At 45.1% G+C, this 72,089-nt stretch overlaps 1 protein-coding gene across 1 annotated transcript; it reads right to left on the bottom strand.

The window, feature by feature from the left end:
• Positions 1–18,844: 18,844 nt before the first annotated feature.
• Positions 18,845–58,424, bottom strand: LOC124712099 (myogenesis-regulating glycosidase-like). The gene is made up of 6 exons (XM_047242397.1): positions 58,415–58,424; positions 57,224–57,367; positions 44,137–45,134; positions 32,668–33,096; positions 28,499–28,655; positions 18,845–19,044 (listed from the first exon to the last, which is right to left on the bottom strand). The coding sequence occupies exons 1-6, from the start codon at positions 58,422–58,424 to the stop codon at positions 18,845–18,847; spliced, it is 1,938 nt and encodes a 645-aa protein (XP_047098353.1).
• Positions 58,425–72,089: the final 13,665 nt, after the last annotated feature.

Below are 72,089 nucleotides of genomic sequence, written 5' to 3' on the forward strand. Positions count from 1 at the left end.
GATATTTGAACACTGTATTGTATTCATTCTAATACTAACCAAATGAAGCGTTTGAGGACTTAACTTCCGGAGATACTGTTTTAATGCTCTGGTAACTACAGAACATCTCTATGGCTTTTACTTTCAGCTAGCTTAAGATTTAATCACATACAGACAACACAGTTATCTGTACTATATTCCGCCAAACTACAATTTTATGTCGATTAAGATGAATTGAAGAGTTACATACCCTCTGATGTTTTTACAGCATACCTAAGATATCAATCACTGCAAAATTAGATATTAACGGATGCATTTAGAATAGTACAGCAATCAAATAACACGAGACTCGAATTATGAGCTATCACTACAAGGCCCAAGTACTCGTTATCTTATAATAATTACACCAAAGACCTCTCAAGAACCTGCAAGTGCAGATATTTTTTCACTATTCACACGACTGCTGCCGCGACTATGCAGCAGACGTTTTACTGTATTTGATGAGGGAGATAACAACAATGGTTTGAGGTGAGCTGTTGAGATTTTTTATCATTCACGAACTTTTAGCCTCTTAGAGTTAGTTAATGCCCCTAAGAAACTCTGGTGGCTTAATCTGTGAAGTTTTTAAGGGAAGAGATCAGGGACAATCTTTTGTTTTTTGACACCACTTTATATATACGATGTGGGGAACTGCTTGAGAATAATATCGACTTCCGTTGTGCAGTAAACATGACAGTGCAAATTCTAATCATAGTGGAATGGAACTTCTTGAAGGGAGAGTAAAACGCTTAGATATGACATCGATTTTGAGAGGTATGTGTAGGAACTATCCTGGCATTCACTTCAGGTGATTAGAGTGTCGTCGAAAAATCTAATTTTTTTTCTTTTTCTCCTGAACAGAATTTTGGGCAAGTTTATCACCATATTGTTCGTTACTGTGTGGTACCTTTCATTGCTGTCATGCTTCCAAAACTAGGCGCACATTCTCTGAATCTCGGAAAGGTGTGCTATTACGTCATCATTGTACACTGACGAAAAAAAAATCGCGACGCCAAAAACTAATTGATGTAGAGTAATGAAATTATGAGAATATATTCGTCTAGGTAACATATTTAAGAGCTTAACACTGCAGCATAACAGGTTCACCCAGGCGCGAGATTAGCCACTGCAAATGTGAAATGTTGGTACATCAATAAGCGGCGTAACCGCCAGATTGTTGAATGCAAGCTTGAAAACGTGCGTGCATTGTGTCGTACAGGTGCCGGGTGTCAGTTTGTGGGCTGGAGTTCCACACGTGTTGCATCTGATCGGTCGTACAGGGATGGTTAATACTGTTTGTTGATGACGCTGGAGTTGTCATCCGATGATGTCCCATACGAGCTCGATTAGATACATATCTGGTGATCGTGCAGGCCAAGCCAACATGTCGACGCACTGTAGAGCAAGTTAGGTTACAACAGCGGTATGCGGTCTTGCGTTATCCTCTTGGAAAACACCTCCTGGAATGCTGTTCATGAACGGCAGCACAACAGGTCTAATCACCACATTGACGTACGAATGTGCAGTGTGGTGCGTGGGATCACGAGAGCGCCACTGCTGGCATTCGAAATCGCACCCCAGACCATATCTCCTGGCGTAAGTTCAGCGTGTCAAGTTGGGTGCAGACCCTTAAGTTCGCTCCACAGGACCGTCACTGACAGCGAGCCAGAACCAGCGTTCATCAGAAAACACAACAGACTTCCATCCTACCCTCCAATGAGCTCTTGCTTAACGCCACTGAAGTCGCAAACAGCGATGGCTTGGGGCGAGTGGAATGCATGCTACAGGGCGTCTGGCTCAGAGCTGTCCTCCAAGTAACTGATTTGTAACAGTTCGTTGTGTCACTGTGGTGCCAACTGCTACTCAAATTGTTACTGAAGATGCAGTATGAGGCGCCAGAGCCATACATCAAACGCGATGGTCTTCCTTCTTGGTAGTGCGACGTGTCCATCCGGAACCCAGGCTTCTTGCGACCGTATATTCTCGTGACCACAGCTGCCAGGAATTATATACGGTGGCTACATTCCTGCCAAATCTTTCTGCAGTACAGCTGTAGAAACATCCACCTCTACCTCTACTACACGACCTCGTTCAGACTCACTGAGGTGTCAATGATGACGTCTTTGTCACCCTAAAGGCATTATTGACATACATCAACTCACCACGTCAAAGGTAACTAACCATCTCGACTGTTACAGCGTATATTTAAAACAAACTTGATTTTCACCCTAGTAGTGGCACCAGTAGTGCCACTGTTATGCTACTGGTGCGAAATCTGAATACGCATCACCTTTCAAATGTAGAAACACGTCTATGAACGTTCTTGTATGTAACCCATCTCCTTCTTGATTTGCAATTTTTTTTCTGTCAGTGTATATGGTGTCTACCTATCATGTTCAGACTGCCTGTATCATGATTTAATATAGTGAATGAACGAAATACTTTACTGTGTCTCGATGATTCCTGATACAGTCCAAATGTGTAGGGGTGGTTCAAGACAGAAGCGGCACAAACCGCCTCTTCGAGCGTCAAGCTGAGAGGAACGCCAAGGTCGGCCAAATTGGTATACGGCACGTATCACAAGTAGCAGCGAAAACTAACAAGGGTCAAAGTGAGCGAATGAAAAAAAGCGGACCAGGGTCGCCAAATTATGAGCCACTTGTAAGGAGAAATGTTGTCGAAACGATCCTGAGAATTACACTACTGGCCATTAAAATTGCTACACCAAGAAGAAATGTAGGTGATAAACGGGTATTCATTGGACAAATATATTATACTAAAACTGACATGTGATTACATTTTCAGGCAATTTGGGTGCATAGATCCTGAGAAATCACTACCCAAAACAACCACCTCTGGCCGTAATAACGGCCTTGATGCGCCTGGGCATCGAGTCAAACAGAGCTTGGATGGCGTGTACAAGTACAGCTGCCCATGCAGCTTCAACACGATACCACAACTCATCAAGAGTAGTGACTGGCGTATTGTGACGAGCCAGTTGCTCGGCCACCATTGATCAGGCGTTTTCAGTTGGTGAGAGACCTGGAGAATGTGCTGGCCAGGGCAGCAGTCGACCATTTCCTGTATCCAGAAAGGCCCGTACTGGACCTGCAACATGCGGTCGTGCATTATCCTGCTGAAATGTAGGGTTTCACAGGGATCGAATGAAGGGTAAAGTCACGGGTCGTAACACATCTGAAATGTAACGTCCACTGTTCAAAGTCCCGTCAGTGCGAACAAGAGGTGACCGAGACGTGTAACCAATGGCACCCCATACCATCACGCCGGGCGATACGCCAGTATGGCGATGACGAACACACGCTTCCAATGTGCGTTCACCGCGATGTCGCCAAACACGGATGCGACCATCATGATGCTGTAAACGGAACCAGGATTCATCCGAAAAACTGACGTTTTGCCATTCGTGCACCCAGGTTCGTCGTTTAGTACACCATCGTAGGCGCTCCTGTCTGTGATGCAGCGTCAAGGGTAACCGCAGCCATGGTGTCCGAGCTGATAGTCCATGCTGCTGCAAACGTCGTCGAACTGTTCGTGCAGATGGTTGTTGTCTTGCAAACGTCCCCATCTGTTGACTCAGGGATCGAGACATGGCTGCACGATCCGTTACAGCCATGCGGATAAGATGCCTGTCATCTCGACTGCTAGTGATACGAGGCCGTTGGGATCCAGTACGGCGTTCCGTATTAGCCTCCTGAACCCACCGATTTCATATTCTGCTAACAGTCATTGGATCTCGACCAACGCGAGCAGCAATGTCGCGATACGATGAACCTCAATCGTGATAGGCCGCAATCCAACTTTATGGAAGTCGGAAACGTGATGGTATGATTTCTCCTCCTTACACGAGGCATCACAACAACGTTTCACCAGGCAACGCCGGTCAGCTACTGTTTGTGTACGAGAAATCGGTTGGAAACTTTCCTCATGTCAGCACGTTGTAGGTTTCGCCACCGGCGTCAACCTTGTGTGAATGCTCTGAAAAGCTAATCATTTGCATATCACAGCAACTTCTTCCTGTCGGTTAAATTTCGCGTCTGTAGCACGTCATCTTCGTGCTGTAGCCATTTTAATGGCCAGTAGTGTAGAAATTAGTTTCCTTTATTATTAAGTAATAAAATACTCACAATCATTAAATGAACACACAATAAATAAATCAGCAACATACAAAAAGTTCTATCACAACAGCTAATTATTGAAATGAATTCGTCATCTTTCGATGAATCATTTTTGTCTGTGTCATAATCAACGTTGGTTGCAGATTGATACGATTGTTTGATACCTATTTATTTTACAACGTTTGTTGGAATTTCATGTTCGTTGCAGCATTTTCCTTCCAAACTGAAACCGCAGCATATTCTTAATATAGCATTACATTCGTACTGCTAAACAGAGTCTCAACATCGGCATTGGAATGAGGCAGTATTAGGAGAGTAATCGCAATAGTCGCTAATTCCTCAAATGTGGATTACTCTTGAACAACTTTGAAATGCAATACTTCATTCCAGAACTTGTATCTTTAGTCTCGTTCCAGCTCAACAAATGAATTTTTGCCACTGATCATCCTCTCTTGCTATAAATTCTACATTTTTATTGAACTGAGCCATTATATCAATTCGATTTGCTTTGTTGTGATTAAGTGCTTGTTCAAGACTTATTCTGGATAGTTTGTTAATCAACATCAAATTTTCTGGTAACTCCTTTTTCTCTCATTTCAAGCAGCTACTTTTGAAAGCGGAATCTCAGATGACATCTTCGATCGAAGAAATCACGAATATCCTGAGTAAAAATATTTACTTTATTTGCTGGTAACGTAACTTTGCTGACAAGCAAATCTATCAGGTCAACTCATAAAACAGTTTTGTGTGATCTGTATCTTTCCACTCGAACATTTTATTGACTCTGTTTATTTCAATTAATATTGGATATAAAAATGAAATATATGCGTAATTAATCTCGTTCGCATACATAGCGTGCAATAACTCTGCCTTTGCACACTTTACCTACGGAAAAATGTGTTTTTGGCTCTGACTGTTGCGTGTATATTCTTCATACAGCGAATTCTATTGATAACCACATTGTCTGACACGTTTGAACTATTTTTAACAGTTTCTGACCATCGTTGATGGTTTTGTATAGCTCCTCATAAAGAGATTCTCTGGAAGAGAAGCGAACTAAACCTATCATATGTCTCTTCAATTAAAAACTGCAAATTTCACGGCAAAAATTTTTTTGCAGCAACGGAAACAGCAGTTTTAAGGAATGACACAAGCAACGTACTAAAATCAGATGTGGTACCTCTTCTTTCAATTTCGTAAATACTCTATTATTTACTCCAACCATGAGAAACACATTATTTATACCAACGCCCATTAAATTTTCAGGTCGCAATCGTTGAAGTGTCTTCTTTATAGTAGATACAACAGGTTAAGCATTACACTCATGGAGATCGGCAAGGTCAAGGTATGTAGATTTTATTTTTTCGTGTAATTTACTATAATAAACTATAATCAATCCCAAGTACTTATGTACAGCAATATCAGTAGAGTCATCAATTAATAAGCTAAATGGCTGATCTTTGCAATCTTGTTCTAAAACGTCAGTGAAATGCGGTGCTAAAACGTTGTTTGTAACTGAGGTGTATTTAGTTCTGTGCAGCTGAGCTTTTTCCATATCTTTTTCATGAATATGATTAATTACCTCTCGCAAATGGTCGGCCACACGCCTGGCTGTGAGTAATGCAAGTCTTGCTTCTCCCTTTTTTTATTCGCAATGGGTTCTGATTTAAAAGCAAGTTTGGGCTACAGAGTTACAACCTGCAACAATTAACTCAGTCAAAGAGTGGTCAAATATGTAAAACCGATCAATGTATGACGAATCAATTGAAAAAAGGTTGCTGACCTTTTTATTTTGTAGATGCTTCCTTGACAGCCCGTGAGACTTCAAATCTCCATAGTGACTCCTTAAAACTGTACCACAAAAATTGCACTTCACTACCTGACCCGTAGTACTTTGAGTAACTTGAAGCCAATCTTTTAAATGTGGGTCTTGGAGCCAAGAACCCCGAAACTTTTGCGTATATTGTGATTATGGCATAGTTAAACACATATGAAGTCGCGAATAATACCGAGATTCACAATTGTAGAGTGCACACCACGAACGACAACAGTCGAGTTACTTTTTCTGCGCATCTGACGTAACGCACCCTGTGTGAGCCAACACGCACTCAGCGGTTTTTCGAAGCGACAATGAAATAACAGAGTACCCATTGTTTGAAACCAGTTGCTTTCCTTCCTGCACCTGCACAAGCTGCCTTCGTTTGTGGAATGAACTGTAAATAGGTGCTACTAAATACTACTGTTCATTCTGCAGGGAATCCCTGCATGTAGTCTATCGAGTGTGATGGTTCGTTTGATGTCACATTGTAAGGCATCAGCGTCGGCTTCGCAGTAAAAGTTAAATACTCCTGAAATCAAATATAATAGAAACAACGCATTTCGAAACATATAAATAGCTTAGTAATTGAGATATCGCGTTTTCAGTAACTGAAACTGAATTCTACTAAACCACTAAAAAATCCATCAGCCACTAGAAGCAGTATTTCGCCACTAAAAGGAGGGTAGAAACCACCAGTTCTAGTGGAAAATCCACTAAGTTGGCAACACTGGCCCGGTGCCATGGTGCATTGTCATCCATAAAAATTCCATCTTTGTTTCGGTACCTGAAATTGTAAAATTATGGGGCGAGCTGGAATTTCAAAACAACTCATTAGTGAAGCAAATCGCCTAACAGCAAAACAAGGTAGCCATAAATCTTCAACCAAAGAGCAATGGAAGGATATTTGATAGGATGAGTCTTGTTTCACGCTGTTTCCATCTTCCGACCAAGTCGGCGACCCACGAGTGAAACTTTGTGTGGTTAGGTGATGATTTGGACAACCATAACGTGGTATTCAATGGACCCCGAGAGTACTTTGTAAGGTCGCACTACGGCCAACCATTGTTTCACCATTCTGGCCTATCAGTTCCATCTCATGGTACAAAGTTTCTTCCCCAATGGTAATGCTACCATTCAAGACGACAGGACCCCGGTTCAAACAGCTCGCGTCGTCCAGAAGTGGTTTTGGGAGCACGATGATGAATTTTTGCCATCACATTCACCACATCTCAATATTATTGAGCCTAAGTGGTCTCCTTCCGACAGAAGGGTGCATGATCCATATCCATCCCCATTGTCGTTACATAAACTTGCCACTTTTTTGCAGGAAGATTTGTATAAGACTACTTGGAAACCATACAGACCCTGTATTTATGCAATCCGAGACGACTGGAAGCTATTTTGAATGCCAATGGTTTTGTTACACTATCAGACTTGGTAATGTGTTGTGTTTCTGGTGTTTCCACATTTTCGTCCACCCCCTGCAGAGTAAGCACGGAGAGCTCTTTTCTCAGTGTTTGTGAAACGTCGCATCGGCCATTTCTATCGTATTGCTAGGAAAACTCACATATGGAAATCGTTGAAAGATTTCTTTAACCTTCACCGAAAATTTTTTTCTCCATTACATATCATAATCGGTATGAATTACATTTCTTTATGTGTCTTCCATGAGAACTGTAATTTCTTTTCACTTTAGTTCGGTATTGAATAGGAGTTGTCATTCAGAAATTCTTTTAATTTGTTTTTAAATGTTGTTTGGTTATCTGTCAGACTTTGAATGTTATTGGGCAAAAGACCAAAAGTTTTGGTGACATCATAATTCAACCCTTTGTGTGACAAAGTCAGATTTAACCCAGAGTGATGAAGGTCATCCTTTCTTCCAGAGTTGTAGTTATGCACTTCGCTGCTATTTTTTATTTGGGATGGGTTATTAATAACAAATTTCGTAAGTGAATATATGTATTGCGAAGGCACTGTGAATATCCCGAGTTCCTTAAATGCACGTGTGCAAGGTGATCTTGGGTGGGCTCCAACTATTATTCGGATAACACACTTTTGTGCAATGAATACTTTTTCTCTTAATGATGAATTACCCCAAAATACGATGCCATATGGAAGCAGTAAATGGAAATTGACGTAGTACGCTAATTTATTGATATGTTTATCACCAAAATTTGCAGTAATCCTAATAGCGTAAGTAGCTGAACATGGCCATTTCAGCAAATCATCAATGTGTTTCTTCCAATTCAATTTCTCATCATTGCACACACCCAGAAATTTTTGATATTCTGCCTGAGCAACAGACTCCTGTTCATAGTCTATCTTTATCAATGGTGTTGTGCAATTTACTGTAGAGAATTGTATATATTGTGTTTTCTCAAAATTTAGTGAGAGTCCATTTGCAGAGAATCACTTAATAATTTTCTGAAAGACATTATTTACAGTTTCCTCAGCTAATTATTGTTTGTTGGGTGTGATTACTATACTTGTATCACTAGGAAAAAGAACAAGCTTTGCTTCTTCATGAATATAGAGTGGCAAGTCGTTAATATATATTAAGAACAATAAAGGTTCCAAGGCTGAACCCTGTGAGACCCCATCCTTGATACCTTCCCAATTAGAGCACTCTGCTGATTTTTGCAGACTATCTGTATTGTTAATTTCAACCCTCTGCATTCTTCCAGTTAAATATGAATTAAACCATTTGTGCACTGTCCTACTCATACAACAATACTTAAGCTTATCTAGAAGAACTTCATGATTCACACAATCAAAAACCTTTCAGATATCAAAAAATATCCCAGTGGGTGATGTTCAGTTATTCAGAGTATTTAATATTTGAACAGTGACAGCATATACAACATTTTCTGTTAAAAAGACTTTCTGAAAACCAAACTGACATTTTGTTAGTACTTCATTTTTACAAATCTGTGAACGTACTCTTGAATATATTACTTCTTCAATGATTGTGAATAAATCTGTCAGAAGTGAGACTGGGCGGTAGTTATTAGCATCAGACCTATCCCCTTCTTAAGGAATGATTTAACAAAAGCATATTTCAGTATATCAGTAAGAATGCCCTGTTTCAGTGAGCTACTACACATATGGCTGAGAATCCTACTTATCTGTTGGGAACAAGCTTTTAGTGCTCTATTGGAAATGCCATCAATTCCATATGAGCTTTTACTTTTGAGTGAATTTATTATTTTCCTAATTTCAGTAGGAGCGATGAGTTGAATTTCAATTTTACCAAGTTGCATAGGTATTACCTCTTCCACATACAGCATTGCGTTTTCTGATGAACAGCTGGATACTGTTTTCTCTATAAAACTTGAAAATGATTATTAAAAATATTTTCTACTTCTGAGTTTTGTTAACAAACTTTTCATCGAGTTTGATAGAAGTATTGTCTTCCTGTGCTCTTGGTTGCCCTGTTTCCTTTTATCAATATTCCAAATTCTTTTAATATTATTAGCAGAGCACTGGACTAGGACAATTGAACAATCTATGAACTTTAACTCGAACTACACTGAAGCGCCAAAGAAACTGTATTCAAATAGAGACATATGTAAACAGGTAGGATACGGCGCTGCAGTTAGCAATACCTATAGAAGTGAACAAGTGTCTGACACTGTCGTTAGATCGGTTACTGCTGATACAATGGCAGGTTATCAAGATTGAAGTGAGTTTGAACGTGATGTTATAGTCGACGCACGAACGATGAGACACAGCATCTAGGAGCTAGCGATGAAGTGGGGTTTTCCCATACGACCATTTCTCGAGTGTACCGTGAATAGCAGGAATCCGGTAAAACATCAAATCTCCGACACCACTGCGGACGGAAAAAGATCCTGCAGGAATGGTACCAAGAAAGACTGAAGAGAATCGTTGAAGGTGACAGAAGTACAACCCTTCCGCAAATTGCTGCAGATCTATGCTGGGTCATCAACAAGCGTCAGCGTGGGAACCATTCAACGAAACATCATCGATATGGGCTTTCGGAGCGAAAGTACCCTTGATGACTGGATGACACAAATCTTTACGCCTCGCCTGGGCGCGTCAAAGCCGACATTGTAGTGTTGATGACTGAAAACCTGTTACCTGGTCGGACGAGTCTCGTTTCAAATTGTATCGAGCGGGTGGACGTGTACTGGTAAGGACGCAACCTCATGAATCCATGTACCCCACAAGTCAGGCTCTGTGATGGTGTGGGGTGTGTGCAGTTGGAGTGCTATCGGATCCCTGATACGTCTAGATACGACTTTGACAGGTGACACGTACGTAAGCATCCTGGGCAATTCCAGGAGGACAATCCAGAATTGGTACAGAGTGGCTCCAGGAACACTTTTCTGAGTTTAAACACTTCGGCTGGCCACCAAACTTCCCACACTTGAACATTATGGAGCATATCTGGGATGCCTTGGAACGTGCTGTTCAGAAGAGATCTCCACCCCCTCATACTCTTACTGATTCATGGTGTCAGTTGCCTCCAGCACTTCTTCAGACATTAGTGGAGTCCATGCCACGTCATGCTGCGGCAGTTCTGCATGCTCGAAGGGGCTCTACATGATATTAGGCAGGTGTACCAGTTCCCATGGTTGTTTAGTGTATGTAAACCCACATGAGTGGATGCTATATACCAAGAGAGTACACTACTGGTCAAAAAATTGCTACACCAAGAAGAAATGCAGATGATAAACGGGTATTCATTGGACAAATATAAATACTAGAACTGACATGTGATTACATTTTCACGCAATTTGGGTGCATAGATAGTAGAGAGGATATAAAATGTAGACGGTCAATGGCAAGGAAAGGGTTTCTGAAGAAGAGAAGTTTGTTAACATCGGGTATAGATTTAAGTGTCAGGAAGTCATTTCTAAAAGTATTTGTATGGAGTGTAGCCATGTATAGAAGTGAAACATGGACGATAAATAGTTTCGACAACAAGAGAATAGAAGCTTTCGAAATGTGGTGCTACAGAAGAATGCTGAAGATTAGATGGGTAGATCACATAACTAATGAGGAGGTATTGAATAGAACTGGGGAGAAGAGAAGTTTGTGGCACAACTTGACTAGAAGAAGGGATCGATTGGTAGGACATGTTCTGAGGCATCAAGGGATCACCAATTTAGCATTGGAGGGCAGTGTGGAGGGTAAAAATCGTAGAGGGAGACCAAGAGATGAATACACCAAGCAGATTCAGAAGGATGTAGGTTGCAGTAGGTACTGGGAGATGAAGAAGCTTGCAAAGGATAGAGTAACATGGAGAGCTGCATCAAACCAGTCTCAGGACTGAAGACCACAACAACAATAACAACAGATCCTGAGAAATCAGTACCCAGAACAACCACCTCTGACCGTAATAACGACCTTGGTACGCCTGGGCATTAAGTCAAACAAAGCTTGGATGGCGTGTACTGGTACAGCTGCTCATGCAGCTTCAACACGATACCACAGTTAATCAAGAGTAGTGACTGGCGTATTGAGACGAGCCAGTTGCTAGGCCACCATTAACAAGACGTTTTCAGTTGGTGAGAGATCTGGAGAATGTGCTGGCCAGGGCAGCAGTCGAACATTTTCTGTATGCAGAAAGGCCCGTACAGGACCTGCAACATGCGGTCGTGCATTATCCTGCTGAAATGTAGGGTTTCACAGGGATCGAATGAAGGGTAGAGCTACGGGTCATAAGACATCTGAAATGTAAGGTCCACTGTTCAAAGTGCCGTCAGTGCGAATAGGAGGTGACCGAGACGTGTAACCCATACCATCACTCTGGGTGATACGCCCGTATGGCGATGACGAATACACGCTTCCAATGTGCGTTCACCGCGATGTCGCCAAACACGGATGCGACCATCATGATGCTGTAAACAGAACCAGGATTCATCCGAAAAAATGACGTTTTACCATTCGTGCACCCAGGTTAGTCGTTGAGTACACCATCGCAGGCGCTCCTGTCTGTGATGCAACGTCAATGGTAACCGCAGCCATGGTCTCCGAGCTGATAGTCCATGCTGCTGCAAACGTCGTCGAACTGTTCGTGTAGATGGTTGTCGTCTTGCCAACGTCCCCATCTGTTGACTCAAGGATCGAGACGTGGCTGCACAATCCGTTACAGCCATGCGGTTAAGATGGCTGTCATCTCGACTGCTAGTGATACGAGGCCATTGGGATCCAGCACGGCGTTCCGTATTACCCTCCCGAACCCACCGATTTCATATTCTGCTAACAGTCATTGGATCTCGACCAAAGCGAGCAGCAGTGTCGCGATGCGATAAACCGCAATCGCGATAGGCGATAGGCTGCAGTCTGACCTTTATCAAAGTCGGAAAAGTGATGGTACGCATTTCTCCTCCTTACACGAAGCATCACAGCAACGTTTCACCAGGCAACGCCGGTCAACTGCTGTTTGTGTATGAGAAATCGGTTGGAAACTTTCCTCATGTCAGCACGTTGTAGGTGTCGCCACCGGCGCCAACCTTGTGTGAATGCTCTGAAAAGCTAATCATTTGCATATCACAGTATCTTCTTCCTGTCCCCCGCTGCGGGTTCGGGGGTTAGAATAGGCCAGCGGTATTCCTGCCTGTCGTAAGCGGCGACTAAAAGGAGTCTCAAATGTTTCGGCCTCATGTGATGGTCCCCTCTAGGGTTTGACCTCCATCTTTCTAAATTGTTCTGAAGAGCGAGCCAATTGGGGAAGGGCGCCTTACATGGAGCACTGTATCTGTCGTGCATTGAGACCTTTAGCAGGCTTTCTCGTCGTTGCAATGGTGTCCAGCTCGTTTTCCATCTCTTGGGCGAGGGTACGTCCATCGGTGCGATTTCCACGCTGCACTGTGCAGTGTTGCTTTTCGCTGCGACGACGACCTCATACATTTTTGCACCTAAGATCCAGCACGGTAGCCAATCCGTTGTTGTGGTGGGGCCGCCATGTACCCTGTTGTTTGTAGCCCCCTGACAACACAGGGATCGCTCTACTGATGCCTGCGCCGTTAACTCCCCATGTATGCCAAGGAGTAGATGCCCATCTCCCTGGGGCATCAGGACTCCCGGCAATGGCCATCCTGCCAGGTGGCCCTTGCTGTGGCTGGGTGGCGCCCATGGGGAGGGCCCTTGCTCGGAGTAGGTGGCATCAGGGTGGATGACACGCAATGAAGCGTGGGACATCATCTCTTGCTGGTAGCCAGCCACCAGCAGTCTCTAAGCGATCGGGGGCTCATTTTAAAGGTAACGTTTATGACCCCAAATCGTTCCCATCCCTGGCCACACCATGGGAGGAACGAAAGTCAATGAATGACAGTGACACGTATTCGCCCCAGTATCTCGTCTGTACCAGAGCTGATGGGGAATCCTTTGTCTCCGTGAAGCCTCAGTTCTCTGTAGAGCATTTAGAGGACAAGTTTGGGGAGGTGGAGGGCTTGTCCAAAATGCGCTCTGGGTCAGTTTTGATAAAAACGGCATCCTCCGCCCAGTCACGCAGGTTACTTGCTTGTGACAAGTTGGGGAATGTTGCTGTTACGATCACACCCCATAAGAGTTTAAATATGGTCCAGGGTGTTATTTTCCACAGGGACCTACTTTTGCAGTCTAATGACGAGCTGCGCGCCAACTTAGAGCGTAGAGGTGTTCATTTTGTCTGGCGCGTTCATCGGGGTCTGAGGGACAATCAAGTTGCTACCGGTGCCTTCATATTGGCCTTCCAGGGTGATACATTACCGGAGAAGGTCAAGGTAATGGTCTACCGTTGTGACGTCAAGCCCTATATCCCTCCCCCGATGCGGTGCTTTAAGTGCTGGAAGTTCGGCCATATGTCTTCCCGCTGCACTTCCAGCCTCACATGTCGAGATTGCGGACGCCCATCTCATCCCGATACTCCATGTGCTCCGCCTCCCATCTGTATCAACTGTGGAGAGCCTCATTCACCTTGCTCGCCAGACTGCAGGATCTTACAGAAAGAACGCAAAATCATGGAATATAAGACCCTGGACCGACTGACTTACACTGAGGCTAAGCAGAAATTTGAACGGCTACATCCCGTGCGCATGATGGCACCTTATGCCTCAACTGTCACTCCTGCTCCAGCTCCTTTAGCTGCACCACAAACAGGTTCCTACAAGCGGCACAGCAGACACCAACCAGTGGCTGAAGAAGCCACAGGTCGCTGGTCGTCGAGCTTCGCGATCATCTTCGGTCCGGGAGACTGACTCCAATAAGCCCTCTCAACAACGACAACCAAAGGAACAGCGAGAGAAAACGACACTAAAGACCCGTAAGACCAAGGCACCTGCGGTGGCACCTACTCCACCGCTACCTACAATCTCTGCGTCTGAGGATGCGGTGGAGATTCTTGCGTCCGCTGAGGACCTCGATCTCGCCGGTCCCTCAGACTCAATGGATAGCACTTGCACGGGTGCTCCATCGGAGGCAGCAGGTGACCCAGAGGCGTAATCTGCCTTCCCAGTCCCGTCACGCCTTTCTCAGCCATGGACAATTCCATCCTCCAGTGGAAATGCAGCGGTTTCTCCCACCATCTAGCTGAGCTCCGCCAACTTATCAGCCTTCACCCTTTCTTCTGCATTGCTCTTCAGGAAACTTGGTTTCCAGCAATGCGAACCCCCGACCTCCGTGGCTATCGGGGTTATTATAAGAACCGGGCAGCTTATGAAAGGGTGTCTGGTGGCGTCTGCATACATGTCCTTAACTCTCTTCACAGCGAGTCTATCCCTCTACAAACATCTTTAGAGGCTGTCGCTGTTCGGGTGTGGACGCCACAGGCTGTTACCGTCTGCAGTCTTTACCTTCCACCGGATGGTGATGTCGCGCAGCATGTCCTGGCTACGCTGATAGCCCAATTGCCGCCACCTTTCTTATTACTGGGCGACTTCAACGCCCATAACCCTCTGTGGGATGGGTCAGTGGCGACAGGTCGCGGTGCCACCATTGAGCATTTATTGGCACAGCTCGATCTTTCGCTGTTAAATGATGGTTCCTTCACACACTTAAGTGTGGCGCATGGCACGTACTCCGCCACTGACCTTTCGATCTGCAGCCCTAGCCTCTTACCATCTGTCCAATGGAGAGTGCACGACGACCTGTGTGGTAGTGATCACTTTCCGATCTTTCTGTCACTGCCACAGCGTCAGTCTTCTGGGCGTCCTTGCAGGTGGGCAATGAATAAGGCTGACTGGGACTTGTTTTCCTCCATTGCCGCTATTGAGCCTCTCTCTAATGATGGCATTGATGCGGTGGTTCAATCGGTCACCACGGGCATCGTTACTGCCGCCGAATCTTCCATTCCCAGTTCTTCTGGGTCCCCTCGGCGGCGGACTGTGCCTTGGTGGTCACCTGAGATCGCTGAAGCGATTAAAGATCGCCGGCGGGCGCTCCAGCGTCACAAGCGACATCCTTGCATTGAACACCTCATTACCTTCAAACGTCTGCGTGCGCGGGCCAGCCGCCTTATCCGCCAACGCAAGCAGGAGTGCTGGGAGCGGTATGTGTCCACCATTGACCTCCATGTCTCTCCATCGCAGGTCTGGGCCAAGATCCGACGCTTCTATGGTTCTCGGACCCCTGTCAGCATCCCTGCGCTCTCACTGAATGGAGCAGTTTGTACAGACTCCGACGAAATTGCCAACCGCTTGGCAGAGCATTTTGCTCTGAGTTCCGCTTCTTCCAATTACCACCTGGCCTTCCGCTCCATTAAAGAGCGGATGGAACGTCGGAGCCTTTCTTTTCGCACCCACCATTCTGAATCCTACAATGCTCCATTCAGTGAGTGGGAATTTCACAGTGCCCTTGCCGCTTGCCCTGATACCGCTCCTGGGCCAGATCGCATCCACTGTCAGATGCTGAAACACCTTTCAGTGGACTGCAAGCGACGCCTCCTCGATCTTTACAACCGTCTCTGGGTCGAGGGTGAGTTTCCGTCACAATGGCGGGAAAGCATTGTCATTCCCGTTTTGAAACCGGGCAAGAGCCCTTTGGAGGTGGACAGCTACCGCCCCATTAGCCTCACCAACGTTCTTTGCAAGCTTCTCGAACGGATGGTGAGCCGGCGCTTGAATTGGGTACTGGAGTCTCGGGGCCTTCTGGCTCCGTCTCAGGGTGGGTTCCGTAAAGGCCGCTCCGCCACCGACAATCTGGTGAGTCTGGAGTCGGCCATCCGTACTGCCTTTGCCCGCCGTCAGCACCTGGTCGCTGTCTTTTTCGACATGTGGAAGGCGAACGATACGACATGGCGTCATCACATACTTTCTACGCTTCATGGATGGGGTCTTCGGGGCCCTCTGCCGATCTTTATCCGAAATTTTCTGTCGTATCGTACCTTCCGCGTGCTAGTCGCGGCCTCCCATAGTTCCTTCCGAGTCCAGGAGAACGGGGTACCACAGGGATCTGTCCTCAGTGTCTGCCTGTTTTTAATCGCAATAAACGGGCTCGCTGCGGCGGTGGGAAATTCTGTCTCCGCTTCCCTGTATGCTGACGACTTCTGCCTTTACTACCGCTCTACTGGTATTGCAGCTGTTGAACGTCAGCTACAGGGCGCTATCCGCAAGACGCAGCCTTGGGCTGTTGCGCATGGTTTTCAGTCTTCAGCTGCCAAGACTCGCGTTATGCATTTCTGCCGGCGCCGAACAGTCCATCCTGAGCCGCGGCTTTATCTTGCCGGCGAACTCCTTGCTGTGGTGAAGACCCACAGGTTTTTGGGTGTAGTTTTTGATGCCCGGCTGACTTGGCTGCCTCATATTCGGCAGCTTAAACAGGCGTGTTGGCGGCATCTAAATGCGCTGAGATGCTTGAGCCACACCCGCTGGGGCGCCGACCGATCTACCCTGTTACGGCTCTACCAGGCGTTAATCCAGCCTCGTCTGGATTATGGGAGCCTGGCTTATGGCTCAGCATCCCCATCTGCACTGCGAGTACTGGACCCAATCCTACACAGCGGAATACGCCTTGCCACTAGTGCTTTCCGGACCAGCCCAGTGGACAGCATACTTGCGGAGGCAGGTGTCCCTCCATTGCGGTTCAGGCGCCAAAATTTACTGGCCGCTTATGCTGCCCATGTTTTTAGCTTGCCCGGGCATCCAAACTATCGTCTCCTGTTCCCGCGATCGGTCGTCCATCTGCCAGAACGTCGGCCCCGGTCAGGTTGTACGATCGCGGTCCGCATCAAAGAGCTTACCTCCGGGCTTAGAGTTTTCACTGTTCCACCTTCTTTTCGGGCCACTTTGCGTACACCCCCATGGTGTGTTCCTCGCCCTTACCTTCGGCTCGACTTGGCACAGGACCCGAAGGACTCAGTCCCTCCAGAGGCGTTCCGCCGCCGCTTTTATTCCATCCTGGCCACGTATCAGGGCTCTGACGTTGCTTACACTGACGGTTCGATGGTTGCTGGTCGTGTCGGTTATGCGCTAACTCTAGGGGACCATTCCGAACAACGTTCCTTGCCGGCTGGCTGCAGCGTTTACACTGCTGAGCTGGTCGCCATCTTTCGAGCCCTAAGGTATATCCGCTCCTGCTCAGGTGAGTCCTTCGTGATATGTGGCGATTCCCTGAGCGGTTTACGAGCTCTCGACCAGTATTTCCCTCGTTCTTGTCTGGTGATGGCTATCCAGGAGTCCCTGCATACTCTTGCCCGTTGCGGCCGCTCTGTGGTCTTTGTGTGGACCCCCGGTCATGTCGGTATCCCGGGCAATGAACATGTTGACCGCCTGGCGAAAGAGGCCACCAGGCAACCATCTCTGGATGTTGGCCTCCCAGAGGCTGATTTGCGAGCGGTCCTCCGCCGAAAAGTTTTTGCGCTTTGGGACGCTGAATGGCGCTATCGGATCACGCCCAATAAACTCCGTGCCATTAAGGAGACGACGACTGTATGGCGGTCATCCATGTGAGCCAACTGCAGGGACTCAGTCGTCCTTTGTCGGCTCCGCATTGGCCACTCCCGGCTGACACACAGTTACTGCGTCGGGAGGACCCTCCTCTGTGTCGCTGCGGGGCGGCTTTGACAGTGGCCCACATTTTGTTGGCCTGCCCCCTTTTAGCTGTGGTCAGGCGGACATTTGCGCTGCCTGATACGCTCCCTGCCCTTTTAACTGATGACCTTGCTATGGCTGGCTTAGTTTTACGTTTTATTCGGGCAGGGGGTTTTTATCATTTAATATGAGTGTTGATGTGTATTGTTTTGTGTTGATTCTGGCCTTTAGCCTACTGTTTTAAACTGAGTTTTTAATGTGTTCTCGGTGGTTGGCTTTTCCTTTTTTATTCTATGGTCGGCCAACCACTGCCACACTCCGTGTGATTTTAATTTGTTATGTCTGTTCTTTGTCTGAGTTTTTCTTGTCCTGTGTTGTCTGTTGTCTCTATTATCCGTTTTTTACTCTGTGTGGTAGTTTTTAAGTTTTGGAACAAGGGACCGATGACCGTTGCAGTCTGGTCCCTTTAATCCCACAAACCAACCAACCAACCTTCTTCCTGTCGGTTAAATTTCGCGTCTGTAGCACGTCATCTTCGTGGTGTAGCAATCTTAATGGCCACTAGTGTATTATGTCTACCTGTGTTGTCGACCACAGTACTGCTGTAGACTATTAGTAGAACTACCCTTCAGCCAGTTTTTCAGCCAGCACAGCTACCGAGAAGAAGAGAAGAGGCTTATGCACAAAGAAGCAGGTTTGTTCCAAGTGGAAGGAAAGGAATTGAGGTGAATGTGCGGAAGAAATGATAATAAACACTTGCATTGACGTGTATCACAAAACATATTATTTGACACGAATACATTTTCGACACTGCAGTGACAAATCCGTTTGCTGGTGTTGTGCGAAGTATTCTGTTTCGCTGCTCGTGCGCACACGGCCCGTTCAGGCCGTGACGTCTAGGAGTCGGCGATCCTGGTGAAGTAGGGCAAAGTGTTGAGCGGCGCGGAGTAGTCGTAGAGCCAGCGCGGGCCGCGCACCGTGGGGTGCTCGGGGTCGGCCTCGTCCCGCCAGGTGCCCGCCGGCAGGTAAACGTCGCGCGCGACGGCGCCCTCGTCCAGCACCGGCGCCACCAGCAGGTCCTCGCCCAGCAGGAACTCTGCGCACAAGGACACACAGAGCGCTGAGTGACAGGGGCAGGTATCTTAACATTTACCAGAATACTATCGCCTGACTGGAAGTGACCAAGTGACAAATCAGTACCTAGAATGAAATTTTCACTCTACAGCGGAGTGTGTGCTGATATGAAACTTCCTGGCAGATTAAAACTGTGTGCCGGACCGAGACTCGAACTCGGGACCTTTGCCTTTCGCGGGCAAGTGCTCTACCAACTGAGCTACCCAAGCACGACTCACGCCTCGCCGTTACAGCTTTACTTCTGCCAGTACCTCGTCTCCTACCTTCCAAACTTCACAGACGCTCTCCTGAGAACCTTCCAGGACTAGCACTCCTGAAAGAAAGGATATTGCGGAGACATGGCCTAGCCACAGCCTGGGGGATGTTTCTAGAATGAAATTATCACTCTACAGCGGAGTGTGCGCTGATATGAAACTTCCTGGCAGATTAAACTTCCTTTCTTTCAGGAGTGCTGGCCCTGCAAGGTTCGCAGGAGAGCTTCTGTAAAGTGTGGAAGGTAGAAGACGAGATACTGGCAGAAGTAAAGCTGTGAGAACGGGGCGTCAGTCGTGCTTGGGTAGCTCAGTTGCTAGAGCACTTGCCCACGAAAGGCAAAGGTCCCGAGTTCGAGTCTCGGTCCGGCACACAGTTTTAATCTGCCAGGAAGTTTCATATCAGCGCTCACTCCGCTGTAGAGTGAAAATTTCATTCTAGAAACATCCCCCAAGGCTGTGGCTAAGCCATGTCGCCGCAATATCCTTTCTTTCAGGAGTGCTAGTCCTGCAAGGTTCGCAGGAGATCTTGAAACGCCCCCTTAGAAAAATTATTGAATTACTGTGCTGATAAATCTCTTACATTATTTGATTTTCAAACAGCTGAGCAAAACTGAACGTACCCAGACATTTCGCTCTTTACCTATTCTTATCAACACTAAACTGACACACAATATTTTTTTAGCGCAACGCTATCTGACTTTCAATATTCCCTACAAAAGAATGGCCCTGACTAACATTAACCTATACCTTTCACAAATCACTTACCTCCCAAAAATCTTCGTTACTCGAACTACTGCAATACAGCGAGCGCCACTACTGCCATTTAAATAAAAGATTCTAACTACTGAGGGCACTACCTACTGATAGGCATAGTTAGCAAATGAAAGATTTTGATAGAGGAGAAACAATGTATTTACCTTAATAGTGTTCAAAAGTCATAATATATATACCAGTCCATGATATCCAATATTACAAATTTACTCTTTCTGATGGACACACGTCCAGACGTCCGCTCTCAAAATTCCTCCATCTCTCTCCCCACATCCACCACTGCTGGCGGCTCACCTCCAACTGCGCAACGCTACGCGCTGTTAACATCCAGCTGCCCAACACTACAATAGCCAACAACAATGCAAACCAGCCACAGACTGCACACAGCACAGCCAGTGATTTTCATACAGAGCGCTACGTGGCGTTACCAATAAGAAAACCTAAACAGCCTACATACAACCTTCTATGAAGTTTGGAAGGTAGGAGAGGAGGTACTGGCAGAAGTAAAGCAGTGAGGACGGTGCGTGAGTCGTGCTTGGATAACTGAGTTGGTAGAGCACTTGCCCTCGAAAGGCAAAGGTCCCGAGTTCGAGTCTCGGTCCGGCACACAGTTTTAATCTGCCAGAAAGTTTCAAATCAGTACCTGTTGACGGTACAGCATCGCTAAGCTGCTGACATCGTACCCGGTGATCCTACCGAAAAAATTAAGCGGTGAAGAGGGGAACTTGCAAATGGTTCAAATGGCTCTGAGCACTATGGGATTTAACTATTGAGGTCATCAGTCCCCTAGAACTTAGAACTGCTTAAACCTAACCAACCTAAGGACATCACACACATCCATGCCCGAGGCAGGATTCGAACCTGCGACCGTAGCGGTCGTGCAGTTCCAGACTGTAGCGCCTAGAACCGCTCGGCCACTCCGGCCGGCGGGGAACTTGCAACTGGTGTGTTGTCGCGTAAAGACTAAACAACTCCCAATGAGCTGTTAAATAAATACCTGAACTGTCATCCAATTGGGAAGGTGATCTGATCACAAGTGTTTTTAGAAATAATGGCATTCGAATACATTTGCTTAATTTATAGCGGGCGATCAAAAAATTTCATTCTGAAGGAGTTGCCGCAACGTAGTGGGTCCCCGGTGTGGGTATACAGGGTGAACATTAATAAATCCGACAAACCGCAGGGTCGGTATCCTGTCTGGAAATGGATGATAGAGGTCCTACCAACATGTGTCCTGAAATGTGTCACTGGCACGGTAGAAAGCGATAACGAATGAATGTTCTCGCTGTGGCCGAGCCGTTCTAGGCCCTTCAGTCCGGAACCGCGGTGCTGCTACGGTCGCAGGTTCGAATCCTCCCTCGGCATGGATATGTATGATGTTCTTAGGTTAGTTACGTTTAGGTAGTTCTACGTCTAAGGGACTGATGACCTCAGATGTTAAGTCCCATAGTGCTCAGAGCTATTTGAAAGTTCCTCTGACCAGGTGCCATTTGTTCCTTGTGTGTTGAAGGCTGTGTGATTGACGCAGTTCTGCAACCAGCATAATGGTCCGGTATTCGTGGCGGGATCAAGCCAAAATAGTCGAATCCCTGCCCGCATGCTGATGCTGAATTAGTGCTGATGAGACCCCTCAACCACTTCCTGAGGATTGTTTGTAGTCCACAGATGACCATTATGCAGATTAACGATGCCAATTCTGGTAAACGATCTTCGTCGGTAAAGAGGTGTGTGTGTGTGTGTGTGTGTGTTGGAGCTTATGGGCGCTCAACGTTGAGGTCATCAGCGCCCTGACACGCATTAAAAGGAACGAATGTGCACAGACCTAATAAAACTGAAGCACACACGCAAAGAAGGCAGGAAAAGAAGGAAAATGCTACATAAGAGGATTGATGATAGAAATCCAATAGTTGTGATGGTCTGGTGCAAAAACCATCGACAAAATCGTTCCCTTCGGGTGAAATCCGCTGCTGTTAAACCATGCAGTCGCGGCAGGTTATACGGATAGTAGCGGCTGTCGTGCAGGGGACACACAATCGTGCTTTGGTATACACTACCTTGGCGGGCCACTTCCCTAGAGCTTGTACTAGGGTTTGTTTCAATATCGCGTAGTACTCGAACCTCGAAATCTGGTGTACGGAGAGTCCGCCGCCTCCCTGCACGTTCTTCTGTCTGAAAGGATCCTCGATCACACGAACGCCCAAAAAGGGCCTTGAAATGTTGCTTGATGTGGTTGGTGTCTGTGAGGGTACTTGTTTTGGTATAGCCGTGCTGCCTCTCGACATTTCTTCATCGGTTTGGCCGTAAACAAACACCATCTCGGCTTGTTCCCTACATAAATACCAGACCATTCTGCAGCTTACAGCCGGGAGGGATTAGGCGAGCGGTCTAGGGCGCCGCAGTCATGGACTGTGCGGCTGGTCCCGGCGGAGGTTCGAGACCTCCCTCGGCCATGGGTGTGTGTGTTGTCCTTATGGTACTTTAGGATAAGTAGTATGTAAGCTTAGGGACTGATGACCTTAGCAGTTAAGTCCCATAAGATTTCACACACATTTGAACATTTTTGCTGCTTACAGTACGCTGCGTCAATCATGCAGCCTGTAGCACACAGGAAACACACGGCATGTGGTAGGAAATTGGAAATTTGTTATGAGTTCCTATGGAGCCAAACTGCTGGGGTCATTGGCCCTAAGTTCCTATGGGACCAAACTGCTGGGGTCATTGGCCCCTAGGCTTACACACTACTTAATCTAACTTAAACCAGCTTATGCGAGGACAATACACACACCCAAGCCCGAGAGAGGACTCGAACCTCAGATGGGGGGAACCGCGCGAACCGTGACAAGGCGCCTAAGACCTCGCGGCTACCCCGCGCGGCTCGTAGTCAGAGAAAGTGTTATTAGTCAGTGATATCTACCGTGAAAACGATGCATTTCCGGACACATGTTCATTGGAACTTTTTCCCCCCTTCCACACAGGAATCCGTTCCTGCAGTTTTTATGTTTTATTAATGTTTACCCTGTATATGCCCCGACATGTAGAAAGGGAATTAGAGTGGCATTCTTGTCTTTCCGGCGTGTGTGCGATAAATGAGGAAACGTGAACTATAGCGACGTCATTACCAAATGCGTCCAAACAGGATGAACGTGTTGTTATTCTTTTCTTGGCTGTCGAAAGACCAACACCGGTAGACATCTATCGGAAAATGGAGGATGTTTATGGGGCAGCACGCCTGTCGAAACCACCGTTGTAGAATGGTGCGCCAAGTTCCACGTCGGTCGCGATTCAACACAAGACGTCGGTTAGTCTGGACGTTACGCAGAAGTTACACCAACTGAAGTGGGAGTCAGTCGAGCACCCGTCGTCCCGATCTCTCTGCAGGCGATGATCACGCCATCTGTCCCTGAAAAAGGCATTCAAGCGTCGAGAGTTAATGTCGCACTAGGATGTGCAAGAGGCAGTTACGTACTTCTTCATTCAGTGGGTCACGGCATTTTACCAAACGGGTCTCTTGAACCTGGTGCGTCGCTGGGAGGATTGCCTGGATGCTCACGTCGGTTTTACCCGATTGCCATACCGACTCTCTATTGTACGACCATCGAACGGACACTGTTTTATCGCTCCTTGTAGCTATAACGGAAATGCATTTTGTATAGTTGGGTATTGAAACATCGAACAATAGGCCATCATTCATCAAGAACCTATACAAAAGTAGTATAATGTGTATGCTTTCATTTTATAGCAAAGCCTTGATAAGATGGTGATCTCTCGTATATGCAGTCGCTGAATTTGGACTTGAAAGGAATATTTATCGTAACACTTCGTTATACGGTGTAGATCAGTACATAATTTAAGAACCAAATCTAGGAACAATATTGCAAATAGGGGACTTCTCGCTATGATGTGTTCCACGGAACATCTCACTAACATTTCAGAACACGCTACATTTCATTCAGAAATCAGCAGTCTTCCGAAACAGCATCCATCGACTTATCTACCGCCGCTTCTAACCTTGGTCCGTGCGAATAACTGGGTATTTATTGCTATTGGCGTGCATGGTAGATATACTTAATTCAGTAAACTGATCGTGCAGTATCTGAGCGTAGATGTGACGAATCCTGCAGAAACAGGTGTGAACAAGATGGGGCTATGGGATCATGTAGCTATGTTACGTAAGATAATAAATGAAACAACTTATATTAAACGAAATATTCGTAATTCAGAGCAAATGCGTGAGCATTCTCAAACCACTGCAGTTAATTCAGAAAGCCCACATGGCTTCTTAATGTATCTAACGCAAAGCAAGTCTCTCGAGAAGACTAACCAGATTACGTATTCTCAATGGACGACGGCTAGCACTGCAGTAAATCGTTTACAACGAATTAAAGGGTTACAAGTTTGAATATACAACGAGAAGTATTGAGAACATACTTCTCGATCAGCTTTCATTTCACGAAAAGTGAGAAAACTATGAGCTTCGTTTCAAAATGCGAAAGGATACCACTGCTTCCGTATGCTAAGAGATCGCAAAATAAAGGTGCGAATATTTAGCAGGCACGTCGGAAATAAGCTAAATGTCGCCTAGCTGGCACAATGGCAAGTAATTGGAAAGATCTCGCTCTTAATATTCATCAGTGTAGATCTCCGAAGCATCTCGCATCGACAGGCACAGTAAGCTGCAGAATCGACGAGACTGCCTCCGAAACAGAATACGTGGAACAGAATGGCAGTTGGTACAGAAATATATCGGTACGTGGTTCCACATCCGCGATCTTTTCCCACTGGCTGATGGCCTTCACAGCCCAGCAAAGATACAAGCATACTCCAGAGGCGGCTCAAAGAGACAGACCAAGGAGCTTCTTTCTGCTAAGCGAAGCTCGTCGTAGCATACACAAGCAAATCTTGCAAACTTAATCACACGATTTAGGAAAAGCAATAATCTTTCTTTCTCTCTTTTGCTACTGCCTTTATCCCTCAGTGTGCGCAGGGTCGGCAGGGTCAAGGACGGATTTTCCATGGTTAATTTTTAAGGGATGGCCGGATGCCCTTCCTGCCGCCACTCCATACTCCCCGGGACGGAATTAGTGTACCCCTTAGTCTGCATCTAGTGTAAATCGTGAAATAGTGTGAATGTGTTTCAAATGTCTGTGAGTCGTGTAGCTGAGGCGGAACGTGGGGACCAGCCCGGTATTCACCTAGTAGAATGTGGAAAACCACCTAAAAACCACATCCAGGCTGGCCGGCACACCGTCTGTCATCGTTAATCCGCCGGGCGGATTCGATCCGGGGCCGGTGCGCCTACCCGAGTCTAGGAAGCAGCGCGTTAGCGCTCTCGGCTATCCTGGCGGGTTTAGGAAAAAGCAATCATATTGTAGGCTAAAAATGAAACTGCAAATAAAGAGACGATTTTCATATTTTGGCTCTTTCCTTTCCTAGTACATCATACGTTAGGTAACATTCACTTGTTCCGCAAAATTATGGTACAGAAGCCGCAAGTGAAAGTCCGTCAGTGAGATCCCCTGCAATATTTGGTCGAGGTCGCTGAAAATGAAATGACGTTTTGACAGACTGCGGATTAGTTCACAGATGAGCATGTGATTGTAAGATTATTTTTTGCTCTATCCTAGTCAGTTAATGTCTTTATAAGGGAAAAATCAGGTGCTCCATGTATGTACCTTTAATGAGGAAGTCGCCTTGGTGAACAAAGATTTTGGTAGAATTCTCGTACATTATCTTTACACTACAATACTCGCGGTTATGAATAATTACTGTACAAATCTGGTGAAAGAAAGTTTATAGTGCAGAATGCATGTCTGCTTGTTGCAAACTGGTGTACCTCCGACACGCGTGGTAATCAGCGTCGTACTATAGAGCGTGCCACACCCACGCGCCAGGCAGGCTCAGCGTGGAACCACCCACAGTGCGGTCAGCCGCCTCCCATATGACGAGCGTACCACAACTATACTTTATACTTCCGCTACGAGACATTCAAATAGGTCATTCATCCGCCAATAGTTACATCTGCCACCACAGACAGCGCTTGGTCCCAGAACTATTTGATGCATCACCAAATGGACCGCAGTCTCAGATTCAAAGGCCGAGTGCAGGATTTCAGCAGCCACACGGTCCCTCGGATAGTTCCAGGTATGATTCAGTTGCCTCCAGTCACCTGCAGTTCTATTTCCCTTAGCTTACAGCTGCTTACAATGACTATTCAGTTCCAATCTGAAATCATCAGTTGTCGACCAGTTACAGTCGTCAGACAGTTAACACCGGATGCCATCCCACTGCTGGCGTGCTCCAAGGCCTCGTTCTGTCTCCTGTCCTTTATCTCCTCTACACTGCTGATTTGCCCAAACCAACCCTACCCGTACTCCATCTCCTTCAGTATGCTGATGACACCACATCTCTCACCCCCTAACCTACACTCCAGAAATACCAACAGTCCCTCCAAATCCACCGTGATCAGTTTACCTCCTTATTTTAACAATGGTTCCTCAAGATCACCCCTCCAGAAGCCAGGCAATAATTATAGAAAGAACCACCCACACTTTCCCTCTTAATGACATTTACCTTATGATTTATTCACAATCCTGTGCAGTTAACTTATATACTAAAACATCTTGGACTGACCCTCGACTAGCAACTATTGCGGAAACCAGCGTGTACTAACCATTCAACAGAAAGTAACAAATAAACTAGAACTACCATCTGGCCGAACCTGGTGATTACACCTCTCAACTATTCTCCATCCAAGAAAACCTTGATCTGACCCATCCTCTACTACGCAAATTTTACTTGGATATCTACCCCGACCAAAGTTCTATAAATCCCTCCACATCCTCGAACGCCATGCTCTCCTTCTCACTTTCCATATCCGTTTAGCTTCCTCCATGTGTATCCTCTACCATCTCATCGAATTCCCTCTCTTCCTCAACCACATCGAACACCTCAACTCCTCTGCTACCTGTAAACTAGATCCCAATAGCCTCGTTGTCTCCCCTCTGATCACCAACCGCAGTACACTGCCGCACCTCTACAAAACAACACACACTACATAACCTATCTAAACGCAACTTCAACCTACTCCCTCTCACAGACAATGAGATCCGTCCCGATAATTATCGCTCCTACCAATTTTAACTCTTCCCCTCCAATCACAGTCCACACCGGGCTCCCCTCTTTTTCCGTCTCCACTAATCCCCGTCGCTTTCCTCTTTAAACCACTACCCTAAACATGCAACAAACTCTTCCCCACCCTCTGTCTCTCTTATCTTCTGTAGTCACAGTATCCATCCCAACACCTACCTCCATAGTTCCCGTCCCAACAGACTATCTCTTTCTAACCACACACCTCAACCGTATGGAACTTCTTCTCTCGTCTCGAAATGCTCCTTCGACGTGCGGGTCCTTCAGATTTTAAGTGAATGTGGAGTGTTTCTTCTTAGAATAATTTCATCAATAACTGCTGTGTTTTTAATATGTTCATGTTTTCATTTTTTAGCTGTTAGTTGTTTGATTTTTTAATTTAAAAAAGAAAACAGTCTTAACATTTTTGTGTTGAGGGAAAAAAACAGAAAGCCATCCTATTTATTGTTCTTGAAATCATGTGTTGATAACATTTCTTCTCATGCGGCTGGGAGGGCGGGTGGGGGGATGAAACAAAAATAAAGAAAAATATCCGTGTGCTGAACACTAATCGAAGTGTTTAACAAGTAAGAGACTGCATTTATAAACTCTCTAACTGTAGTCTATACTGAACCTCAGTCACATTAATTAGTAATCATTTACTGTGTCAGCCTAGATTACATTTGTAAATTTACATCAGTGCTATAGTGCTATACCTCCTCGCAAAACAAAAGCTGAGTACATTTTGATATACATTATTTTAATACCTTGTTGTTCTTGTTTCTCATATGTTGCTCCAGTGGTTCAGTTTCACATATGTTCACCTGTGTTGTGACCAGTGTACTAACTTACAGCCTTGCAAATCTGCAGCTGGGGGTTTCCTTCCTGCTGCCTTTGTGTTGGACAACTCTATCACATAAACGAAATAAAGTCACGTGCTTATGGGGACGTGTTAATGTAGGAAGCAAAATACGTTTGTCTGTACGTTAAATCTATTCGCAATTGTGAATAAGGACAATCATGAACAGTAGAATAGAATGACGACAATGAAAATTTGTGCCGGACCGGGACTCGAACCTGGATTTCCCGCTTATCGGGCGAGCGGTCGCCTTACCATTTAGCCATCCAGACAGGATCCACAGCCAGGCCCAAACTTCCATACGTAGTCACCATTTGTCGGTGGTGGTTAATGAACATACAGTGCAGAGGAAAGACCACTGGAGTGGAGACAGAAAAACTAGGTTAGAAGAAAGCAGCATGCGATACCTGAGTCGATGGTGTGCGCTACAGAGTCGCTCGGGTCGACCCACCAGACGGGCAGGTTGACCGGCGTGCCGTCGGCCGCCGCCTTCTGCAGGAGCTGCTCGATGACCGGGGCGTACTGGGCGCGAAGCTCCATCAGGCTGCGGCATATCTCCAGCGTCTGGAACACGGCCGGCGGTCACGGGTCAGGGGCCCTATTCTGTATCGTTCATACCGATCGGTGCAGTAGGTTAGTCTCGGTAGTGACGTCATTTTCGGTTCTTTATCGAAATATCCTATTCAGTAAGCTTCTGAGACTTGTTACCGATTTTACGACAATTGTACCGAGATGTTTTGGATTTCGATCTGGCCCTGTCTATCGGTGAGCTGTGGTTTATGTACACCTATAATTTGTTATTTTAAACATAATTTAGCGGTTTTAGCTTTGGATTTAGTGATTGTGTTACTAAAGAATCACCAGAGGACGCATCCGGTTATAAAGTGAGTTCGTAATTGACTATTTTCCTTTGTTAGAAATATGGTTAGGTTAGGTTGTTACTGTGATTGATTACATCAAAAAAAAAAGTTTTCGGTCAATATTTCCTCAAAATACGTGTTATTTTTATGCAAATAAGAGTTTAAAGATCATTATATATCAAGACATCGGCTCTGCTAACGTATATTACATGTGTGTGAACTGACGTTACTAGTGCCTTTGCGTACTTTTTCCCACAAATGGGTTAGCTAGTAATTATCGAAACGTGTTTGCACCTTTGTAACAATGCAAAGCAATTATGTGAAACCTGATATTTGAAACCTTCCGAACTATCACGCATTTATGACTTACGCAGCACCGTTTGACAACGAAGTCAGCCTACGTTCCTCTACAGTCCACACAGTACTACAAAAATTGAGTATCTGTCGTTTGGAGCGGCCAAACACCTCACTCTCTTCAGCAACGCATGCAGACAACATTTACACACACCTCACACACACAGAACATTGTAATTTTTGTCTGGGGCACCGTTCTCAAAGCAGGACGATAGTAAAAAAAAAAGAAAGAAACAAAAAGAAAAGAAAAGCGGTTAGCGCGCTGGAATGCGATACAAAGAGCGCACTTCCTCAGTAATCATTTCGTGATTTCTGTGTGTTTAAAATACCAAATATTGTTGGAGATGAAATTGCTGTTAGTGAAACAACCGACAGTGACCTTTTATTTTTTCTTGTCAGAAATAATTCACCATTTTTTCCGAATATGTAGCGATTTCCGAGTATGCGGTTAGACAGGAATCTAAGAGCACAACTTAAATTACTGGCAATGTAACTAGCAGCAGTCATCTTCATGATCTTGCTTGTCGCAAGTATTTATCTGCGATCGAATCCTCAGTCACAGTAGACAGAGATGAAACGTCTCTGCCGTAATATTTTTAGACTGTAGCACCATATACGAAACATTTTCATTCATGAGATGCATGTTATAAACTTCGGCAAACTGCAGTAGCTCCCGACAACGCGTTTTTTTTTTTTTCAATTTTGTTTTTAAGACCCAAATCGTTGACGTATTATATAGGGAAGTGGGCTACTTAATCATTTGGATCTCTAGGAGCGAGTTATAACCACATTCTGTTTTATCTTCTTATTCTTTGAAACTCTCAGAACCAATTTTTCGGGTGTTTTATAGATGTATTCGTACAATGTGGTACCAAACACTATTCCTAACTCATTTTTCGAAACGTAAAATCCAAAACACGATGTCAGTGTGAATGAGAATAAGACGACATAATGCGGCATTTGCGACAATCTGCAGAATACAGTCAAATACGCTACCGTTATTATGCATGCATGGAAACATGTGGTCAGAGAAACTGTAAAAATTTCTATGCATTTTAGCTGAGAATCGTAGAAATGGATATACTGCTCCTGACACTGTTAAAGAGGAGGCAAGGGCGATGAAGGCGGGCACGTCAGCTCGATGGAATGCGGCGTCATGTGTTATGGCAACGTAAATGCAATTTTCGGTACTTGGAAGAATAGCGCGCCTGTGTCGTCTGCTAGCCGATTTGTGTTTGTGGCGCTGTGAGTGCTGCAGTGCGCACGCGCGAATCTGCGACCGCTTGCTTCTGATTGGCTTGCGCGACACAAATCGACAACAGTACTTCGGTTCTCTAGACCCGAACGGTATGGCTACCGAAGTGCACACTGAACAATTCAGGGACTCTAATTCAAGTACTAGACCGTTCGGTGCTCTTGAGTACCGAAACGATCGGCACAATGGCGGAAAGATACAGAATAGGCACCTAGACTGGTCACCGACCTCGCCCGGAGGAACTCGGCAGCAAAATCGACGTTGGAAAATGCTAGCTATTCTCTTTTTGCGGAAAACAATCCGAGTGCCGCGTAACTATTACCTCTCAACTGTGGTTTCAATCACTGAATCTAGAGCCCTATTCCTCGACGAGTAAGTTTCACACAGTTTCGACCCAGGCCCGCAGAAATCATGAAATAAGAGAGGGAGGGTAAATACGAGATGCGGGGAGAGGTACTACCCTTCCGGTGTTTTGGAGAGGCGCAGCAGTATCAGTTCTGGAGTCACGCTGTGGGAGCCGTCGGCTTAGACACGGGTTCCCAGGTAGATGCCGTGTTTCTTGACTTCCGCAAGGCGTTCGATAGAGTTCCTCACAGTCGTTTAATGAACAAAGTAAGAGCATATGCACTATCAGACCAATTGTGTGATTGGATTGAAGAGTTCCAAGATAAAAGCAGCATGTCATTCTCAATGGAGAGAAGTCTTTCGGAGTAAGAGTGATTTCTGGTGTGCCGCAGGGGAGTGTCATCGGACGGTTGCTATTCACAATATACATAAATGACCTTGTGGATAACATCGGAAGTTCACTGAGGCTTTTTGCGGATGAAGCTGTAGTATATCGAGAGATTGTAACAATGGAAAATTGTTCTGAAAAGAAATGCAGGAGGATCTGCAACGAATTGACGCATGGTGCAGGGAATGGCAATTGAATCTCAATGTAGACAAGTGTAATGTGCTGCGAATACATAGAAAGAAAGATCCTTTATTATTTGGCTACAATACAGCAGGTCAGCAACTAGAAGCAGTTAATTCTATAAATTATCTGGGAGTAGGCATTAGGAGTGATTTAAAATGGAACGATCATATAAAATTAATCGTCGGTAAAGCAGATGCCAGACTGAGATTCATTGGAAGAATCCTAAGGAAATGCAATCCGGAAACATGGGAAGTAGGTTACAGTACACTTGTTCGCCCACTGCTTGAATATTGCTCACCGGTGTGGGATCCGTACCAGATACGGTTTATAGAAGAGAGAGAGAAGATCCAACGGAGAGCAGCGTGCTTCGTTACAGGATCATTTAGTAATCGTCAAAGCGTTACGGAGATGATAGATAAACTCCAGTGGAAGACTCTGCAAGAGAGACGCTCAGTAGCTCGGTAGGGCTTTTGTTGAAGTTTCGAGAACATACCTTCACCGAGGAGTCAAGCAGTATATTGGTCCCTCCTACATATATCTCGCGAAGAGACCATGAGGATAAAATCAGTGAGATTGGAGCCCACACAGAGGCATACCAACAGTCTTTCTTTCCGGGAACAATACGAGACTGGAATGGAAGGGAGAACCGATAGAGGTACTCAGGGTACCCGCCGCCACACAGCGTGAGGTGGCTTGCGGAGTATGGATGTAGATACAGCTGGTAGTGACACAGGGAACTTTGGCAGCAGAACTGCATGTCGCAACCATCCAGCGTCTCTATGTGTAACCCTCATGCGACAGTATCGTTGTGCCACTTTCCAATACGACAATGCTCGTCCGCACGTGAACTATCCGGGTGGCTTTGAGGTACTCCCACGGTTGGCGAAATTCCCAGCTCCGTCTCTGGTAGAACACATGAGGGACCAGTTCGGATATCCTCTCTGTCCGAGTGCCAGTATGACCAAAGAGGTTGCAACATCATATTGGCAAGTACATGGCAAAGATCAAAGTCCAACAATTGAACAAGCGTGGTCCAAAGTAGGCCCATTCGAAATGAGAAGCAGATATGAGAAAAGAGAGTCTCACAGACAAACTATGTACGCTAATAGGATAAAATGTGAGGAGAAAGCCCTGACGCAGCCACCGCCTCACAAGATAGCTCAATAGACGACGTGTCAGAAATGGACGCACCTCGTCGTCGTAGTCCCACGGCGTGAAGGAGAACTTGACGGCGGGCATGAAGATGGTGGCCTGCAGCCAGCGCGTGTACAGCTCCTGGGAGGGGAGGACGTGCGTTGCGCCACCCACCATCTCTGGCATCACGAACGGGTGGCCCACCATGCTGATCTCGAGCAGCTTGGGCAGCAGCGTCCGCAGACCGCCCGAGGCGCCCCAGCTGCTGGACACGATGTCCATCAGGAAGAAGTGAGGCAGCCGCTGGCTCTCCACGGCGGCCTGTATCTCGACCAAGGGCCCGAACTGGGAGGCGGTCGCCGCGTACTCGTCGGTGAAGCGGACGGGGTTCCGCTCTACTGGCTCTATGACGGGGAGCTGCGGCAGCCAGCTCGTCTGGCCAGCATCGAATTCGAACGAGTCGATGCCGGTCTCATTGCGGAGGGTCTGAAAGTAGTTGAGAAATAAACAGTGTACGTGAAAGCAATGGTGATATGAAACAGCTTTAGAACATTTATTTAGCGTATGGCTAATACAGACATATAATGAAATTAAATTACCTATACATATGTACATATTGACACACAAGAAACTTAAGTTTGTCTTTACAACTGAATATCCAATCCATCAATCCAGAGCCGGCCGATGTGGCCGAGAGGCTCTAGGCTCGTCAGTCTGGAACCGCGAGCCAGCTACTGTCGCAGGTTCGAATCCTGCCTCGGGCATGGATGTGTGTGATGTCCTTAGGTTAGTTAGGTTTAAGTAGTTCTAAGTTCTAGGGGACTGATGACCTCAGATGTGAAGTCCCATAGTGCTCAGAGCCATTTGAACCATTTTGAACCTTCAATCCAGCGCACTTCATTTGGAGTTGCTGGCAGGAAGTCCTCTTTGGCGCCGTGATAGGCTCGAATCCTCCATTCACTGACAATGTGGTGAACAGTCTGGTATGGAGCCCCGCAGTCTCGTGCTAAATCAGGCAGCTTCTTCCACTTAAAGAGAGCATCCCTGCATCGGCCATGGCTGGTACGGATTCTGTTGAGAGTAGTCCAGGTCTTGCGTGGTAAGTCGAATCCACTTGGGAGTTTAGCACCTGAGAAGATGGTATGCAGGTAAACATCTGTCACTGCCTCCCACCGACCTTTCCATTCGTCAAGAGGTTTGAAATTCTTAGCAACCATGTCAGCAGCATGGCACAGAGTTGGATGGAGTGATTTCAGTCTCTTGCGATTTAAAAGTGGCACATCGCTATGCACGGGTAGGTTAGATTTCCTGGAGATCCTATGGAATTCTCCCATAAGGGCAGTACATCTGTGTAGATTAGGAGGCATTATACCGGTTAACAGTGGAAGTCAATAAACTGGAGTACTGATTGCGCCAGATATTATGCGCATTGTCGTATTCAGCTGGCATTGTCGTATTCAGCTGGGTATCAACAAGCCTTGTATGATGACTGTTCATCCAAACAGGTGCACAATACTCAGCACTTGAGTACACCAAGCCCAGAGCTGAATATCGCAGGGTGGTTGCTAAAGATCCCCAGGTAGTTCCGCATAGCTTATGGAGGATGTTGTTTCGAGTCCTTAGCTTTTGAGCTAAGTTAAAATGGTTCAAATGGCTCTGAGCACTATGGGACTTAACTGCTGTGGTCATCAGTCCCCTAGAACACAGAACTACTTAAACCTAGCTAACCTAAGGACATCACACAAATCCATGCCCGAGGCAGGATTCGAACCTGCGACCGTAGTGGTCGCGTGGTTCCAGACTGTAGCGCCTAGAACCGATAGGCCACTCCGGCCGACAGCTAAGTTAAGAAGGTGTTTGAAGCACAGTGTACGATCCAGGATGACACCAAGATATTTTGGGTTCCAATTATGACGAAGAATTCTGCCTCTGAAACTTACTTCCAGTTTTAGGTTCGCCAACCGGTTATTTAGATGGAAGCAACACTCTTCTGTTTTACTCACACTGGGTTCGGGTCTCCATATTTTGAAGTAATTGTCTAATGCAGACAGGTCATTGACTAGAATCTCCTCTGTTGTCTTCATTTCCTGGTGTTTTACGGCTAGAGCCAGGTCATCGGCATAGCAGTATTTTCTGGACGAAGTGTCAGGTAGATCAGATGGATATAGGTTGAACAGTAAGGGTGAGAGAACTGATCGTTGAGGCAATCCGTTGTTCAGCTTCCTCTCCTTACTTATGTTGCTTCCACTGATTACCTGGAACTTCCGATCACTTAGCATGCTGTTAATCAGTCGAGCCATTGTTCTGCAGTCTGACTATCCATAGGATCTCCTGGCAATGACATATCAACTAAATAGCAGAAACAGTTCTTTTCAGAGCTCATTAACAAGCTTTAAAACAAATTCGTTATCGTACTGAATGAACTGATGTATAGAATCAGTCGGTATATGTGTGAATAGAGTCAGTCGGTACAGCACTTTTCCGAGAAAGGCGAAGGTCCCGAGTTCGAATCTCGGTCCGGCACACACTTTTAATCTGCCAGAAAGTTTCATATCAGTGTACACTCCGCTGCAGTGTGAAAATCTCATTCTCGAAACATCCCCCAGGCTGTGGCTAAGCCATGTCTCCGCAATATCCCTTCTTCCAGGAATGCTAGTTCTGCAAGTTTCGCAGTAGAGCTTCTGTGAAGCTTGGAAGGTAGGAGCCGAGGTACCGGCAGAAGTAAAGCTATGAGGACGGGGCGTGACTCGTGCTTGGGTAGCTCAGTCGGTTGCCGGCTCGGTAGCTCAGCGTGTTCGATCAGAGGGTTAGCTGCCCTCTGTAATAAAAAAACTGAGTGAACGGATGAACGATGAACCTGAACCGGTCTCATGGAACGTCCGGCCAGAACAAATGCAACGAACAATGCGATCAACAAAAAAAGAAGTCCGTAGAGCACTTGCCCGTGAAAGGCAAAGGTCCCGAGTTTGAGTCTCGGTCTGGCACAGACTTTTAACCTGCCAGTAAGTTTCAGATTACAGAGGTTAAGTGTGACAAATAAGTAGCTATAAAGCATTACCATTAGTACTGTTAAAGGCTGGTGCATAAGTTAGCAACGTTTTGGTTTTGAATGCTGGTATTCCGGTTGGTAACGCTTCATTTATCGATCATCATTTTTCATTTGTAGTGCACTGTTGCTGTTACAATTTACATATTGTTCAAAATGGTTCAAATGGCTCTGAGCACTATGGGACTTAACATCTTAGGTCATCAGTCCCCTAGAACTTAGAACTACTTAAACCTAACTAACCTAAGGACAACACACACATCCATTCCCGAGGCAGGATTCGAACCTGCGACTGTAGCAGTCCCGCGGTTTCGGACTGCAGCGCCTAGAACCGCAAGGCCACCGCGGCCGGCTTACATATTGTCATTCTATCATTTGGAGATAGCGAACGGAGCTGTGGACGCTAGGAAATTGAGTTCCAAGTTGACAAATCGGGACATTTTCGACATACTCTACTGTTTGTTTTCATTACAGCAGTGACAGCAGCGGAGACAGCCAGAAACATTTGCGCCACTCATAGGGGTACTGCCGCAGGAGGCAGTACGGCATGAGAACGGTTTTCTCGTTTTAAGGGGGGGTAGGACGTGAAACGTACCGACTTTGAGCAGGAGAGGCACCACAGGACATTTCAATTTCCACTGTCTAAACTTTTACAAATGAATTCATAAAACTTTGTCAGCATGACCAGGAAGGATTAAGGATTCACACTAATAGCGGTGGAAGCTCAAAAACATAACAAAATAATTTTTTTACATGCGAAATTTCACTTACTATTTTTACTTACTACTGGCTGCATTTGTTGCTATAGGTACACGTTTCTCCATAAGTAAGAGAGAATTCTTCGATGAATTTTACACAGCATACAAACCATACTTACAGATGTATAAAACTCTAGAATTTTCCAAATGTATTAAAAACTTTGGTAAAAATTGGGGTAAATAGCTATAAAATTTCAGCTTTTTATAAACATAAAGCTTAAAATGTAACAGCTCATTCATTTTTTCATAAACTGAGTAAATTCTAGAGTTTCATACATCTGTAAGTATGGTTTGTATGTTGTGCAAAATTCATCGAAGAATCTCTCTTAATTATGAAAAAACTACCTATAGCAACAAATGCAACAAGTGAAAAAAAGATGAAATTTCACAAGTAAAAAAAAATTATGTTGTTATGTTTTTGAACTTCCACTGCTATGAGTGTCAATCATGAATCCTTCGTGGTCATGCTGACAAAGTTTTATGAATTAATTTGTAAAAGTATAGACAGTGGAAATTAAAATTTCCTGTGGTTCCTCTCTTGCTGAAAGTCGGCTCGTTTGACGCCGTACCCCCCTTAAGGAGGATCGGTTGGACATTATGACTTTCCACTTTCAGGAAGATCTTCTGGGTTTGACGAAGACCGTTTAAACGCATTAATCCACAGTGACCCACGTCAGCCTATTCGAGAACTGGTAAATGTAATGAACTGTCGTCATTCCACGATCGTGCGACATTTACATCAAGTGGGAAAGGTTCAAAAATCGGGTGTATGGGTACTGCATGCTATAAGCCAAAATCACAAAAATCTGCGGGGTGTTATATGTGCATCTCTGTTTGCTCGTCATCAATTGGCTCGTGAATAACACCGACTATTCTTACCCTGTACCATTACTGGTGACGAGAAATGATGTCTTTGTACTACCATAAGGAAAAGAAAGGAATAGTTTTCCCCAAACAAAGCAGCAACACTCCTAGAAAGACCTGCGCACGAAAGACAATGTTACGCATCTGGTGGAACAGCGACCCTCTGGTGTACCACCAATTGCTTCATCTTGGTGTAACCAACCACCACTGCTGTCGTTTACTGTGAACAACTGAGGCGTCTTGCAGACGCAGTCCAAGAACAACACCACGAAGACTGAGTGAAGTGACGCTAGTCTACGATAACTCCCGCCCGCATTCTTCTAGACTGACTGCAAATTAATGCACCGACCTAATGCATTAGAGCCTATTTAAAATTATTAGCAAATTCTCTTTGAGTTACTATGTAATTCAGACCAAGATGATCTAACATTACATATCCTTGCGCAATATATCCTGAACAATACAGCTACTTGCGTGTTTGCATTCCTAATCACGTATGCAATATTTTGAAAGAAAATGCTTTAAATACCAATGACACAGCTACCATAAAACAGTTGTTTAAAACAAATGATGAATGACGTTTTTCCACACAATACTGTTGCGTTTGTTTTGCTAGGTATCGTACTTTCTAACTGATCTTCTTAGAGTGCATGGAAACTAAACCTGTAACGCACGTCTGTTTCCTGAGTGTCTGTCTGTCACGAATTATCGCAACTATTTACATCCATGCTTCCATCAAATAACTGGGATTACGAAAATGACTTTATGACAGGATCATGATTGCTGATTGTTATGTAGTGGGATGGGTGGATTACGAAATTGAAAGGTTGTGGCTGTCGTCGTTTTGGCAAATTTTGTTCTGGGGTCAAGTGGATTGATTCCTATGTTACAGATGAGGCTATAAGGCGATAATGGTGTTGTGTCGAAAAATAATTGCGGCTTGGCCTGAATGATGTTACGGATTTTGTCAGTGTCTAGGTTTGTGTACAGATCTCTGGTTGGTTGGTACCGGCTAGCATCCATGGCGATAAACCTGTTTTGGATTCGTGTTATTGCCGGATTTCCTCAACCTCATCTCAAAATCATATATAACCCCTGGCAAAAAGTTCGTTTAAAATTCTCTTTTTTGTTGTGACGGTTAGCCTTTATTAAGCGACAAAATTTAAAAACAATGCCGGATCTTTTATTATAAATGTCAGTGACGCGATCGTTGTTAAAACTACGTTTTGTAATGATGTCGAAGCTGAAATGAGAAATATCCTTTATTTGCCGTGTCAAGTTTCGGACACGACGGCCGTTAATTACCACTCCATTGACTTCACTGCAAATGGTGAAACAACAAAACCAGTACAATATTGCAAAGAGCTACAGTAGGCGATTATGAGTAATATGTACTAAATCATCTGCAACATATTGTCGGTCCCCTTAGAAAATTCGGCTGGTCCCGGCGGAGGTTCGAGTCCTCCCTCGGGCATGGGTGTGTGTGTTTGTCCTTAGGGTAATTTAGGTTAAGTAGTGTGTAAGCTTAGGGACTGATGACCTTAGCAGTTAAGTCCCATAATATTTCACACACGTTTGAACATTTTTGAACTTAGAAAATTATGAATGACTGTGCTAGTAAACCTCTTACGTTATTTGTTTTTCAAACAGTTGAAAAAAACTGAACGTACTCAAACGTTTCTCTCTCTACTTATTCTGATGATCACTAAACTGACACACAATATTTTTTTATTGCAACGCTATCTGACTTCGAATAATCCCTACAAAAGAATGGCCCTGACTAACAATAACCTATACCTTTCATCAATCACTTACTTCACAAAAATCTTCGTTACACGAACTACTGCAATACAGCGAGCGCCAATACTGCCAGCTAAATAAAAGATTCTAAGAACTGAAGGCACTAACTACTGATAGACATAGTTAGCAAGTGAAAGATTTTGATAGAGAACAAACAATGTGTTTACCTTAACAATGTTCAAAAATCATCATATATACATATCTATCAATTCATGACATCCATCTTTACAAATTTCCTTTTTCTGGCGAACACACGTCCAGATCGTGCTCACATAGTAATCTCTCAAAACTCTGGCATCTCTCTCTCCACATCCACCACTGTTGGTGGCTCACCTCCAACTGCGCAACGCTACGCACTGTTCACATCGAACTGCCCAACACTACAATAGCGAATATTCCAACAATGCCAACCAGTCCCAGACTGCACACAGCACAGTCAGTGATTTTCATACAGAGCACTACATGGCGTTACCAACATAAAAACCTAAACAGCCTGCTTGCACTTTTTGCCAGACAGCACCAGGACAACTGGATCATGCTGGGGGTTCATAAACGTGATCTTTGAACGTCAGCCCCTTGCCCAGTTTGACGCCAAGGTATTTAATGTTGATTTTAAGGGGAAGGATTGCGCCATTAAAACTGAGAATCAGATTTCCTGGCATTCTTTTAAATGTAAATAAGATTGGTTGGTCTTTTGAGCGTTAATTGGTATCTTTCAGTTACTTACACACTGTTGTACGAATTCTAACAAGGGAACCTCCCCACCGCACCCCCCTTAGATTTAGTTATAATTTGGCACAGTAGATAGACCTTGAAAAACTGAACACAGATCAATCGAGAAAACAGGATACGTTGTGTGGAACTATGAAAAATAAACAAAATATACAAACTGAGTAGTCCATGGGCAACATAAGCAATATCAAGGAGGATGTAAGTCCAACATCGCCGTGGTACCGTGGTTAGTGTGAGCAGATGCGGAGCGAGAAGTCCTTGGTTCAAGTCTTCCCTCGAGCGAAAAGTTTACTTACTTTATTTTTGCAAAGTTATGATCTGTCCGTTCATTCATTGACGTCTCTGTTCACTGTAATAAGTTTAGTGTCTGTGTTTTGCGACCGCACAGCAAAACCGTGCGATTAGTGGACGAATGGACGTGCCTCTCCAATGGGAACCGAAAACATTTGATCCAGTAAAACACGTCCTATATATTCTATACGACACTGGTGACGGCATGTGCGTCACATGACAGGAATATGTTGTCGGACCCACCTAACTTGCACACTTGGCGAATGGGTAAAAAGATTCTTCTACCTTGCCCGATTTAGGTTTTCTTGTGGATGTGATAATTACTCCAAAAAAAGTGATAAAAGCATAAGAGTGTGTCACATAAACCGCAACAAATGAATGCAACAGTTTCACAGCCGCACAGTTTTCTCTGTGCTCTGTCAAAACATATGTTTTTAACGTTTTCAAATTTTTCCGGGTGTAGACCGTCAAATCCTGCATATGTCCAAGCAAATCTGAACATGTCCTGGAATTTTGGAGAGCGAAGTTGATTATGTGTGAGTGCCTGAACTCTGATAATTGTCTCAAAATAAAACTTTTCACTCGAGGGAAGGCTTGAACCAAGGACCTCTCGTTCCGCAGCTGCTCACGCTAACCACGGGACCACGGCGCTCCTGAGCTCACATTCTCCCAAATGTTGCCTATCACGCGCATGGACTACTCAGTTTGTATATTTTGCTTATTTTTTCATAGTTCCACATAACTTCTTCCTGTTTTCTCGATTGATCTGTGTTCAGTTTTTCAAGGCTTATCCACTGTGCCAACTTATAACTAAATCTGAGGGGGGTGCGATGGGGAGGTTCCCTTGTAAGTGTTACTCAATTTTTTTTTTTTTGCTATTACCTGAAGATTGAAGCTACTACTACAGAGCACATTGTCACCTGCAAATAGTGAAAGATAACTTCCAGACTGTTTCTGGGTATCATTTGTGAGTACAGAGTAATGAAAGGTAACCTCCAGACTGATTCAGGATATCGTTTGTAAGTACAGCGAAGTTTATGGTGCCCAATACTGAGCCTTATGGGACTTCAGCTTTGATGGTAATTAAGCTGCTCTTGGCTTGAGATATGCCCATAGAAAGTTCTGTTTTTGAGAAATAATGCTATTATAGTTATAATGTGAACTGAGTAATGATATACATGAAGGATATGTATGGGACCTTTGTGTCACAAACAGTCAAAGGGTTTTTCATTTGCTAAAAAAAAGCCGTTTCCCCGCTATGGCGAATGTTCTGAGCGTTGTTTAGACTCTTTCAGTCAGCCTCGTACCTAGATGTGTTCTTCTGTGAACCCAAACTGTTCGGGTCGAAAAGAAGCTGAGTTAAGGCTGCGAGAGCTAATGGTTTTTGCTGGAGCCCTGTTGAACACAGCTGGATGCAGCACACAGCCAGCGCCGTCGCCGTGTGGTGAGCAGATAACGCAAGCACCTCCTCCACCTCTTCGCTGCCTTCGTCACTGTCTGCTGGGTTCAGTGGTCTCTCTAATTTATCTCTAAATCACTCCTCTATAGTATCACCAGTGGAAAGGTAGAATTTAGCCTCTACTGCAAGACAAATTATCCACCATTTTGTTAGCATCTGTTGTTTTGTAGCTTATCAATAACGCCTGTCCATATTCAAGTTTTGCAGCATCGCATTTTCCGCAGTGTTCTCCTCATTATACTCATATTTTCTCAAGGTTGTTGTCCGTAACGTGTAAGGTCACGATATTCAATACACGACTTTTCAATAACTTTTTAGTGTTTTGTTGTAACCTCCGTCCACCCTGTCAGTCAATAATTAGCCAGTTTGGAAGCGCTTGCAAGTAAGGACTGACCCCGTAACCTTACACGGTGAACAGTGAAATCGAAATGAACCTCATTTTCCAACGGACATGCTCGCCACTTACGCGGGAGTCTCCCACACAAGCAAGATTATATCCTGGCTTTACTGTGCTTGCATTTAATTACACTACTGGCCATTAAAATTGCTACACCAAGAAGAAATGCAGATGATAAACGGGTATTCATTGGACGAATATATTATATTAGAGCTCACATGTGATTACATTTTCACGCAATTTGGGTGCATAGATCCTGAGAAATCAGTACCCAGAACAACCAACCACCTTTGGTAGTAATAACGGCCTTGATACGCCTGGGCATTGAGTCAGAGCTTGGATGGCGTGTGCAGGTACAGCTGCCCATGCAGCTTCAACACGATACCACAGTTCATCAAGATTAGTGACTGGCGTATTGTGACGAGCCAGATGCTCGGCCACCATTGACCAGACGTTTTCAATTGGTCAGAGATCTGGAGAATGTGCTGGCCAGGTCAGCAGACGAACATTTTATGTATCCAGAACGGCCCGTACAGGACCTGCAACATGCAGTCGTGCATTATCCTGCTGAAATGTAGGGTTTCGCAGGGATCGAATGAATGGTAGAGCCACGGGTTGTAAAACATCTTAAATGTAACGTCCACTGTTCAAAGTGCCGTCAATGCGAACAAGAGGTGACCGAGACGTGTAACCAATGGCACCCCATACCATCACGCCGGGTGATACGCCAGTATGGCGATCACGAATACACGCTTCCAATGTGCGTTCACCGCGATGTCGCCAAACACGGATGCGACCATCATGATGCTGTAAACAGAACCAGGATTCATCCGAAAAAATGACGCTTTGCCATTCGTGCACCCAGGTTCGTAGTTGAGCACACCATCGCAGGCGCTCTTGTCTGTGATGCAGCGTCAAGGGTAACCACAGCTATGGTCTCCGAGCTGATAGTCCAAGCTGCTGCAAACGTCGTCGAACTGTTCGTGCAGATGGTTGTCGTCTTGCAAACGTACCCATCTGTTGACTCAGGGATCGAGACGTGGCAGCACGATCCGTTACAGGCATGCGGACAAGATGCCTGTCATCTCGACTGCTAGTGAGACGAGGCCGTTGGGATCCAGCACGGAGTTCCGTATTACCCTCAAGAACCCACCGATTCCGTATTCTGCTAACAGTCATTGGATCTTTACCAACGCGAGCAGCAATGTCGCGATACGATAAACCGCAATCGCAATAGGCTACAATCCGACCTTTATCAAAGTCGTAAACGTGATGTAAGCATTCCTCCTGCTCACGCGAGGCATCACAACAACGTTTCACCAGGCAACGCCGGTCATGTGCTGTTTGTGTATGAGAAATCGGTTGGAAACTTTGCTCATGTCAGCACGTTGTAGGTGTCGCCACCGGCGCCAACCTTGTGTGAATGCCCTGAAAAGCTAATCATTTTCATATCATAGCATCTTCTTCCTGTCGGTTAAATGTCGCGTCTGTAGCATGTCATCTTCGTGGTGTAGCAATTTTAATGGCTAGTAGTGTAGTACTCGACGCACGTTGCTACATGAGGCCTTGACCGATGCCTGTGATACATTAATTCGCATTACGTTAAATCTACAACTGCAGAGTGAATTATGTCAACGAGCGACTGCAGTGGGTTATTTGTTGCACTGTCACATGGATCATGAAGATAAAGAGATATAACTGATTAAAGCTTCACTACGCGGTACTTCATGTAACAGGTTGACATTACAATTCATGAAACTGTACACACTGCACACAAGAGTTGTTACTATGTAATCTCAGCTGACTGTGTTTCCCGTCTGTAGCATGTTATTACTGTACCCTATCAGGTCCAGAAAGCAGGCAAAACGTTACGGAAAACTTAACTATAATAATAAGGCTACCGTATTTACTCTTTAAGTACGTTTCTTACTACTGTTCGTAGAGATGCTGATCTTTTCGAGACATGGATTTTTCTCTTTAACACGTTTTCTGCACAACGGTCTCGTACCTCAGATGGAAGATAACATCCATTTTCGATTGAACCGAGAAATAATTAACGACATATGATAACACAAGCCTTCACGGTAGCATCCCAGATGGGCGCCCAAGAGAATTGAAAACAGGCAAGCTTTTAAATCTATTGGAACAGAAACTGGATTTTTTTCTCGATTACACTCACCTTGAGTCGATCCGCCCACCAGGCGGCTGCCTCAGGGTTGGTGAAGTCGACGACTCCGGCGGTCCCCTTGTACCAGCGCGTGTCGGTGCTGCCCTCTGTGTTGGTCACAAAGTAACCGGCGGCCAGCGCGTCAGAGTAGTACGGCTCGCAGCCCTGCACCACAAACGGATGCACCCACAGCGTCACTCGGAATCCCAGCGCGTGGAGGTCGTCTGTGAGGGTCCGCACGTCGGGAAACTTGCTCGTATCGAAAGTCAGGCTGCCGTAGCACGTCTCCCAATAGTCGTCGATTTCGATCTGGCTGAAGTTGAATCCGCTGGCGACGATTTCGTTGGCGAAGGAGCGCACCTTCTGCTCGTTGATAGCGGTGTTGTACCGGTTTCCTGTCGACCAGACGGGTTCCGTGGCCATGCGTGTGTCCGGGACGGCAGTCGGCTTCCCCAGGTAGTTCTGGACGGCGTACAGGTGGGCGTCCCTCGGACTGTCGAAAAGACACATGTTCCACTCCATAATGTTGTCCTGCCGGCTCTCCGGGTACGGAGCCGTGTTCTCGGCGATGAAGCACAGCCTGTTCAGTGACTGATCCGTATGCTGGTCGATGAAAAGGGGGACGTTCGAGTGTACGAAGACGAATCTCCCGTCGGAGAAGAGCCAGTACCGCGAAGCGATGCCGGCGTTGTTGTCCTGGTCGGTGACGTACGGGTAGTGGTCGTACACGTTGCCCTCGATGGGCCACACCTGGTTGGTCTCCTCGATTCCGCCGTAGATGTGGCTGGCCAGGTGGTGCTGGCAGCTGCTCAGCACCGTCGTCGAAGCGTTCACCCACTGCTGGAACGCGAAGCAGCGGGCAGCCGTGTCTCTGGGCCGGACCACGACTCTGGAGCCGCCGAAGTCAAAGCGCTCCCCATCGCCACGGAGCTCGTGGACTAGGATGCGCGGGCGTTCGCCGCCGCCGCCGCCGTGGGCTGTGATGTAGCCCACTTCGACCTCACGACCGGCTGGAACGCAAAGGTAACCAAGTTGATTTGCAGATAATTACTACAGTGTGTAAACTTTTAGATGGCAGACCTCTCCCTAGTCCTGAATCGGTAGAAGTCGGTAAACGTCGGGAGGCTTCGGTAGGCACGCAGTTTCGACGGCTGCCAACATTACGTAGCTGACTGTGTTGTACAAGGTAGCCACTGTCGTCTGCTTCGTAATTGTTTTGCGCTGTACTGTTCTGCGTGTTTTCATTGTGCATTTGTGCTAAACATTATCAAAATGAGTGAAGAGACAGTTGCTGGCCCATCTCGGGAGTCGTCAACAACCCCTACCGGTAGGCCTACGGTTAGAAGGAAACCAGTATTACGTAGAGATGCTCGCAATATTATTTTGCGTGTGACTGAGTGTTGCCGAAGGGAAAGGGAGCAGAAAAAATTGCTTCACCCCATTTACAAATCTTCAGTGAGAGCCGCTACATACACAGGACAAAGCATGCGTAGCATTGGAAGATTCAAACAGTTTTCCAAGAATCACCCTGGCGTATCACCACAAACGCCCGGCAAGAAAAGGTGAGTTTCCATGTCAGATATTTTGTTCGCGATCACTTTGAAGGAGCCCCCTATTTCGTCGTAATTACCTTATATTTCACTTTTCCTTGCTACTGTATTGCTTTGTATGGAAACACCACTGGTTACTGTATTATTTCGAAACACATTCATATTACAGTACATTTCCAAATTCAAAAAAATACATGCAGTGCAGAAGGCATTTTCTTATAAATCTTTCTCTCTCTCTTAAATTAGAAAAAGAAGTGGAGAAATCGAAGTAATGATCGATGATTTCAACCAGCGTGTCATTCGCGACGCGATAGCAGTATTTTATTCAGTGCGGAAGATTGTGCCGAGCCTGCGAACACTGCTTCCAGTTTTGCACGACAAAATAGGCTGGAAGTGTAGTATTGTCTCGCTGAGAAAAGTACTTTTGTCTATGGGATTCATATGGCGTAAGTTGCAAAACAAGAGTAATGTGTTCTTAGCACGTCCAGACATTGTGCACTGGCGATCTCGTTTCACTGTTGACATGAAGATCTTCAGGGAAGCAGGCAGAGAAATATTTTATCTCGATGAATCGTGGATCGATAATAACTTAACGTTTAATAAATGTTGGCAGAGGAAGGGTGACGTACGTGAAGAGAGTGTCGTTGGTGTCACTACTTGGGGGAGCGCATAGTAGACAAACATACATACATTCATTTTTATAAAGATGGTTCAGATGGCTCTGAGCACTATGGGACGTAACATCTGAGGTCATTAGTCCCCTAGAACTTAGAACTACTTAAACCTAACTAAGGACATTACACACACCCATGCCCGAGGCAGGATTCGAACCTGCGGCCGTAGCGGTCACGCGGTTCCAGACTGTAGCGCCTAGAACCGCTCGTCCACCCCGGCCGGCTTCATTTTTATATATATAGATTTTAATGTACATGACGATTTCAGTTTCGTTTACGAACAACATTTAAAACGAGTTTTACTTCCAAGCCTTTCGTCTGCTTTCGTGTAAGCATGACGAGCAATTTGTAGTGCCAGCACTGCAACTGGTAGGCGTGCCTTGTCCCCTCCCCAACGGCTCCTCTCCCCTCGCCAACCAATGCTTGCTTCCTCCTCTCCCCGCACTCCCCTCTCAACTCGGCCGTCTTACAGTTAACACACTGTACGTTCACCTGTACAACACTACAGCGAAATTATGCTATCCAAAAAACAGCGAAACGGTGTTCAATTAGCATTTATACACTGAAGCACCAACCTAACAGGTGTAGACATGCCTATCCGCCGGCCGGTGTGGCCGAGCGATTCTAGGCGCTACGGTCTGGAACCGCGCGATCGCTACGGTCGCAGGTTCGAATCCTGCCTCGGGCATGGATGTGTGTGATGTCCTTAGGTTAGTTAGGTGTAAGTAGTTCTAGGTTCTAGGGGACTGGTGACCTCAGTAGTTAAATCCCATAGTGCTCAGAGCCATTTGAACCATGTGTATCCAAACACAGAGATGTGTAAACAGACAGGATACGGCGCTGCGGTCGGCAAAAAGGCAAAAAGGTACGGCCAAACTTCCAGGAAACATTCCTCACACGCAAAGAAAGAAAATATGTTATGTGGACATGTGTCCGGAAACGCTTACTTTCCAAGTTAGAGTTCATTTTACTTCTCTTCAAATCACATTAATCATGAGATGGAAACACACAGCAACAGAACGTACCAGTGTGACTTCAAACACTTTGTTACAGGAAATGTTCAAAATGTCCTCCGTTAGCGAGGATACATGCATCCACCCTCCGTCGCATGGAATCCCTGATGCGCTGATTCAGTCCTGGAGAATGGAGTATTGTATCACAGCCGTCCACAATACGAGCACGAAGAGTCTCTACATTTGGTACCGGGGTTGCGTAGACAAGAGCTTTCAAATGCCCCCATAAATGAAAGTCAAGAGGGTTGAGGTCAGGAGAGCGTGGAGGCCATGGAATTGGTCCGCCTCTGCCAATCCATCGGTCACCGAATCTGTTGTTGAGAAGCGTACGAACACTTCGACTGAAATGTGCAGGAGCTCCATCGCCCATGAACCACGTGTTGTGTCGTACTTGTAAAGGCACATGTTCTAGCAGCACAGGTAGAGTATCCCATATGAAATCATGATAAAGTGCTCCATTGAGCGTAGGTGGAAGAACATGAGGCCCAATCAAGACATCACCAACAATGCCTGCCCAAACGTACACAGAAAATCTGTGTTGATGACGTGATTGCGCAATTGCGTGCGGATTCTCGTCAGCCCACACATGTTGATTGTAAAAATTTACAATTTGATCACATTGGAATGAAGCCTCATCCGTAAACAGAACATTTGCCCTGAAATGAGGATTGACACATTGTTGGATGAACCATTCGCAGAAGTGTACCTGTGGAGGCCAATCAGCTGCTGATAGTGCCTGCACACGCTGTACATCGTACGGAAACAACTGGTCCTCCCGTAGCACTCTCCATACAGTGACGTGGTCAACGTTACCTTGTACAGCAGCAACTTCTCTGACGCTGACATTAGGGTTGTCGTCAACTGCACGAAGAATTGCCGCGTCCATTGCAGGCGTCCTCGCCGTTCTAGGTCTTCCCCAGTCGCGAGTCATAGGTTGGAATGTTCCGTGCTCCCTAAGACGACGGTCAATTGCTTCGAACGTCTTCCTGTCTGGACACCTTCGTTCTGGAAATCTGTCTCGATACAAACGAACCGCGCCACGGCTATTGCCCCGTGCTAATTCATACATCAAATGGGCATCTGCCAACTCCGCATTTGTAAACATTGCACTGACTGCAAAACGACGTTCGTGATGAACACTAACCTGTTGATGCTACGTACTGATGTGCTTGATGCTAGTACTGTAGAGCAATGAGTCGCATGTCAACACAAGCACCGAAGTCAACATTACCTTCCTTCAATTGGGCCAACTGGCGGTGAATGGAGGAAGTGCAGTACATACTGACGAAACTAAAATGAGCTCTAACATGGAAATTAAGCGTTTCCGGACACATGTCCACATAACATCTTTTCTTTATTTTTGTGTGAGGAATGTTTCCTGAAAGTTTGGCCGTACCTTTTTGTAGCACGCTGTAGACATGCCTATCCGCTGGCCGGTGTGGCCGAGCGGTTCTAGGCGCTACGGTCTGAAACCGTGCGACCGCTACGGTCGCAGGTTCGAATCTTGCCTCGGGCATGGATGTGTGTGATGTCCTTAGGTTAGTTAGGTTTAAGCAGTTCTAAGTTCTAGGGGACTGATGACCTCAGTAGTTAAGTCCCATAGTGCTCAGAGCCATTTGAACCATGTGTATCCAAACATAGAGATATGTAAACAGGCAAGATACGGCGCTGCGGTCGGCAACGCCTATACAAGACAACAAGTGTCTGGCGCAGTTGCGAGATGCTACAATGGCGGCTTATCAAGATTTTAGTGAGTTTGTACGTCGTGTTACGGTCGGCACACTAGCGATGGGACACAGCAGCTCCGGGGTGGCGATGAAGTGGCGATTTTCCCGTATTAAGATTTCACGAGTGTACCGTTAATATCAGGAGTCCGGTAAAACATCAAATCTCCGACATCGCTGTGGCCGGAAGAAGATCCTGCAGCAAGTACCGGACCAACGACGACTGAAGAGAAGAGTTCAACGTGACAGAAGAGCAACCCTTCGACAGACTGCTGCAGATTTCAGTGCTGGGTCATTAACAAGTGGCAGCGTGCGAACCATTCAACGAAACGTCATTGGTACGGGCTTTCGAAGCCGAAGGCCCACTCGTGTACCCTTGATGATTGCACGACACAAAGCTTTACGTCTCGCCTGGGCCCGTCAACACGGTCATTAGACTGTTGATGACTGGAAACATGTTGCCTTGTCGGACGACTCTCGTTTCAAATTGTATCGAGCGGATGGACGTGTACGGGTACGGAGACAAGCTCATGAATCCATAGACGCTGCATGTCAGCAGGGGACTGCTAAAGCTGGTGGAGGCTCGGTAATGTTGTGGAACGTGTGCAGTAGGAGTGCTATGGGACTCCTGATACGTCTACAGGGTGAAAAGTATTTAAACCGGCAAACTCTGGGAGATTGTAGGGGACATCAAAACAAATATTGTTTCCTAATCTCATTTTTTCCTATGAGGATTATTTAAACCGGTGGAGGCCGTATTACGCTCTTCAGTTGTTCGAGGCCGTATTACGATCTTCAGTTGATGGAGGGCGTATTACGCTCTTCGGTTGTAGGCAACTGCTGTCCACCAGTGTAGTAGTGCATTGTCTCTGTTTACTAATGGAGCGATACACCTGGAGTGAGTACACTGATATGGTTGGTGCGTACTACGTAGCGCACCACAACGGACGAGCTGCACAACGGGTTTATCAACAACAAAATCCTAATAGCCGTATCCCGCACCGGACGACCTTTGCTGCTGGTACCAACATCTGCGTGAGACCGGGTCATTTAGCAGGTTACCTGGACAGGGACGCCGTCGCACGGTAAGAACGCTGCAATCTGAGGAAGCTGTCTTGCAGCATGTGGAGCGGTATCCTTCAATCAGCACTCGTGCAATTGCACGTAACATAGGGACGAATCAGACGAATGTAAGAACTGTCCTTCGAGATCAATTGTTACGTCAGTTTCACTTACAGCGTGTCCACAACCTGGAACCAGTTGATTGTCCACCCAGAGCACAGTTTTCGCAGTGGTACCTGGAATAGTGTGAAATGCATCTTACATTTCCATCCTCTGTGTTGTTTACCGATGAAGCAACGTTCGGGCGTGATGGAGTCTTCAACATGCACAATTCGCATGTTTGGTGTGAAGATAACCCGCATGCCACAGTTACTAGCGCTCTTCAAGTGCTGTTCTTCGTTAATGTGTGGGTCTGTGTGGTTGGGTACTGTTTAATTGGGCCGTATCTGCTACCTAGGCAATTAAATGGCAGGCACTATTACAATTTTCTCGCCAGAGAATTGCCAGATTTGCTGGAAGACGTCCTGCTCCATACAAGACAACGCATGTGGTTCCAACATGACGGGGCGCCGGCACATTTCAGTCGTCGTGTGCGTCGATTCCTGGACCGACGGTTCCCAGAAACGTGGATTGGCAGAGGTGGTCCTGTACTATGGCCTGCCCGATCCCAAAATATGTCTCCTCTGGACTTTTTTGTGTGGGGAGAGATACGCAACCTTGTTTACGCAACTCCAGTTGCATCAGAAGAGGATCTGGTTGCCCGGATAGTAGCAGCAGCAGAAACAATTCAGGATACTCCTGGGGTTTTTGCCCGCGTCGGACAGAACATGATCCGACGGTGTAACCTTCGTTTACGTGTCAATGGAGGCATTTTTGAAAATCTACTGTAATTGAAATTGGGTTGTGTTAATGTGTTGTCTCTTGGTCATAAAAAAATGTACAAGTGTTTCTTGGTTTAATTAATTTGCCGCCAGAGGAATCTTCCTCTACCGGTTTAAATACTCATAGGAAAAAATGACATTAGGGAAAAATAATTGTTTTGATGTCCCCTACGACCTTCCATAGTTTGTCGGTTTAAATACTTTTCACCCTGTAGATGTGACTCTTGCAACGTGCCGTTCAGAAAATATCTCCACCCCTCGTACTCTTACGGATATGCGCCCTGCAGGATTCATGGTGTCAGTTATCTCCAGCAGTACTTCAGACGTTGGTCGAGTCCGTGGGACGTTGTGGTGCGGGGCCCTACAGGATATTAAGCAGGTGTAACAGTTCCTTTGGCTATTCAGTGTATAAAAACATCAGCCACTAACAAGTAGCTCCTGCACTCCCCCAGTAGCCTCGAAGTGAGAAACGTTCAATTTTCTATTAGATGGTACATCAAATTAACCTGTTCAGATAAGCGTTTCAGACAGAAATACCGACCATAAATCACATCGTGGATGATGCTTGTTTGTTTGACAATTCTATTTAACCGACTATATTCTTACTTTTCATAAATCGCGACTGTATCTTTAGCTACAGTTTCAGTTTTTCTGCTGTACTGACTACGAAAACAAGGCAATAGCAATAACCCCTATGTCCTATTCCCCAGAAACTTCGCTCAGTGGAAGAGGAGTCAAAATAAGCGAACACGTGGCTCGTCTTATCACTAGATAATCGGCAGTCTGTGACAAAACAGCGATCATAATTTTTGACGTAATTACAGACTGAAAATTATTCAACTATATGAAAGAAAATGGTCAGAGCGTTAGGAAGTTCAAACTGCGCAGTTGGCCGTCGTGCATGATGGGAATTAGTATGTGATGCACATGCACGTGCTGACTTTCATTTGGATGGATTTGTCAAAGAGCAAAATTGGCGCATTTGGGGGACTGAGAATCCGCATTTCGCGATCGAGAAGTCTCTTCATCCTGTACAGGTGACTGGCACGGAATAATCAGTGCCATATTCTTTGATGGCACGGCAACTACCGAGCGATACGTGAATTTTTTGGAAGATGGTTTCATCCCCATCAACCAAAGTGACCCTGATTTCGGCAAAATGTGGCTCATGCAAGACGGAGCTCGACTCCATCGAAGCAGAAGAGGGTTTCATGTCCCTGAAGAGCATTCTGGGGACCGCATTCTGGCTCTGGGATACCCAGAGGCCACTGGCAAGGGCCTCGATTGACCGCCATATTCTCCGGATCTGAACACATGTGCCTCCTTTTTGTGGGGCTATATTAAAGACTAGGTATACAGCAATAACCCCAAAACCATTGCTGAGCTGAAGACAGCCATTCAGGACGTCATCGACAGCATCGATGTTCTGACACACAAGCGGGTCATCTAGAATTTCGCTATTCGTCTGCGCCACATGTTAGTTAACGAGCATTTCGCTGTCATTTAAGTGTATGGCCGAAAGAGTCAGCCTTCAGGAATTGTGAAACGAACCCTGTCGTGCAGGACCGGATGCCACAAAGGGCGCAGATTCACCACGGGATGGTGAAATTCACAGGCGTCTATTGTCTATTGAGATCTAAGCACTGTAGTGTGCGAGTGAGACAGACGAGAACCTATGTCATAGCGAAACCCAGTAGAAGGCGTTTGTGGTCAGGGATACGTAGCGATGTTAAATATGGCCTACGTAAGATCGACCATAAAGGGAAACATTTATGGAAACTATTTAATTCTGTAGTAATGCAGGAAATCAGGCCACAGTGATTTTAATCTGCCATCCTCCATTAATTTTCATGGTGATCCCAATAAAACGTGAATATTAATCATATATATAATAGTTTAGGATTTACTGCCAAAGTGAAATTAACAAGTTTTACAACAAACATCTGAATGCTAAAATCTGAACGCTTTGGACAATCTTAAACGATCGATATTTCATATGTAAGTGCATCATTAAAAATCACAAATGTTGTAAACTCTATAGCTTTTATTTGTTTAAAAGATATAGTAAATTTAAATTATCAGTAGGTTCAGTTAAGCATCAGATCATCATTTCCTACACACAAAACACATTGAACGATGACAGCATAACACCTTATTAAATCATTAGGTAATAGAGTATTTGTTATAAAGTTTAGTGCATAATAGTTACTTTTGTTCTTTATTTATTCATCAGAAAACACATTGGTGCAAGGCTGCTGGCCGTGAAATTCAAAGTTAAGAAGGAAATTGTACTGGTTTTATGTAAAAGAATTTAACGTTTATTATGTAATGGATATTATTGTTACTTTATTTAGAACGTGAAAGTGGTCAAGCTTTGATTATTTAAATATGTTAAAATGTAAAATAATGTAGAATAAGCTGTAGTCAATCACACGGGTGGCTTCAGGAAAAGGGAACTGCGCTAGTCAGTTGAGCGAAGATGTTCGGCGCGAGGGAAACGCGGTCGGAGACGGGCAGAGGGCAGTTCTGGTCGAGACACACGAAAGTGAACAGGTCGGATGCAGACCCGAAGGCAGACAGTCGGTCTTTAGGCAGCTAGGAAGTGAAACGACTTAGAAAATTTCGCGTTGTGTGATATCGCGGGACTTAGTCTCTGAGCGGTTGTCAGCCGCCCGCCTGGTGTGAACGCTTAACTTTGCGTATGAATATCGACGTGCAGTATCGACACGCCAGGTTAGCCGAGAGCGCTAATGCGCGGCTTCATGGACTCGCGTAGGCGCGCCGGCCCCGGATCGAATCCGCACGCCGGATTAACGACGAGGTCCGGTGTGCCGGCCAGCCTGGATGTGGTTTTTAGGTGGTTTTCCACATCCCTCTAGGTGAATACTGGGCTGGTCCCCACGTTCCGCCTCAGTTACACGACTCACAGACATTTGACACACATATGATTTACACTAGATGCAGACAGATGGGGTACTCTGATTCCTTCCCGAGGGGTACGGGCTGGCGGCAGGAAGGGCATCTGGCCGCCCCTTCACATTATCATGTCAAATCCGATTTAACCACGCCAACCCTGCGCACATTGCGGGGCAACGGCGCAAGCGATAGATAGAATCGACGTGGAGTATTGGACTTGTGTTTCGCGATGAGATTGTGGATGATCGAAGTGTGTCAAATGGAGATGCGCTCGAGTATAACAGTAACTCTAAATACGACCACTTTCGCTATTAGTTTTCTTTCTGGATAGCCATTATTCTAACCAAATCGCAACTGTGTGGCCTACACCATTTATGGGTCGTTAATTTAGTTCCCGATATTATTATTACTGTTACTGTATGTTATATTAACTTTGTAGTTCGCGAACTTGCCGTCAGCCAGGTAATTTAACCAAAGGGTCACAAGTGTCTAATTTAGGGTGAGTAATGCGACACGTGCGGTTCAGCCCCTAGACGAGTTCGAGCCAAGACATTTCGACGAAGAGGAACTGCATGTGAGCCCGAACATCTATGGGATGTTAGCTCGCCCACATCATCGCCAATGATGGCAGGCATATCGAACATGGCATAACCTAAATCCGAATATGTATAGTGACGTTTACATGTTTAATAAAGTGTTTGCATGCCGTAGTTTGTAACTAATATACGTTTTTTTCATATAATTCAGTAACTGTCACCATGTATATGCCGCCTAGCACACTATAATCTCAGACGAAGTACCGGCACAGAGGATAGTGCTGCCGTGTCTCGCAGTTTCTCGTTTTTCTTTTTATTTTATGTTATTTTATTTCCATTTATCTGCTCATACCCGAAGAAGGTTATTACGCGAATGTTTCTTGTCAAGTTAGGCGATACAAGGACGTTATATTATTATCGTAAAATTACAATTGGATTTCACAATAAGTGTCATACATGTATTATGCATGTATGTATGGTATTTCCAAGGGCTACAATGTTCTTATATTTCAGTCTTATGTTTATTTTTTCTTATGTTTATTCATCAAGAAGATTTGATGCATCTCTTTGGATGACACTGTTGGTAGAAACATTCGAAACAGAAATTCCGTACGCCACGAACGTAGCGCCAACTCACGTTTGCGACGGTTACATTTCGTCAAGAAGCATTTTCGCATCTTTGGAAGGTCGGTTAATCTATCAGCCAATAGGAAGCTTTCGCGGTTTGGAACTCACGATTTGTTCCTTGTTTGAATGCGCATTTGCCATTGTGGTGGCATTTTTCGTATAGTGAGTTCCTTTTGGGTTAGAAGGAGGTCTGGCTTTGTTTGGTTGGTTCGAGATATTTCGAAATTTCTTCAGTGATGAAGAAGCCGGTTGAGATCATATCGATTGGTGAATCGTTAGCGACTGGTTAGGCTTCTTCGGGACTGCATTCTAAATTTTTGCCCAGATGAATTTGCTATTACTCTGCGCTCAAGCTTGCTGCAATATTCTTCCGCTTGGCGAAATGGGAGCTAATTGTGGGAACAAATGTTATTTCCTCAGTCGGTAGTGCCGTAATTCTAAAGTTACCAATCTCTCTTGATTGTAAAAGAGCCATTGCTTTGAAGTTGTATATTCAGAACATATTCTTCCGATTACGCTTTATGAGATTCACACATGGGCTTGTAAATTAACTGCATTCTTTTGGTAACGACATATCTATATATTAATGAGATTCTTTCCTGAATTATTTCCCTCCAAGCCAAGTCATTTCTTTCTTATATATAGGTGACGCAGCAACACGCTGCCATGCTGTCGTATTGCTAAAAGTTGTTGAAACCAAGCACGGTCAGGTCAGTATTCCGAAGTTTCAGAGGCTGCTCATTAAACTAAGTCTGCAGTTGCAAAACATTAGGAATAAGTATTCTCTGTTTGCACGAAATTAGTTTTCAGATACAGGAAGGTAACTCGACGACGGCTGTTACGGACGACGTTCAGTTTCTCACTATGCTAAGGAGTGGTCTGGGACATTACTGAGATGATAGCTGCAAACAGTATTCGAAACTTGCGTGTTGATCTCAATAGTTCAGTTATTCCTTCACATTTAGAATCAACGATTACATGTCTGATGTGACATCTTCATCTGCACTGCTGGGGGCTACAGGCCGAAAGCAAACACGTTATTTAGTACTTGGTCAGTTTCTTGATGAATCATTTATCGTTTAATGTTTGAACAGAAGCTATGAAAGATACATTTTCGTTGAGCCTAGGTTACGTAAGCGTGTGTGTTTCTGTGCTTATTCTTCTAAATGTCACAGTGCGTTTCCGCATAATACTCTGCGGTTCAAGATTCGTGCTTAATGCATAGCTTAAAAGTTCATGGCTTTACTTTTACTGCTGATGGGTAGAGTTGAGTTTTGTGACCCAGCCACCCGCCCACACACACACACACACACACACACACACACACACACACACACACACACAACCCCTTTACAGTCGGCTACAGCACTGGCCAGATTGATATCATTCTACACAAAAAGAGGAGCAAAACATTATTCCCCGTTTTGTAAACGAGCCACCAAGAACTGTTCACAAATTTCAAAATTTATACATTATCCAATACTTTGGCAAATGTTTCTATAAAAATTAAAGTTCCGCCAAACAGGATATGCTACACCTGCTGGAAGCAGTGGGAATGTGGACGTGGAGAAGGATACTAAAATTTAAAAAAAGCTGGAAGAAAAGTAAAGCAATTGGGTCCTCAAGGAAGTAAACGAAACTGGGAACTAATCGCTACTGCACAAAACAGCAAAACAAAATTCGTAGACCACACGGTACGGCACACTGAATTCTTGATCGGCATACTGAAAAGAAAGGCTTTAGGAAACAAAGAAGTTGAAGACTGGGGCAGAATCAATCTGGATTCTGTGATGGATGGACATAAACTCAGTGATTACGCTGAACTGAAATTCTCATGAGGGGGAGACAAATATGGTTACAATGACGAGGCCTACCCTTTAGAAGATAGCGACGATGATAAAAATGCGTCAGACCATTGTTTTCCATCACTCGTTTCAGGAGCAGAGGGAATGAAATCAAAAGAGAATGTGGCCCCTTTAGAAGCAGCAGGTGGTATCGGAGAACCGGTCAGGTAGATCGTGCAGGTCCGTGACCCCAGACGTACTAAACAGTAAGTCGCTCAGTTGACAACAGCCACAATGAAGACGTGGTACTGTAGCAATGCTCACACACTCACCTCGTTTGGTTAACAGCTGGATGCGGCCGCTGTCCTCGTCGTAGCGAGTTGTGAGACCACCTGCTGACGATGGCGCTGATCCTGCTGGTGACGTGGCCAGAACATCCAGCAGCAACAGCAGCAGCAGCTGCCGAGTACGTACACCTGCGGCAGAGAAGCGCTCCAGCTGTAACTCACCATCGCTCCAGTGAGTTGACTGTTACAAGGCGCCTGTCGTTTATACTTTTAGCTCTACACGTCACGCAGTTGCCGTGGAGAGTAGCGTAGGACTGGTAGGATGTTGCAAATTAGTTCTCAGGACCGTTTCGAGCACATTTCTCCAAACAAGTTGCTCATAATTTGGCAACCCTTCTACCCTGTTTTTCACTCCTTCGCTTTGACCCGCGTCTGTTTTCTATACTAGATGTGATACGCACCGCATACAAATCTCGCACCTGGGGGGCCTCTGGCGCCCCTCTCTGCTTTACGCTCCACGAGGCGGCTTCCGCCACTTAGGTCTTAAACCGGCCCTTCTAATTGCGAACGTAAATCAGAAATCACCGAGATATAGTAAACTATTTCGCTCAGTCGCTATATTAAATCGTGATATAGTCAGCCTGAACGGTGTAGATAGATTCCATACATAATGATGACCTAAAAAGATATCCTTGCCAGGAACTGAAAGAATTTGCATCTCTCTTTGGGAGTGTGACAGCATCGAACGGTGCCACACAATACCGAAGAGTATAGTGGTACACTTTTCAAAAATTGTATTCAGCAGAAAAAGGATAGAAACTTAAATTCAGGTTTTCCGATGATACTTTAATCACTTCGTCTACATCTACATGGTTACTCCGCAATTCACAATTAACTGCCTGCCAGAGGGTAAATGCCAGGGCTGTTCCTTACAAACACCTGTTGAAACCAGCTAGTTATCTCTAGCTAATGTCTACACGTTTTACTCCCCACTTCAAGAAATTCCATTCTCCTATACCTAGAATTTGCATTTTCATGTTAATTGCACCACGGAGTAGATACTATCCTACAATACGACGACATTTTCCGACATCGTATATCAAAAATGGTATCAAATAACTAGAGCTTTGCCCCATACAAACTTCACGAACTAAATCCAGCAGACTTTCTTAGGAACATTAACTAACTCTAAGAAGCAAAGAGTTGGGCAATGTTGAAGAAATCTGAGCAGCTCACCTGGAACCATTTTAGTTATCCCTCTCATCAAATATAGGAAAACGTCTGCTGCATAGACGCGGCAGCAGGCGTATATATAGTGGAAACTTATCTGCACTTGCGGAGTCTTTAGAGACTATCGATGTAATTATAATTATAAGATAACGATGACGTGGGCTGCGTACCGATATCTTATCATTCGGATCTTGTGATATTTCATTCCTGCACTAAAGTGAATGCAGCCGTTAATTACTACACTCCTGGAAATTGAAATAAGAACACCGTGAATTCATTGTCCCAGGAAGGGGAAACTTTATTGACACATTCCTGGGGTCAGATACATCACATGATCACACTGACAGAACCACAGGCACATAGACACAGGCAACAGAGCATGCACAATGTCGGCACTAGTACAGTGTATATCCACCTTTCGCAGCAATGCAGGCTGCTATTCTCCCATGGAGACGATCGTAGAGATGCTGGATGTAGTCCTGTGGAACGGCTTGCCATGCCATTTCCACCTGGCGCCTCAGTTGGACCAGCGTTCGTGCTGGACGTGCAGACCGCGTGAGACGACGCTTCATCCAGTCCCAAACATGCTCAATGGGGGACAGATCCGGAGATCTTGCTGGCCAGGGTAGTTGACTTACACCTTCTAGAGCACGTTGGGTGGCACGGGATACATGCGGACGTGCATTGTCCTGTTGGAACAGCAAGTTCCCTTGCCGGTCTAGGAATGGTAGAACGATGGGTTCGATGACGGTTTGGATGTACCGTGCACTATTCAGTGTCCCCTCGACGATCACCAGTGGTGTACGGCCAGTGTAGGAGATCGCTCCCCACACCATGATGCCGGGTGTTGGCCCTGTGTGCCTCGGTCGTATGCAGTCCTGATTGTGGCGCTCACCTGCACGGCGCCAAACACGCATACGACCATCATTGGCACCAAGGCAGAAGCGACTCTCATCGCTGAAAACGACACGTCTCCATTCGTCCCTCCATTCACGCCTGTCGCGACACCACTGGAGGCGGGCTGCACGATGTTGGGGCGTGAGCGGAAGGCGGCCTAACGGTGTGCGGGACCGTAGCCCAGCTTCATGGAGACGGTTGCGAATGGTCCTCGCCGATACCCCAGGAGCAACAGTGTCCCTAATTTGCTGGGAAGTGGCGGTGCGGTCCCCTACGGCACTGCGTAGGATCCTACGGTCTTGGCGTGCATCCGTGCGTCGCTGCGGTCCGGTCCCAGGTCGACGGGCACGTGCACCTTCCGCCGACCACTGGCGACAACATCGATGTACTGTGGAGACCTCACGCCCCACGTGTTGAGCAATTCGGCGGTACGTCCACCCGGCCTCTCGCATGCCCACTATACGCCCTCGCTCAAAGTCCGTCAACTGCACATACGGTTCACGTCCACGCTGTCGCGGCATGCTACCAGTGTTAAAGACTGCGATGGAGCTCCGTATGCCACGGCAAACTGGCTGACACTGACGGCGGCGGTGCACAAATGCTGCGCAGCTAGCGCCATTCGACGGCCAACACCGCGCTTCCTGGTGTGTCGGCTGTGCCGTGCGTGTGATCATTGCTTGTACAGCCCTCTCGCAGTGTCCGGAGCAAGTATGGTGGGTCTGACACACCGGTGTCAATGTGTTCTTTTTTCCATTTCCAGGAGTGTATTTTGCAGCGATCGATTTGTTGCGTATGCTGTAAGATAGTCAGGAGATAAATAACTCTTGAATTTGCCTTAATCGCTATAAAATCGTACTCTGATGAAATGTGCAGGTAGCTACGTTGTCTGTGTGAGATTAAATCTCAAGCTAATGGAAAGTAAAAGTGATAGACATGTTTTGCAGTTATCATAACTTTAAAATAATATCTGCGAATATTAAGACCTCAAACGTGTTATGTGTTTCAGATTAAATACAATACTGCTCAGATTTCCGCCACTTCCAGTTTCCATTCAGGCATCGCATTGTGGTAGACCGCTACAGAAAGTATTTCCAACCAAATGACAGAGTCACGTTTCAGTACATCCAAGAAATGCTGCTATCATGCGTCTGACAGCGTAAACACGAACACACGACAATCTGCGTACCACAGAGATCCATATTACATTTGATATCATATCCATAGAAAGTATAGGGGGTCGACAATAAAATGGAAACACCCGAAATGCAACACATTAACAAGCCCAATACGGCGTAGGAAAATCATTGCCATTCAAGACAGTTTCCAAGTCCTCTCGGAATGCATAAACACAGCTACTGTACGGTTTTCGAGGGAATCTTATACCATTATTGCTGCAAAACAGTGGCAAGTCCATGTAACGGTGATATAGGTGGAGAGCGATCACACACGCTTCCCTCGCCCCCCCCCCCCTCCCCCAAAGTAGACCACTGGACCTGACGGGATACCAATTCGATTCTACACAGAGTACGCGAAATAACTTGCCCCCCTTCTAACAGCCGTGTACCGCAAGTCTATAGAGGAACGGAAGGTTCCAAATGATTGGAAAAGAGCACAGGTAGTCCCAGTCTTCAAGAAGGGTCGTAGAGCAGATGCGCAAAACTATAGACCTATATCTCTGACGTCTATCTGTTGTAGAATTTTAGAACATGTTTTTTGCTCGCGTATCATGTCGTTTCTGGAAACCCAGAATCTACTCTGTAGGAATCAACATGGATTCCGGAAACAGCGACCGTGTGGGACCCAACTCGGTTTATTTGTTCATGAGACCCCGAAAATATTAGATACAGGCTCCCAGGTAGATGCTATTTTCCTTGACTTCCGGAAGGCGTTCGATACAGTTCCGCACTGTTGCCTGATAAACAAAGTAAGAGCCTACGGAATATCAGACCAGCTGTGTGGCTGGGTTGAAGAGTTTTTAGCAAACAGAACACAGCATGTTGTTCTTAATGGAGAGACGTCTACAGACGTTAAAGTAACCTCTGGCGTGCCACAGGGGACTGTTATGGGACTATTGCTTTTCACTATATATGTAAATGACCTAGTAGATAGTGTCGGAAGTTCCATGCGGCTTTTCGCGGATGATGCTGCAGTATACAGAGAGGTTGCAGCATTAGAAAATTGTAGCGAAATGCAGGAAGATCTGCAGCGGATAGGCACTTGGTGCAGGGAGTGGCAACTGACCCTTAACATAGACAAATGTAATGTATTGCGAATACATAGAAAGAAGGATCCTTTATTATATGATTATATGACAGCGGAACAAACACTGGTAGCAGTTACTTCTGTAAAATATCTGGGAGTATGCGTGCGGAACGATTTGAAGTGGAATGATCATATAAAATTAATTGTTGGTAAGGCGGGTACCAGGTTGAGATACATTGGGAGAGTCCTCAGAAAATGCAGTCCATCAACAAAGCAGGTGGCTTACAAAACACTCGTTCGACCTATACTTGATTATTGCTCATCAGTGTGGGATCCGCACTAGGTCGGGTTGACAGAGGAGGTAGAGAAGATGCAAAGAAGAGCGGCGCGTTTTGTCACAGGGTTATCTGGTAAGCGTGATAGCGTAACGGAGATGTTTAGCAAACTCAAGTGGCAGACTCTGCAAGAGAGGTGCTCTGCATCGCGGTGTAGCTTGCTGTCCAGGTTTTTGAGAGGGTACGCTTCTGGATGAGGCATCGAATATATTGCTTCCCCCTACTTACACCTCCAGAGGAGATCACGAATGTAAAATTAGAGAGATTAGAGCGCGCACGGAGGCTTTCCGGCAGTTGTTCTTCCTGTGATCCATATGCGACTGGAACAGGAAAGGGAGATAATGAGAGTGGCACGTAAAGTGCCCTCCGCCACACACCGTTGGGTGGCTTGCGGAGTATAAATGTGGATGTAGATGTAGAAAGTCTGGATAATACTGACATCTGGTTGCTACAGTATCCAGGTGAGCTGCGACCGTTCATCCTCGTGGTCCCAAAAAGAATTCTCGACGAACCGCGGTGTGTGAACAGGGACTCTATTGTCTCGGAACACAGCATCACCACTGGGCAACAAGCATTGTACCACGGAATGGACCAGATCGGTAAAAATGGTCACACAGCCCTTGGCCGTAATTCAGCCTTGTAGATTAATCAGGGGGCCCATGGAATACGACGATATGGCTGTCCAAATGATCACCGAACCCACGCCATGTTAAACACTTGGGCCGTAAACTGCGTCAGAAGTTGGAAACAGTGTGAAACAAAATCCATCCGACCAAATGACGTTCTTCCATAGACTATTTTTTATGGTTTCGGCACGACCTTTTCCTCTTACGGGCATTTGCATCACTGACGAGTGGTTTTCCAGTTCCAGCTCGTCCTGCAGTTCCCTGCTCATGCAGCTCCCTTCGTGTTGTTTGGTGCTGATAGGGTTCATAAGTGCGAAATTCAATTCTGGGGTGACTTTTGCAACTGTCGTTCTCTTATTTTTCGTCGTAGTCCTCTTCAATGACCGCCTCCTACGTCACTCGTGATACGCGTTTTTCCACATTATTTTGTCTGACCCTGCATGTGACATAGCAAGATGTTGTGACCAATGAGGTTGAAGTTGCAGGTATGGGTGGATCATTCGGAGGCAAGGAACAACGTATTAACGAACCTTGTGCCGGTGCCTATTCTTAACAGCTCAGTTCAAATTTGATTCTGCTCAGTCAAACGTTAGCATACGAGTTCAAGTTGGATAATAGTTTGTGTGTACATAGTTTTAACTCAAAATGGCTCTAAGCACTTGTAACCTCCCCCCTCACTTATCGACCTTAATGACAGTGAGAAATTAAACCGCGTGTACCTAATGGAAATTTGGGAAAAGCAATCGTCACCGAAGTTAATCTATCGGTAAAGAGGGAGGAAAGGGTTACATCTAAATGAAAGGAAAAATGCAAATGAAACTGGTGGAAATCAATTTTGAAAAGGGGTAAAGTTAATAAAGAAAGTAAATGTGCGGCCGTTACGTTAACAATTAACTAGCGGTAATTAGATATTTGAGATTTGGGGGAAATCACGGTCGCCAGTCCTAAGGACAATTACTATAGTAACTGAAAAAGAAAGGTTATTACACATATAATTAACACTAGAAGCGTGGCAACTGAAGGTTGGCACGTGTAGTGTGAAAACTGAAAGTTTGTCAGAAGTAATAAATTTCGCTACACTCTGACTTAATTTAGCAAAAGAATTAATAAAACCGGAAAATCGAAAGTTAATTTAGTGACTGAAGTTAATAGTGAGCTTTCTTTCTGAAGCACATCGAAATCCAGTAAAATACGGTTAGTCTTGGACTACCTCAACAATCATTTCAAAAGCAACTTGACTCTACGCAATTTAGAAACAAGAGATTTAACTTTGAACTTGAATTAAATGATTCTGAACAATTAACAATAGTAAAATTTAGTACGTACCAAGCTGAGCTGCAGTCACAGGTAAGCTAAAATATGCTAACAAAACTCGCACTCTAAATTTGTGCTCGTGCAACCTAAATATTGTAGCCAGCTACTGAACTTTGAAATTAAAGCAGTGAAATCTAATTATATTGTTTTAATGCTGGCGTTTGAATTTCAACGACACTCGGGTTCATTTCGGAAAAGGAAGGGACCCTGCTTGGCAATGCAATCGGGACAATGAGCAACAAAGGTTCATGCTAAGTTGCTGTAATTTTGCGAGGCAAATGGAACAATTTGAAAAGCTGAGGTCTGCCATACAGTTCTGAAACTTTACGTGCTTTTAGTCTTCCTTGTTGGTTGATTGAAGTTTTGAAGCCGTCGATCGAGGAGGTGGCGACAGTCGCTCACTGTCGGCCGTCGCTGTTGCAGAAGCTGGTTGTTGGCGCGCCTTCTTCTCGACACGGTCACCAGGCGAAACGGGCTCTTGATGTGCGCCAGCTAATGCTTCCCGTCCGCGACACCATGTCAGAAACTATCATCGCGAGTCGAGCGCAATTACATGCTGCCAAACCCCGACACCTGCTCCACTCGCTACTCCAGCCAGACTCTCACTGTTCTGCCCGCGCTCCACGCGGCAGAGTTAACACTACCAAAGATCCTACAAACTTTGATTCTTTACACGACCTATCGACGTAATCGTTCGATAGCAGTTTTCCCTAGGCAAGACCCAGCGTAAAAATACAAATAATATTTACGAAACAAACCAATTATACATCGACATGAGTGCATAAATATATATATACAAACAGTAAAACAATTACAATATATAAAGAGAGAGAAATGTCATATCTTGAGGTAACAAAACAAGGAAAAAAAATAATAGTACAATAGATGGAAATAGGAGTATATGCATTTCCGGCGTTACACACTACGGGACTTAACATCTTAGGTCATCAGTCCCCTGGACTTAGAAATACTTAAACCTAACTGACCTAAGGACATCACACACATCCATGCCCGAGGCAAAAATGGTTCAAATGGCTCTGAGCACTATGGGACGAAACTTCTGGGGTCATCAGTCCCCTAGAACTTAGAACTACCTAAGCCTAACTAACCTAAGAACATCACACACATCCATGCCCGAGGCAGGATTCGAACCTGCGACCGTAGTGGTCGCGCTGTTCCAGAATATAGCGCCTAGAACCGCTCGGCCACTCCGGCCAGCTGCTCGAGGCAGGACTCGAACCTGCGACCGTAGCAGCAGCGCGGTTCCGGACTGAAGAGACTAGAACCGCTCGGCCAAAGTGGCCGGCCGTACATAGTTTTGGTAATACGTAGATTTTTATAGAGTGGGATGTAAAGTTGGTCTAAACTTCATACAGAAACAGATACGGTGTAGATATAACAAACTACAAACTTGTTTTTCCCGGAATACGATTTTTCAAAACGCAACGCAGCATAACTCCAACAATTTTCAATCTTTTATTTGAAAAGTGAATCATATAGGGGATTTTCGATTAGTTAATTTAAACAATATTTAATAACCAATTATTCCTCTTTTGTTGGTGGAAATTTAACGACTTTATTCAAACACAAAAATCAGTATTTCTAAAATCATCTACTTGCTTCACTGGCTACGCTCATGTAGTTTACAGTGTTTTTTTTTCTTTTTGTTCAGATTGAAATTGACATAAGTTACAGTGCTTGCGACAGACTGTCTCAAATTCAACATGTCTCGCGGGAATTGCTGCAGTGTCGCCATTTTGTAATATTTTCCGATAACATTTTTTTGTATTATATATGCTCAATAATACCTCAAGTATTATTTCTCTAGTGCCCTTCTTTCCACGCAAAAAGAAGTTCTCAAGGAAACGCTCCTTGCAGGCCACTACGGTGGTGTTACCGATTAAGAGCGACGTGTTGAGTTCTGCCTGCAAGGAAGTCCTGGATCCAGTCACGTGTCTGGTCCGATATTTAGTAGGCTCGTATATTGTTCACTAAAACAACAGTGCGAAATGGTATCGGATGCCTCCCACAAATGAAGTAACACGGCATCAAACGGAGATCGTCTGTCTATGGCGCCTAGGGTTTCTGGATGAACAGAGAGAGCTGCGTTTTGCAAGATCTCTGGTTGAGGAACGCATGTGAAGTACTACGGAGGGTATTTTATTATCATCTTCGTCTGACAGCATGATTATCTCAACGGCGACACGTATCTTCGCTCCATGACGTACCGCAGGAGTTGGCTACTCGACGGTGGACATATGAATCCGTGTACGGGGATGCAGGAACTTTACGTAACGACTATTATATCCCTTACTGGCCAAACATTACAGACTAAAGTATCGTCAACCAGCAGAATCCGAACCAGCTAGTTAGTCACATGTTCCATAGATCATTTAAACGATTATTTTGTCAAAATGATGTGGAACGAGTCAGTTCACAGGATATGTGTACATGATTAGTTTAACATTAATAAACACATTTGTAAATTATAGATTGCAGCGATCAGTCATCCTTTTCAAATTTTATTGTGCAGATCTAGATTTCGACTACAAGCTAGCCATTCTCAATGAACTATTATTTTCGCTCAATGCATGTAATTCCCCGTTGGTCGGGCTTCATCCACATTTCATTGAATACTATGGTAGTATTCAATGAACTGTGGATGAAGCCCAACCAACAAGGAATTACATGCACTGAGCGAAAATAATAGTGCATTGAGAGTGGCTAGCTACTACCATAGTATTCAATGAACTGTGGATGAAGCCCGACCAACAAGGAATTACATGCACTGAACGAAAATAATAGTGCATTGAGAATGGTTAGCTACTGCCTTAGTATTCAATGAACTGTGGATGAAGCCCGACCAACAGGAAATTACATGTATTGAGCGACAATAATAGTGTATTGAGAATGGCTATGTTCTAGCCGAAATCTAGATCTGCGCAATAAAATTTAAAAAGGACGACTGATCGCTGCAATCTATTATTTACAAGTCAATATATGAACCATGGACCTTGCCGTGGGTGGGGAGGCTTGCGTGCCTCAGCGATACAGATGGCCGTACCGTAGGTGCAACCACAACGGAGGGGTATCTGTTGAGAGTCCAGACAAACATGTGGTTCCTGAAGAGGGGCAGCAGCCTTTTCAGTAGTTGCAGGGCCAACAGTCTGGATGATTGACTGATCTGGCCTTGTAACATTAACCAAAACGGCCTTGCTGTGCTGGTACTGCGAACGGCTGAAAGCAAGGGGAAACTACAGCCGTAAATTTTCCCGAGGACATGCAGCTTTACTGTATGATTAAATGATGATGGCGTCCTCTTGGGTAAAATATTCCGGAGGTAAAATAGTCCCCCATTCGGATCTCCGGGCGGAGACTACTCAAGAGGACATCGTTATCAGGAGAAAGAAAACTGGCGTTCTACGGATCGGAGCGTGGAATGTCAGATCCCTTAATCGGGCAGGTAGGTTAGAAAATTTAAAAAGGGAAATGGATAAGTTAAAGTTAGATATAGTGGGAATTAGTGAAGTTCGGTGGCAGGAGGAACAAGACTTTTGGTCAGGTGATTACAGGGTTATAAATACAAAATCAAATAGGGGTAATGCAGGAGTAGGTTTAATAATCAATAAAAAAAATAGGAGTGCGGGTTAGCTACTACAAACAGCATAGTGAACGCATTATTGTGGCCAAGATAGACACAAAGCCCATGCCTACTACAGTAGTACAAGTTTATATGCCAACTAGCTCTGCAGATGATGAAGAAATTGATGAAATGTATGACGAGATAAAAGAAATTATTCAGGTAGTGAAGGGAGACGAAAATTTAATAGTCATGGGTGACTGGAATTCGTCAGTAGGAAAAGGGAGAGAAGGAAACATAGTAGGTGAATATGGATTGGGGGGAGGAAATGAAAGAGGAAGCCGCCTTGTAGAATTTTGTACAGAGCATAACTTAATCATAGCTAACACTTCGTTCAAGAATCGTAAAAGAAGGTTATATACCTGGAAGAATCCTGGAGATACTAAAAGGTATCAGAAAGATTATATAATGGTAAGACAGAGATATAGGAACCAGGTTTTAAATTGTAAGACATTTCCAGGGGCAGATGTGGATTCTGACCACAATCTATTGGTTACGAACTGCAGATTGAAACTGAAGAAACTGCAAAAAGGTGGGAATTTAAGGAGATGGGACCTGGATAAACTGAAAGAAACAGAGGTTGTAGAGAGTTTCAGGGAGAGCATAAGGGAACAATTGACAGGAATGGGGGAAAGAAATACAGTAGAAGAAGAATGGGTAGCTCTGAGGGATGAAGTAGTGAAGGCAGCAGACGATCAAGTAGGTAAAAAGATGAGGGCTAATAGAAATCCTTGGGTAACAGATGAAATATTGAATTTAATTGATGAAAGGAGAAAATATAAAAATGCAGTAAATGAAGCAGGCAAAAAGGAATACAAACGTCTCAAAAATGAAATAGACAGGAAGTGCAAAATGGCTAAGCAGGGATGGCTAGAGGACAAATGTAAGGATGTAGAGGCTTATCTCACTAGGGGTAAGATAGATACTGCCTACAGGAAAATTAAAGAGACCTTTGGAGATAAGAGAACCACTTGTATGAATATCAAGAGCTCAGATGGCAACCCAGTTCTACGCAAAGAAGGGAAGGCAGAAAGGTGGAAGGAGTATATAGAGGGTTTATACAAGGGCGATGTACTTGAGGACAATATTATGGAAATGGAAGAGGATGCAGATGAAGATTAAATGGGAGATAAGATACTGCGTGAAGAGTTTGACAGAGCACTGAAAGACCTGAGTCGAAACAAGGCCCCGGGAGTAGACAACATTCCATTAGAACTACTGATGGCCTTGGGAGAGCCAGTCATGACAAAACGCTACCATCTGGTGAGCAAGATGTATGAGACAGGCGAAATACCTACAGACTTCAAGAAGAATATAATAATTCCAATCCCAAAGAAAGCAGGTGTTGACAGATGTGAAAATTACCGAACTATCAGTTTAATAAGTCACAGCTGCAAAATACTAACGCGAATTCTTTACAGACGAATGGAAAAACTGGTAGAAGCGGACCTCGGGGAAGATCAGTTTGGATTCCGTAGAAATGTTGGAACACGTGAGGCAATACTGACCTTACGACTTATCTTAGAAGAAAGATTAAGAAAAGGCAAACCTACGTTTCTAGCATTTGTAGACTTAGAGAAAGCTTTTGACAACGTTAACTGGAATACTCTCTTTCAAATTCTGAAGGTGGCAGGGGTAAAATACAGGGAGCGAAAGGCTATTTACAATTTGTACAGAAACCAGATGCCAGTTATAAGAGTCGATGGGCATGAAAGGGAAGCAGTGGTTGGGAAAGGAGTGAGACAGGGTTGTAGCCTCTCCCCGATGTTATTCAATCTGTATATTGAGCAAGCAGTAAAGGAAACAAAAGAAAAATTCGGAGTAGGTATTAAAATTCATGGAGAAGAAGTAAAAACTTCGAGGTTCGCCGATGACATTGTAATTCTGTCAGAGACAGCAAAGGACTTGGAAGAGCAGTTGAACGGAATGGACAGTGTCTTGAAAGGAGGATATAAGATGAACATCAAAAAAAGCAAAACGAGGATAATGGAATGTAGTCAAATTAAATCGGGTGATGCTGAGGGGATTAGATTAGGAAATGAGACACTTAAAGTAGTAAAGGAGTTTTGCTATTTAGGGAGTAAAATAACTGATGATGGTCGAAGTAGAGAGGATATAAAATGTAGACTGGCAATGGCAAGGAAATCGTTTCTCAAGAAGAGAAATTTGTTAACATCGAGTATAGATTTAAGTGTCAGGAAGTCGTTTCTGAAAGTATTTGTATGGAGTGTAGCCATGTATGGAAGTGAAACATGGACGATAACCAGTTTGGACAAGAAGAGAATAGAAGCTTTAGAAATGTGGTGCTACAGAAGAATGCTGAAGATAAGGTGGGTAGATCACGTAACTAATGAGGAGGTACTGAATAGGATTGGGGAGAAGAGAAGTTTGTGGCACAACTTGACTAGAAGAAGGGATCGGTTGGTAGGACATGTTTTGAGGCATCAAGGGATCACAAATTTAGCATTGGAGGGCAGCGTGGAGGGTAAAAATCGTAGAGGGAGACCAAGAGATGAATACACTAAGCAGATTCAGAAGGATGTAGGTTGCAGTAGGTACTGGGAGATGAAGAAGCTTGCACAGGATAGAGTAGCATGGAGAGCTGCATCAAACCAGTCTCAGGACTGAAGACCACAACAACAACAGCATAATAGTTGCTGAGTGCAACAGCTTTCTGAATGGAAGGTAACTTAATAACACATTACTATTTTTAGTCTTAGTCGTGCAACTTATTTTTTTTTTCTTTTCTATTTGCTGGCTGCCAGATTTTACGTGGAAATCCATCAACGGAGTAGAAGGATACATGACTGCTTACCGATCCATATAGCGAACATTTTTCTTTTGAAATACAGATGTTGAAACTACTAAGAATCTGAATGAAATGTCCAATGGTGTTCTGTAGCTGAATTTATTCAGGTCACTTAAAAACCCACACAACTGGTTCCGCAACTTTTAAGTTGCATCTTCTGGAGCAAATATGAATGCTACATCGTAGGTTACAGAATGCCACCGTGTAAAGACTGACATGACTTGGTTAGGTTTTCAGCCCTTCTCAGTTGATAAAAAATCATCGTCAGTTGATAAAAGACCTTCGTCAATGATGAATGACATGTATGTGTTAAGTCACAGCATACGTTTCGATAACATGCTGCCGGCCGCGGTGACCGAGCGGTTATAGGCACTCCAGTCCACAACCGCGCGACTGCTACGGTCGCAGGTTCGAATCCTGCCTCGGGTATGGATGTGTGTGATGTCCTTACGTTAGTTAGATTTAAGTAGTTCTAAGTTCTAGGGGACTGATGACCTCAGATGTTAAGTCCCATAGTGCTCAGAGCCATTTGAACCATTTGATAACACGCTGGACGCTCGTAGCTTATCTTAGCTGCTATGTTGGTAACAGATACACATAAACATGTCGGCTTTTGTCACTATAGGGCCCAGTACCTCCATGAATAACGTGTATCAGGGGCATTTCGTTGTTTGACGTAGGCCGACAATAGCATATTTTAGTCGGAAAGTGTACAGTTTGAAACCTAACGCAGACATGACATTCATTGCCGATGGTCTTTTAATTAACTGACGATGGATATTTGTCAATGGAGGAGGTTGAAATCTTCACATAGCCACACCAATAGTTAATCTGCGGCATTCTGTAACATATGACATAGCATTTATATTTGCACCGGTAGATGCAAGTTAAAAGTTGCGAAACCAGTTGTGTGGGTTTTTAAGTGACTGAACAAATACAGCTACAGTGTATCATTGGACATTTCATTCAGTTTCATTTTAATACTTGTAACACCTGTATTTCAAAAAACTATTCACTGTAAGACTTTGAAACGTCACCTTAGAAAAATTTATGAATTACTGTGCTGATAAACCTCTTACATTATTTGATTTTCAAACAGCTGAGCAAAACTGAACGTACTGAGACATTTCGCTCTTTACCTATTCTGATCAACACTAAACTGACACACAATATTTTTAGCGCAACGCAATCTGACTTTCAATAATCCCTACAAAAGAATGGCCCTGACTAACATTAACCTATACCTTTCACAAATCACTTACCTCACAAAAATCTTCGTTACTCGAACTACTGCAATACAGCGAGCACCACTACTGCCAGCTAAATAAAAGATTCAAACTACTGAAGGCACTAACTACTGATAGACATAGTTAGCAAATGAAAGATTTTGATAGAGAACAAACAATGTATTTTCCTTAATAGTGTTCAAAAGTCATAATATATTTATAGCAGTTCATGACATCCATTCTTACAAATGTACTGTTTGTGATGGACACACGTCCAGATCATTCGCTCTCAAAAATCCGCCATCTCTCTTCCCCACATCCACCACTGCTGGCGGCTCACCTCCAACTGCGCAACGCTACGCGCTGTTAACAGCCAACAGCCCAACACTACAACAGTGAATATTAGAACAATGCCATCCAGCCACAGACTGCACACAGCACAGCCAGTGATTTTCATGCAGAGCGCTACATAGCGTTACCAATATAAAAACCTAAACAGCCTACTTACAACTTGTCAAGCAATCATGTATAACTATTTTTGTAAATGTGGTTGCCCCACTGTCAAAATTATCTGGAATAAAAGGAGTTTTCCAGGAGAAATGATCTGAAATTAGATTTAAAACTTGCTTCTC

Source organism: Schistocerca piceifrons, chromosome 8 (genome assembly GCF_021461385.2).
Source record: "Schistocerca piceifrons isolate TAMUIC-IGC-003096 chromosome 8, iqSchPice1.1, whole genome shotgun sequence".
Classification (NCBI taxonomy): Eukaryota; Metazoa; Arthropoda; class Insecta; order Orthoptera; family Acrididae; genus Schistocerca; species Schistocerca piceifrons.

What these genes read in the sequence shown, in the direction of transcription:
- LOC124712099 (XM_047242397.1), bottom strand. An exon ending in GGTGGGCGGATCGACTCAAG is followed by an intron (nt 33,097 to 44,136) that starts GTGAGTGTAATC and finishes AACTACTTTCAG; the next exon opens with ACCCTCCGCAATGAGACCGG. An exon ending in CGTGGGACTACGACGACGAG is followed by an intron (nt 28,656 to 32,667) that starts GTGCGTCCATTT and finishes GCCGTGTTCCAG; the next exon opens with ACGCTGGAGATATGCCGCAG.